This window comes from Schistocerca americana, chromosome 2, assembly GCF_021461395.2.
Source record: "Schistocerca americana isolate TAMUIC-IGC-003095 chromosome 2, iqSchAmer2.1, whole genome shotgun sequence".
NCBI lineage: Eukaryota > Metazoa > Arthropoda > Insecta > Orthoptera > Acrididae > Schistocerca > Schistocerca americana.
The window spans coordinates 676,502,471-676,568,305 of record NC_060120.1 but is presented as its reverse complement, the minus strand read 5'-3'; the positions used below and the strand labels follow the sequence as shown (position 1 = coordinate 676,568,305).

At 42.3% G+C, this 65,835-nt stretch overlaps 1 protein-coding gene across 1 annotated transcript; it reads right to left on the bottom strand.

Annotated features, from left to right (window-relative positions):
* Positions 1 to 24,533: 24,533 nt before the first annotated feature.
* LOC124596104 lies at positions 24,534 to 65,502 on the bottom strand. The gene is made up of 5 exons (XM_047135111.1): positions 65,428 to 65,502; positions 58,967 to 59,087; positions 56,858 to 56,993; positions 39,695 to 39,856; positions 24,534 to 24,784 (listed from the first exon to the last, which is right to left on the bottom strand). The coding sequence occupies exons 1-5, from the start codon at positions 65,457 to 65,459 to the stop codon at positions 24,684 to 24,686; spliced, it is 552 nt and encodes a 183-aa protein (XP_046991067.1). The 5' UTR covers positions 65,460 to 65,502; the 3' UTR covers positions 24,534 to 24,683.
* Between the last annotated feature and the right edge of the window lie 333 nt (positions 65,503 to 65,835).

Sequence of the window (65,835 nt, the reverse complement as noted above, 5' to 3'; positions counted from 1 at the left end):
AAAGGCAAGTATACAGTGGAGATAAGGAAGAATAGGTCTTGTGGATGCTATGTTCCAACTTCAGGGCATTTGAGGGTCACATAGAATTTGTTGGAGTGAGATGAACATTTTCACAGGCTGTTCTTTCTTTTTTTAAAAAAAAAAATAGTGAGGGAATGGCAGAAGCAAAATTCTAACTTTCAGAAAATTACGTACAGCTTATGTCCATCCTAATAGACACATTATTTGCCTTATGTTTGAACTGATGATGATTACTAGACCCCTTAACTCTTTGCTTTTGCTGCCCTTTGACACAAGACAGTGTTTCCCAACAGATGAAGCAAATCTCACTAGCTCAGTTTCATTTCCAGTGGAAGACAGCTCCTGCAACCTGTTTGTTAGTTGGATGGATGCAGCATCCCGAATTCTCACTGATACCTGTCTCCTCTGTACAGCACGGACAGATCCATCATTGGCATGCCACTCACAGCCAAGTGGACCAGAAATGAGAATGGAGTTAGGCATTTCTGCTTTTGCTTTGCCACTCTCAGTTCCATATTCTGTTTCATCCATGAGTGACCAGACTCTTACTTTGATGCCACTAACAGCCTTTAAATAAGAACATCCTTGGATGCTGTGAAAGATCTTCTGACGATATTCTGCTATGGTAGTTATTGATGGCTTCACACATTGCTCTCTTGACTGCCAAATGCATTTCATTCAATATCTTTCTATCTATAGCCTCATTCTTTGTTTTATATACATTATACAGTGGTCTTTGTTTCTTTAGCAGTTTCTTTGCAGTGGCTGTACACCATGAAGGATCTCCCCCATCATTAACTCTTACAGTGGGTACATATCTATCCAGTACATGCTCTGCTATTCTTTTAAACTTTAGCCATATTTCCTCTACATGCTCTTGCCCTGAGCTAAAAGTTGCAAGTTCCTCATTAAGATATGACTCTTCTACTTCTTTGTATAGTTTACTAAACATATAAATCTTTAGTGAAATATTATTAATACTGGCACATGTTCAGGCGACACCCATGCCTGCAGGAGTTTTATGAGGATGTCAGGATGTTTCCACTGGATTAGCAGTCTGCTTCATTAACGTTCTTCATTGTGATCTTTAATCTTGTTCGTCATTTTACTGTTTGTTTTCAGATGCTGGCAGCTGATCTTACTTCCTTACTCTGCCGTGTTAAAAACTGTAGCAATGGGACGTTTCTTTATGCAATACAACTGTTGCAACTCATTCGCAAACGTAGACTGATTGTGATAATAACTATTAAGTGGAAGTAGACAATCCTCTTTTTAATTCAAAGGTTGTTTCATTTGAAAAACAAAAATAAATATTTTTGACCTTCATTTGCAAGAACCAGTACAACAAATTTAAAAAATGACAGGAGGCAAAACGGTAATAAAATAAATTATTTTACACGGAAACGAATACTCAAAACAATCACGCAAAATAGCTCTGAAAATAAGATACAAATGTGGACCCTCCCCAAAAAAGTCACAAAAAATCTTTTAAAATGTGTTAACAAAACTGGATGAAACGCTATAAAACTATAGGCTAATTTTAAAAAAGCGAATTGTGTATTTAATCATTTTTATGTCAACATCAAATCATAAATTATTTACAGGAATCGAAAACGTAGACTCTTTTCCGTTTCGGCATAATCTCTGCCATCATTTGGTACAAAACACAATTAACCCACATCTCTCTGGGAGTATCTTGAGAGAATTGAAAGGGGACGGCAGAAGAAAATGGTAACCCACGAGTGCATTTTGCGTTACTGTATGTTGTATGTTTGGTTCAGTTCAAAGATAAGAATACGCGTATAGCAAGAAAAGCGCAATTTATTTAGTAAGAACCATTTTGTAGCCGTATACACGGAACTATTTGTTACCGGCACGTGGTGCCTTCAAAAACACAACAGTTGAAGTGTCTCTTCTTAATGGCGACAACAGGAAGTAGGTGGAATGGAGAAGTCCCCAGGGAATAATGCAGTGTTTAAATAGTGAATATACTAACCCCACCTAAGAAGATATGCGCTATGTAACCTAAAGACGGTGGTGACTGAAGATGTGTTTCTAGAAAACAGCTAAAGCTTCTTGAAATTGCTTAAAAAAAAAAAGAAAGAAAGAAAACGACACGCTAAGAAAATGATTTCCTATACCTGAGAAAAGTTTGCAGTCCAGAACAAACGCCATTTCGCACTATATTTAAGCGAAATTCACGATAGCAGTTGTTTCGCTTTTTTTGATTGTTGATATTTGAAAATTTTGTCTGTTTGGATTTTGGATTAATATTTGTTTTGGAATTGTGCTGTTATTGGTATAGCTGTACATTTAGTTCGGCCTGTCAAAAAACTAACTTCACACGGCTGTCCCATTAGTTTCAATTTTTTCATTTTTTGCTGGAGTAAAATATTTTGCGTGATTTTTGTGTTTGTTAGGGGTTACAATAACGGACGTCATGTTCACCATGTTGCCTATGCTTGAAGTAGGGGTATACACCCTTCAAGCAGGTTATAATGATTTCTAACCTCCTTACCTCCCTCTTCATGACATCACGGGCAACTTTCGGTTTTGCCGTTGGGAGCATGCAGAACACTGATAAAAGTCTGACCACAAGTAATCAAGGGCGAAGACATCTGTCATATAATGATTCTTGCTCACCCCGTTCCCCACTCAACGTGTCCACTTAGGATGACACTGAGACCCTTGCTACGTGTTCACTGTGTCACTTAAAATTGCATTTACATGTCAGACGCTATACTACTGCATATTTTATGCTCATAATTAAAGTAACTTTGAACCTCTGCATCCGTTTAACGGATAATGAAATTGAAGAAGAAAGTTTCCAAGTTATCCGAGAATATCACCTTAAGTACATATGGTAAAAATTTCGACCATATACCATGAACACAAATTATAGAAATGGCTCTCCTACAATTGGTACTTTTCGTACCCAAAACTCATAGTTTTTCGGGGTTTTCTCAGGAACTGCCTATGAGCAAACGGCGCTTTTATAAGCCACTCAGTGTCCACCCTAGATCGCACCTAACAGAAAAGAATCAACCGATTTACCCAAATTATCTGGGCTGCAGGAAATGTGTAATGTTTTAAATGTTGACAATGTACTATAGGGTAGCTATAGTATGCCCATTCTTCCTATAGGCATACAAATGGTCGCTAGGCCATGGACTATCCAAAATATGTGGCTTCTTATCTCTGTGATCAATGTAATGTCTTGTATGGATCGATTCCTTTACTTCACTGAAGTCATTAGTCTTAAGATCTCTGAATGATGAAATCGAATTCGTCTATTTTGGTAAACCAGTTTCCACCAGCTGGTGGAATTTGCTGTCCAAGATGTCAACTTGGGTTTACAGTCATACTCCTGAAACCACTGTAGCATGATTCCATCCTTTTGAGAAGGATAGATATCCTGCTGGAGGATGGCATCATCATCGGGAAAGATATTTATGCATGAAGAGATGCAGGTGGCCCGCAACCATGTTCTCTTAGTCTGCTGTTGTCATGTTGCCTTCGACTACGCGAAAGATCTTGCCCCCCTTCTAACAGCCGTTACCGCAAGTCTCTAGAGGAACGGAAGGTTCCAAATGATTGGAAATGAGCACAGGTAGTCCCAGTCTTCAAGAAGGGCCGTCGAGCAGATGCGCAAAACTATAGACCTATATCTCTGACGTCGATCTGTTGTAGAATTTTAGAACATGTTTTTGCTCGCGTATCATGTCGTTTCTGGAAACCCAGAATCTACTCTGTAGTAATCAAGATGGATTCCGGAAACAGCGATCGTGTGAGACCCAACTCGCTTTATTTGTTCATGAGACCCAGAAAATATTAGATACAGGCTCCCAGGTAGACGCTATTTTCCTTGACCTCCGGAAGGTGTTCGATACAGTTCCGCACTGTCGCCTGATAAACAAAGTAATAAGAGCCTACGGAATATCAGACCATCTGTGTGGCTGGATTGAAGAGTTTTTAGCAAACAGAACACAGCATGTTGTTCTCAATGGAGAGACGTCTATAGACGTTAAAGTAACCTCTGGCGTGCCACAGGGGAGTGTTATAGGACCATTGCTTTTCACAATATATATAAATGACCTCGTAGATAGTGTCGGAAGTTCCATGCGGCTTTTCAAGGATAATGCTGAAGTATACAGAGAAGGTGCAGCATTAGAAAATTGTAGCGAAATGCAGGAAGATGTGCAGCGGATAGGCACTTGGTGCAGGGAGTGGCAACTGACCCTTAACATAGACAAATGTAATATATTGCGAATACATAGAAAGAAAGATCATTTATTGTATGATTATATGATAGTGGAACAAACACTGGTAGCAGTTACTTCTGTAAAATATCTGGGAGTATGCGTGCGGAACGATTTGAAGTGGAGTGATCATATAAAATTAATTGTTGGTGAGATGGGTGCCAGGTTGAGATTCATGGGGAGAGTCCTTAGAAAATGTAGTCCATCAACAAAGGACGTGGCTTACAAAACACTCGTTCGACCTATACTTGAGTATTGCTCATCAGTGTGGGATCCGTACCAGGTCGGGTTGGCGGAGGAGGTAGAGAAGATTCAAAGAAGAGCGGCGCGTTTCGTCACAGGGTTATTTGGTAACCGTGATAGCGTTACGGAGATGTTTAGCAAAATCAAGTGGCACACTCTGCAAGAGAGGCGCTCTGCATCGCGGTGTAGCTTGCTGTCCAGGTTTCGACAGGGTGCGTTTCTGGATGAGGTATCGAATATGTTGCTTCCCCCTACTTATACCTCCCGAGGAGATCACGAATGTAAAATTAGAGAGATTCGAGCGAGCACGGAGGCTTTCCGGCAGTCGTTCTTCGCGCGAACCATACTCGACTGGAACAGGAGAGGGAGGTAATGATAGTGGCACGTAAAGTGCCCTCCGCCACACACCGTTGGGTGGCTTGCGGAGCATAAATGTAGATATAGATGTACTATTGCAGCTCCCATGGTCAACAGTGCGCGCTGAATGATGTGCTCCGAAACACTTGTGCTTGCATTAGCACTGTAGTCTGTTGTCAGATCTGCCATATCCATCCTGCTTTACAGAGTGGCCAAGCCTCCGATCGTGGTTTCATCGTGTTTCGACCACTTTCATATATGCTGAAGATAGCGGTACGCGAACAGCCGATCACCTCCGCCGCCTCCGTAGCGCTCGTTCCCAAGCTCCGGGCCATAACCACGTAAACTTTGTGCAAATCTTTAGTGAATTTCTCCATTTTCGGCCTGTAACGAATGATACTCTGCCACTGAGCTTAATGCATCACGTGCCCGGAACGTCATGAGGCAGCATTCAGTCTCTCCTTGGGCAGTGGTCATAATGTTTTGATTTAACAGTGTAAGATCAGCAGGACTATTTGTAATACTTTTTACCCATTCGCGTTACTTACAATACAATGATTGCTGCTTTCATCTAGCATAAAGGTTTTTCTCAGCTACAACTTAGTGAAATGTTTCTATTTTTTTTTTTTTACGATACGGCTGTGACATGTTATTCATACATCTTTAATTGCCAACAAAGCAAAACTCTATTATTACTTTCCAATTTTTTCATCTGTGAACGAAATTTCAACGAATATTCGTTGGCAATAAATCTTTCAATGAAAATAATTTTGTGACGACACGTCCTTCCGTATACTTAAGGGGACGTTGTGGTCGAAATCCATGAAAAAATGGATTTTTTTTTACAAAATTTGCATGTCGGAAGTATGTAGATTATGCCTGCAAAAGTGTTTTTTGATTTTGAAAGTGCTTTAGAAGTTACAGCTTGTTAAATGGAATCCCGCGCCGACCAAAATATAGGAAGTTGTAGCCGTAGATTCGATCAGTATACGAATTTCTGTCCACTGAAGATTTACTTAAAAGATACATTGCTGCCAATACACAAAATGACAACGATAACTTAAAAGCGTGCATTCGGAATCTGGTACCGAGACATCTTCATCGTGAGGTAAAATTTGTTGAAATAGCAGCGTATGCAGCTGCAGGTATATTCAGCGGAGGTTGTTCACCATTTCTGAAGGCGATGGAGAAGTTATAAATCGTCAAAGGCAGGAACAGTAAAAGCTTCGCGGAGTTGACGGCAAACGCGTGACCGCCACGGAGCAAGGAATGTCTCAGTTTGTTAAAAGAGCTCTGATTGAAAAAATACAGCATCGGATTCAGAACTAGAGGATGTTTGAGGAATAGTAAGGATGCGTTTATGGTCCTGATAGCAGATTAACTGTAAGATCTGAAACAACTTGTTTCTTGTGACTCCAAACTTGAAACGTATTTTTCTGAAACAACAGTTCTCAGCGCGCGAAGCGCTCTGGAGCCTCAACAGATTACTCGAGTCACATGATATTTTTTTTCAAAATGAAAGATAAATAAATCTAGGGGGCCTTAGCGAGACCTTTTTTCGTATTCGAATTTTACATAGCTTTTTAAACATTTGAACTTAAAATAACATGCAAAAAATTGAGATGTTTCCAAATAAGTGCCATATTCTTGTCTCGAGCTGTTCTTGAAAGATCCATTGTCATCCGCCCCTTCCCAATTCATTCTAATTTAAGAATTGTAGTTTTTATACTTTTCAGAAATAGCCACGAGTTCGCGCAACGCTTCGCGCAAATCGGTACGCGCCGCGAGGCGCATATAATACTTTGACAAGGGCTACAGCCGCCATTTTTGTGAGGTAAAAACATTTTTCTTCGTACACGAACGTATGTGTAATAAAGTGGCAGAAACTTCATTTGAATAAAAACAATTCTTGTATGAAAAAAAGGGATTCTAAACTTCACCGATTTTTCGTGGCTCTCGAACAAAACCGCCTCTTAGACGAAAAACACTACAGACACGTTAGGAGCATACCTAGTAAGGCACTGTGATGCTCAGATGGAAACACCAGCGAGGCAGTTAACTGGTGGCTATTGTATACTTTATGAATCGTACGAAAGACACGTCATTACTGCAGAGGAATTTTGTTATGAATCAGAAATAGAGAGCAGTAACAACGACCAATTGAATTGATAAGCGACAATAATTGGGTTATACGGACACGCTACTATGCAAAACCACTGTTTAAAAAGAGGGAGCGATGATGTACACTGTGGTGTAAACAACACCATCGTAGATGTGCGAGAAAGTGTTGTGAAGTGATTTCTAATTAAATCATTAAGGTCGCTTCTTCACGACGTTACTATGAAATAAGGCTACTGGATAATACAGTATATTAGTCACAGCCACAAAAGAGCACACTGATCGCTTTGGTGCGCTGCAGATGGTATACGACTTCTACCAGACGCTGACCAACATAAGAAATGGCAGTCGATGGAGTCAGTGCCTTGAGATATATTAACGAAGAGACGTGACAGAATGGTAGAAAGGAGCTATCGTGTTTGGATGCGCCTACGAGGAGGTACGGATACGTTCTTGACGTTTTCTAGTTAAAACTGATGTGGATTGATTCTGATGTTTTGGCATTAAATTTTGTTCTTTACATTATACACTCCTGGAAATTGAAATAAGAACACCGTGAATTCATTGTCCCAGGAAGGGGAAACTTTATTGACACATTCCTGGGGTCAGATACATCACATGATCACACTGACAGAACCACAGGCACATAGACACAGGCAACAGAGCATGCACAATGCCAGCACTAGTACAGTGTATATCCACCTTTCGCAGCAATGCAGGCTGCTATTCTCCCATGGAGACGATCGTAGAGATGCTGGATGTAGTCCTGTGGAACGGCTTGCCATGCCATTTCCACCTGGCACCTCAGTTGGACCAGCGTTCGTGCTGGACGTGCAGACCGCGTGAGACGACGCTTCATCCAGTCCCAAACATGCTCAATGGGGGACAGATCCGGAGATCTTGCTGGCCAGGGTAGTTGACTTACACCTTCTAGAGCACGTTGGGTGGCACGGGATACATGCGGACGTGCATTGTCCTGTTGGAACAGCAAGTTCCCTTGACGGTCTAGGAATGGTAGAACGATGGGTTCGATGACGGTTTGGATGTACCGTGCACTATTCAGTGTCCCCTCAACGACCACCAGTGGTGTCCGGCCAGTGTAGGAGATCGCTCCCCACACCATGATGCCGGATGTTGGCCCTGTGTGCCTCGGTCGTATGCAGTCCTGATTGTGGCGCTCACCTGCACGGCGCCAAACACGCATACGACCATCATTGGCACCAAGGCAGAAGCGACTCTCATCGCTGAGGACGACACGTCTCCATTCGTCCCTCCATTCACGCCTGTCGCGACACCACTGGAGGCGGGCTGCACGATGTTGGGGCGTGAGCGGAAGACGGCCTAACGGTGTGCGGGACCGTAGCCCAGCTTCATGGAGACGGTTGCGATTGGTCCTCGCCGATACCCCAGGAGCAACAGTGTCCCTAATTTGCTGGGAAGTGGCGGTGCGGTCCCCTACGGCACTGCGTAGGATCCTACGGTCTTGGCGTGCATCCGTGCGTCGCTGCAGTCCGGTCCCAGGTCGACGGGCACGTGCACCTTCCGCCGACCACTGGCGACAACATCGATGTACTGTGGAGACCTCACGCCCCACGTGTTGAGCAATTCGGCGGTACGTCCACCTGGCCTCCCGCATGCCCACTATACGCCCTCGCTCAAAGTCCGTCAACTGCACATACGGTTCACGTCCACGCTGTCGCGGCATGCTACCAGTGTTAAAGACTGCGATGGAGCTCCGTACGCCACGGCAAACTGGCTGACACTGACGGCGGCGGTGCACAAATGCTGCGCAGCTAGCGCCATTCGACGGCCAACACCGCGGTTCCTGGTGTGTCCGCTGTGTCGTGCGTGTGATCATTGCTTGTACAGCCCTCTCGCAGTGTCCGGAGCAAGTATGGTGGGTCTGACACACCGGTGTCAATGTGTTCTTTTTTCCATTTCAAGGAGTGTAGGTAACATTCATTGCGTATCGGTAACTTTGATTTTTATTTTTCTGTGCAGGTCTGAAGTGAACATAGCACAAGAACACAGAGAATTCACAGTGAATCAGAGTAGTGCTGTTACTGAATATTTTTTTATGGGAACACGGCGGAACAAATCTATGATGATATGTCTGCTTCAGTGGATGATAATTGCCCTTCCTCCTCCACTATCAAGAAGTGGGTTACGGCATGTAAACCTGGGCACTTCAGCACTGAAGGTGAAGAGTATCATGGAACGCCAAGTCAAGTCGTAATTCCAGAAATGGTGGACACTGTTCATTCTATCATCGTGGGTGATCGGAGGATAACTGCTAAGAAGATTGCAAAGACCTTAGCCATATCTCGAAAACGTCTAGTCATATTCGTGAGACAGTGGTCTTGAGAAAGCTCTCAGCCAAATGGATTCCCAAGACCACGAGAATGAACGAATGGTTGCTTCACAGTCCATTCTGGTTCAATTTCGCCGGTATTCTGTGGGATTTTTGGATCGTCTCGTCACCATGGGTGAAACATGGATATGTGCTTATGATTAGATACCAAAGAACAGTCCAAAGAGTGGATATATAGTGGTTCTCCGCATCCAAAGAAGTTCAGATAACAAGGATCAGTGACGAGTTGCTCGCATCAGTCTTTAGGGATGAAGATGGAATGCTACTTACTGCCTATTTTAATAAAGTAAAACCATTACGACAAACTACTATGATGGACTTCTCGACAAACTGAAGCAACAATTGGCCTCTAAACGTTTAAGAAAGCTGAAAAAGGGATACTTGTTTCTGCAAGACAATGTCCCTTCTCACAACACGCCAACATGCTGCAAAAAATTGTCAGATTTTCACTTTGAAATACTCAAACCGCCGCCCTATTCACCAGACTTGGTCCTCCCAGATTATTATATGTTCCCAAAATTTAAGAAACAGCTCAAAGGAATACGATTTCTGAATACTGAGGAAGCTGGGAAGGCTGCGCATGGAATCTAACAGCATCCCCCCATGGGATCATATCGTAAGTGAAGTTGTTCAATTTATTAGTGTTTCAATGCGGACTTTCCAGCTGTGTACCACACACAGCCATATATTTATACAGCACTAGGCGGTCTTGGACAATCATAACGACATTAACAATTACAAGCAAAGAAACTGTAAGTAAGTACCTACACTGTCTGCAATAAAAGTGAAGCACACAGAAGACATGGTTGGATGTCAATGTAACTTCATACACGTAAATGTACAGGTTCAAGAGTGGGATTAAAATTCAAAGTGAAAGGATATCAGTGATAAGATTCAAATGGTTCAAATGGCTCTGAGCACTACGGGACTTAACATCTGAGGTCATCAGTCCCCTAGAACTTAGAACTACTTAAACCTAACTAACCTAAGGACATCACACATATCCATGCCCGAGGGAGGCAGGATTCGAACCTGCGACCGTAGCAGCACCGCGGTTCCGGACTGAAGCGCCTAGAACCGCTCGGTCACAGCGGCCGGCTATCAATGATAAGATTCGTCAATGCCATTCGTATCATCATGAAAGTGAAGAAGAATTACAGGACGTGTTCAATGGAATGATTCAAGTGGTTGAAATGGCTCTGAGCACTATGGGACTTAACTTCCGAGGTCATCAGTCCCCTAGAACTCAGAACTACTTAAACCTAACCAACCTAAGGACATCACACACATCCATGCCCGAGGCAGGATATGAAACTGCGACCGTAGAGGTCACGCGGTTCCGGACTGTAGCGCCTAGAACCGTTCGGCCACTCCGGCCGGCTCAATGGAATGAACAATCTAACAAGTACAGAATACAGACTGACAACTAGTCAAAGAAAGACGAAAGTAATGAGAAGTAGCAGAAATGAGAATGCCGAGATACTTACCGTCAGAATGGTGGATCAAGGAATTCTGTTGCCTAGGCAGCAAAATAACCCATGATGAATGAAACAAGGAGGATATAAAAAGCAGTCTAGCGCTGGTAAAATGAGCATCCCTGGCGAATAGAAGTATACTATTATAAACATAGGCCTTAATACGAGGAAGAAATTTCTGAGAATGTTAAAAAAAATGTTCAAATATGTGTGAAATCTTATGGGACTTAACTGCTAAGGTCATCAGTCCCTAGGCTTACACACTACTCAACCTACATTATCCTAAGGACAAACTGCAGCGCCTTAGACCGCTCCGCTAATCCCGCGAGGCTGAGAATGTTCATTTGGAGCACACAGTTGTATGGTAGTGAAGCATGGGCTGCGGAGAAACCGGAACAGAGGAAAATCGATATAGTGCTAAAGAAGATTTTTGGAAATTGAGTGGACTGACAGGGTAAGGAATGAGGGGGTTCTCCACAGAATCGGCGAGGAAAGGAATGTATGGAAAACACTGACAAGAAGAAGGAACAGGATGATAGTTCATTTGTTAAGACATTAGGCAATAACTTTCATGGTACTAGAAAGAGCTGCAGGGTAATAACTGTAGAGGAAGACAGAGACTGAAAAAGATCCAGCAAATAATTGAGGACCTAACTTGCAAGTGCTGGTCTTAAATGAAAAGGTTGACGCAGAGGGACGAATTCGTGCGGGCTGCATTACACCACTCAGAAGAATGATGACTGAAAAAAATCAGTGGGTATATAAATGATTAGATTTGCATTTTTCTGTGACCGTTTGAACACCTACTGGAGTACCTGAGATTTATTCATGTTTAGTGTTTTTACCAGGCCAGATGCTGAGTGATTACTGTGATGGACACCGAGATGCTGCATACTCATTTGAGACAGCCTTACCAGTTGTGGCATGATTTTGCAATGCACAGCACGTCTTGTTTCCTTGTTTCCAGCCGGCTGTGTTAGTGCTGCTCTCGTGCTAGGGCTTGAATGTGGAGTACAGTCAGTGGCGTCTGTGACGCTGATGGAGCTTGGACGGAATAGCATGAGACAGGATCTCGGATTGACCAGGGAACGATTTGGACGGAGTGGTCTGTCCATGGACTGCGAGTAGCATGATGGACCTCACTCTGGTAGCGGCAAAGCCACCACAAGTTGTCTTACAGACAGCAGGGGAGTTGTTGATGCTGTGCGTGCAGACCCTTCCATGCAGTCCGATCGTTGCCTGTGGAGCAGCTGGAGACAGTGAGTTGCTGGAGAACCAATAATGGGAAGCCTTCTCCACACTGTTACACCAAGGAGCTGTCGCTGGTATCTCACTAACGGTCAGCACTGAGTGTAGCCGCTCTGTGGACACAGACAGCCCAGTTGGGCTCTTTTCCCAGGCGAGAGGACAGCATTCCAGTGGAGACGCAGAGAGGGGCTTCCAGATTACAAGGGGAGCACTAAGTGGTGCTTTAGTGACCGACAGCAGTAATTCGGTCAGTTGAATGATGTAAGGTAATGTGCAATGATGAGTGCAGGGAGTGTACTGAATGTATCCCAAGATCAATTGTGTGATTGGATTGAGGAGTTCCTAGATAACAGGACGCAGCATGTCATTCTCAATGGAGAGAAGTCTTCCGAAGTAAGAGTGATTTCAGGTGTGCCGCAGGGGAGTGTCATAGGACCGTTGCTATTCACAATATACATAAATGACCTTGTGGATGACATCGGATGTTCACTGAGGCTTTTTGCAGATGATGCTGTGGTGTTACGAGAGGTTGTAACAATGGAAAATTGTACTGAAATGCAGGAGGATCTGCAGCGAATTGACGCATGGTGCAGGGAATGGCAATTGAATCTCAATGTAGACAAGTGTAATGTGCTGCAAATACACAGAAAGATAGATCCTTTATCATTTAGCTACAAAATAGCAGGTCAGCAACTGGAAGCAGTTAATACCATAAATTATCTGGGAGTACGCATTAGGAGTGATTTAAAATGGAATGATCATATAATGTTGATCGTCGGTAAAGCAGATGCCAGACTGAGATTCATTGGAAGAATCCTAAGGAAATGCAATCCGAAAACAAAGGAAGTAGGTTACAGGACGCTTGTTCGCCCACTGCTTGAATACTGCTCAGCAGTGTGGGATCCGTACCAGATAGGGTTGATAGAAGATATAGAGAAGATTCAACGGAGAGCAACGCGCTTCGTTACAGGATCATTTAGTAATCGCGAAAGCGTTACGGAGATGATAGATAAACTCCAGTGGAAGACTCTGCAGGAGAGACGCTCAGTAGCTCGGTACGGGCTTTTGTCAAAGTTTCGAGAACATACCTTCACCGAAGAGTCAAGCAGTATATTGCTCCCTCCTACGTATATCTCGCGAAGAGACCATGAGGATAAAATCAGAGAGATTAGAGCCCACACAGAGGCATACCGACAATCCTTCTTTCCACGAACAATACGAGACTGGAATAGAAGGGAGAACCGATAGAGGTACTCAAGGTACCCTCCGCCACACACCGTCAGGTGGCTTGCGGAGTATGGATGTAGATGTAGATGTAGATGTAGATCAATATATTACACACAGATGGTTATTTTGTGCAGGCACACTGGACGTGCAGGCATTTTCTTAAAAAGCGAGAGCCATATTGAATTTGTTATTCGTACGCTATTAGCGTGATTGATTTTCTAAGTGCCATTGTACATAAGAGGACCATGTTACTATCACACTGTGAGCGTGATTGAAATTACGCCATTCTAACGAGAATCATCTTATTATTTTACTCTGTATGAGTTATCTGTATTGTATGTCATGTTGTACAGAAAATTGTATTGAGAAAATTTGTGAAGGTACTACAATAATAGTTGGTAGTAGCTTCGCTTTAATGAGTTGTTGGTGATATGAGTGGTCATATACCCATGCTTAGTTGAGTGCTGAAGCAAGCTGCCTAACTTAAATCAGAGTTGCCTTCTGGTTTGTTATCCTGCACTTAACTGCACAAGTAATTTTTTTGTCGTATTTCTGCATGTGACCTTGCGTCAGACACTGTGAACTGTTATTGTAAACGGCAGTGAAAGAAAAAATCGCAACACCAAAAAATAATTAATGTAGAGTAATGAAAGTTCGGGAATACATTTGTCTGGATAACTTATTTAAGTGATTAAAATTGCAAGATCACAGGTTAATGTTATGTGCGAGATGAGTCATTGCAAATGTGAAATGCTGCTACATAAATAACCAGTGTAGCTGCCAGAATGTTGAATGCAAGCATTCTGTTGTACAGATGCTCGATGTCAGTTTGTGGGATGGAGTTTTATGCCTAGGTCGGTCAATACAGGGAAGGTAAATACTGTTTGTGGACAACACTGGAGTTGTCGTCTGATGAAGTCCCATATGTGCTCGATTGGAGACAGATCTGATGATCGAACAGGCCAAGGTAACTTGTCGATATTCTGTGGTACACGCTGGGTTACCACAGTGGTACGTAGGCGAGCGTTATTCAATTGCAAAACACCTCCTCGAATGCTGTTAATGAATGACAGCACAACAGGTCGAATCACCAGATTGCTCTACAAATTTGCAATGAGGGCGCCCTTGTTGTCATGAGAAATAGCATCCCAGACCCTAACACCAGGTGTAGCTCCAGTGTCTCTAGCACGCAGACAGGTTGGTTGGAGACCAACTGGCCTCCACCTGATCAACAAACACCCATCACTGGCATCAAAGCGGAACCAGCTTTCATCAGAAAACGCTACAGTCTTCCCCCCCCCCCCCCCCTCCTCCTCCCCGCCGTTCAGTGCTCTGTCACTTGACACCACTAAAATCGCAAACAGTGGAATGCACGCTACAGTGAGTCGGGATTGGAGTTGTCCTTGAAGTAACCAATTTGTAACAGTTTGTTGTGTCACTGCAGTTTGAAGTCTTGCTCAAATTCCTGCTGCAAATGCAATACAATGCACCAGAGCCATACCCCAACACGATGATCTTCCTACAGGATAGTCCACAGCTTGTGGTCTAGTGGCCAGCGTTGCTACCTCTGGATCACGCGGTCCCTGGTTCGATTCCCGGCCGTGGACTGGGTGTTTGTGTTCTCCTCATCATATCGTCATTTGTCACAGTGGCTTGATTGGACTGGATGAGCATTGGAATGTGTAAAAAAATTGGCCGATCTAAGGCGCTGCAGCCATGGACTGTGCAGCTGGTCCCGGCGGAGGTTCGAGTCCTCCCTCGGGCATGGGTGTGTGTGTTTGTCCTTAGGATAATTTAGGTTAAGTAGTGTGTAAGTTTAGAGACTGATGACCTTAGCAGTTAAGTCCCATAAGATTAAAAAAAAATGGCACTTCGTACGGGCGCTGATGACCGCGCAGTTGAGCGCCCCACAAACCAAACATCATCATCATAAGTGGGGGTGGGGGGGAGTGTATCTGATTCGGTTGGCAATGTTGTCATAAAGCTGTTGTATCCTCTCGTTAGACAAGATGGAGCCCAGTCTTCAAGCGACCGTACATTCTCTTGACCACCGCTGCCAGCAATCATGTACAGTGGCTAATTTCCTGCCAAGTATTTCTACACTGTAGCAGAAGGAACATGCAGCTTCTCGTAGCCCTATCGCACAACTCATGAAAACGGAATGTAGTGTTGATAATGCTATCTTTGTCACCTCAAAGGCATTCTTGGCTAACTTCAACTCATCACGTCCAGTCTCAAAGGTAACTCAAAAATGTTCAAATGTGTGTGAAATCTTGTGGGACTTAACTGCTATGGTCATCAGTCCCTAAGCTTACACACCACTTAACCTAAATTATCCTAAGGACAAACACGGACACCCATGCCCGAGGGAGGACTCGAACCTCCGCCGGGATCAGCCGCACAGTCCAACAGTCCATGACTGCAGCGCCTGAGACCGCTCGGCCAATCCGGCGCGGCTCAAAGGTAACTAAAGCTCACTAACGGTAATGCGTGTATTTATAGCGAATCTGATTTGTAGTTTCACAGTGGCGCTACTAGCTCCACTCTTAAAGGACTGGCTTGAAATTTGAACAGATATCATCTTTCAGATGTAGAAACATGTCCATCAACTTCCGTTTATGGCGCACAATTCCTTGGTTTTGCAATTTTTTGTCCATCAGTGTATTATTGGCACGGTTCCTTCTGTTGGGGTAAAGTGGATTTCAGTTTTTTTTTTCACTGTGCTAAGGTGTTTGATATTGTTATTCTTCTGCTGATACCTGCTTCCAAAAACTGTATTGGGCTGTAAATTAAGTACTGTTTTGTTATCTTTTTCTATTAACAATAAGAATATTTTATATTTTATAGAATCTTTGCAAAAGTGAGTCCACATCTGCATAACCACCAGTCGTGGTTCTGCACTGCCCTGGATGATCATCGTCGGTGATTATGGCGGCGACCTTGGGTGGGGTCCCATTTTTCCAATATTTTGAAGAACCACAATGGTGTTACTCTTGGTGTCATATTGTGGGGAGCCTTCAGATACATAGTGATAGAAGTAGCTCTGATGGCACAATAGTACTTCACGGACATCCTGTGTCATCATGCAGAAACACAGAAGCTTGGAAATGTATGAACGCAAAATGAGGTGCAGCTCTCATGCGACAGTATTGTGATACCATTTTAACACTACAATGCTCGTCCACACAGGGTATGTGTCTTTATGAACTGTCTTTTTGGTTTTCAGGTACTCCCTTGGTCAGCAACATCCCAAGACCTATCCCAACAGAACATGTTTGTATCAATGACCAGATACATCACCCCTTCCGCCCCCCCCCCCCCCAGGCGTTTTCCATCTTGCTCATGAGAGGATACAACAGCTTTATGACAACGTTGTCAACCGAACAACCGAACCACTGCATGCACCCAGGCCAGACTGGTTGCAACGTAATACTGATAAGTGAGCTCATACTGTCGTTCTGTGTAAAATGACTCGATTTTGTAGTTACTGAAATAACATCACCTACCCTCTTAACCCATGCATTCCATTGCCCTTCTACGTGCTTCGCTTTTATCTCAGATCTTAACCAGTTTCTGAGAGAACATAGCGAAGGGCACTGCATGGAGTGGGCATTTAGAGTCAGGTACACTACTGGCCTTTGTAGATAAGAGAACGACTTGTATGAATATCAAGAGCTCAGATGGAAACCCAGTTCTAAGCAAAGAAGGGAAAGCAGAAAGGTGGAAGGAGTATATAGAGCGTCTATACAAGGGCGATGTACTTGAGGACAATATTATGGAAATGGAAGAGGATGTAGATGAAGATGAAATGGGATATATGATACTGCGTGAAGAGTTTGACAGAGCACTGAAAGACCTGAGTCGAAACAAGGCCCCCGGAGTAGACAACATTCCATTGGAACTACTGACGGCCTTGGGAGAGCCAGTCCTGACAAAACTCTACCATCTGGTGAGCAAGATGTATGAAACAGGCGATATACCTTCAGACTTCAAGAAGAATATAATAATTCCAATCCCAAAGAAAGCAGGTGTTGACAGATGTGAAAATTACTGAACTATCAGTTTAATAAGTCACAGCTGCAAAATACTAACACGAATTCTTTACAGACGAATGGAAAAACTAGTAGAAGCCAACCTCGGGGTAGATCAGTTTGGATTCCGTAGAAACACTGGAACACGTGAGGCAATACTAACCTTACGACTTATCTTAGAAGAAAGATTAAGGAAAGGCAAACCTACATTTCTAGCATTTGTAGACTTAGAGAAAGCTTTTGACAATGTTGACTGGAATACTCTCTTTCAAATTCTGAAGGTGGCAGGGGTAAAATACAGGGAGCGAAAGGCTATTTACAATTTGTACAGAAACCAGATGGCAGTTATAAGAGTCGAGGGGTATTGAAGGGAAGCAGTGGTTGGGAAGGGAGTGAGACAGGGTTGTAGCCTCTCCCTGATGTTATTCAATCTGTATATTGAGCAAGCAGTAAAGGAAACAAAAGAAAAATTCGGAGTAGGTATTAAAATTCATGGAGAAGAAATAAAAACTTTGAGGTTCGCCGATGACATTGTAATTCTGTCAGAGACAGCAAAGGACTTGGAAGAGCAGTTGAATGGAATGGACAGTGTCTTGAAAGGAGGATATAAGATGAACATCAACAAAAGCAAAACAAGGATAATGGAATGTAGTCTAATTAAGTCGGGTGATGCTGAGGGAATTAGATTAGGAAATGAGGCACTTAAAGTAGTAAAGGAGTTTTGCTATTTGGGGAGCAAAATAACTGATGATGGTCGAAGTAGAGAGGATATAAAATGTATGCTGGCAATGGCAAGGAAAGCATTTCTGAAGAAGAGAAATTTGTTAACATCCAATATTGATTTAAGTGTCAGGAAGTCATTTCTGAAAGTATTCGTATGGAGTGTAGCCATGTATGGAAGTGAAACATGGACGATAAATAATTTGGACAAGAAGAGAATAGAAGCTTTCGAAATGTGGTGCTACAGAAGAATGCTGAAGATTAGATGGGTAGATCACATAACTAATGAGGAAGTATTGAATAGGATTGGGGAGAAGAGAAGTTTGTGGCACAACTTGACCAGAAGAAGGGATCGGTTGGTAGGACATGTTCTGAGGCATCAAGGGATCACCAATTTAGTATTGGAGGGCAGCGTGGAGGGTAAAAATCGTAGAGGGAGACAAAGAGATGAATACACTAAGCAGATTCAGAAGGATGTAGGTTGCAGTAAGTACTGGGAGATGAAAAAGCTTGCACAGGATAGAGTAGCATGGAGAGCTGCATCAAACCAGTCTCAGGACTGAAGACCACAACAACACCACACTACTGGCCATTAAAATTGCTACACCACGAAGATGACGTGCTACCGACGCGAAATTTAACCGACAGAAAGAAGATGCTGTGATATGCAAATGATTAGCTTTTCAGAGCATTCACACAAGGTTGGCGCCGGTGGCGACACCTACAACGTGCTGACATGAGGAAAGTTTCCAACCGATTTCTCATACACAAACAGCAGTTGACCGGCGTTGCCTGGTGAAACGTTGTTGTGATGCCTCGTGTAAGGAGGAGAAATGCGTACCATCACGTTTCCGACTTTGATAAAGGTCGGATTGAAGCCTATCGTGTTTGCGGTTTATCGTATCGCGTCATTGCTGCTCGCGTTGCTCAAGATCCAATGACTGTTAGCAGAATATGGAATCGGTGGGTTCAGGAGGGTAATACGGAACGCCGTGTTGGGTCCCAAAGGCCTCGTATCACTAGCAGTGGAGATGACAGGCATCTTATCCGCGTGGCTGTAACGAATCGTGCTGCTACGTCTCGATCCCTGAGATCCCTGAGTCGACAGATGGGGACGTTCGCAAGACAACAACCATCTGCACGAACAGTTAGACGAGGTTTGCAGCAGCATGGACTATCAGCTCGGAGACCATGGCTGCGGTTACCCTTGACGCTGCATCACAGACAGGAGCGCCTGTGATGGTGTCCTCAACGACGATCCTGGGTGCACGAATGGCAAAACGTCATTTTTTCGGATGAATCCAGGTTCTATTTACAGCATCATGATGGTCACATCCGTGTTTGGCGACATCGTGGTGAACCCACATTGGAACCGTGCATTCGTCATCGCCATACTGGCGTATCACCCGGCGTATGGGGTACCATTGGTTACACGTCTCTGTCACCTCTTGTTCGCATTGACGGCACTTTGAACAGTGGACGTTACATTTCAGATGTGTTACGACCCGTGGCTCCACCCTTCATTCGATCCCTGCGAAACCATACATTTCAGCAGGATAATGCACGACCGCATGTTGCAGGTCCTGCACGGGCCTTTCTGGATACAGAAAATGTTCGACTGCTACCCTGGCCAGCACATTCTCCAAATCTCTCACCAACTGAAAACGTCTGGTCAATGGTGGCCGAGCAATTGGCTTGTCACAATACGCCAGTCACTACTCTTTATGAACTGTGGTATCGTTTTGAAGCTGCATGGGCAGCTGTACCTGTACACACCATCCAAGCTCTGTTTGACTCAATGCCCAGGCGTATTAAGGCCGTTATTACGGCCAGAGGTGGTTGTTCTGGGTACTGATTTCTCAGGATCTGTGCACCTAAATTGCGTGAAAATATAATCACATGTCAGTTCTAGTATAATAAATTTGTCCAATGAATACCCGTTTATCATCTGCATTTCTTGTTGGTGTAGCAATTTTAACGGCCTGCAGTGTAGCTTGCTAAAGGATGTTTCTCCCAGTAACACAAACACTGCGTGGCTTCAATGGCAAAACAAAACAGAAACTTGGAAATTTATGAACGCAAAATGAGGTGCAGCTCTCATATTTGCACTTACGCTGATCAGACAGAACATTATGACCACCTATCTAGCAGCCAGTATGTCCACCTTTAGCATGGATAACAGTGGCAATGTGTTAGGGCATGGAAGCAATGAGGCTTCAATATGTCGCTGGAGGGAGCTGGCACCAGATTTATACACACAACCTGAGTAACTCCCGTAAATTCCGGGGATGGGGCAATGAGCTCTTACACCATGTTCAGTCACATCTTAGATGTGTTAGATCAGGTTCAAATCTTGGGAGTTGGAGGGGGGGGGGCAATATATCAATTGGAACTCGACACTGTGTTCTTCTAACCACTCAATCACACTGCTGGTCTTGTGACGACTTATTATCTTGTTGAAAAACGCCACTGCTGTCGGGAAACATTATCACCACAAAGGGGTGTTCATGGTTTGCAGCCAGTGTACCATACTCCTTGGCCGTCATGATATCTTGCACGAGTTTCACTGGACCCATGGATGCCCATGTGAGTGTTCCCAAGAGCATAATGGAGCCACCGCCAGCTTGTCTCTGTCCCGCGGTACAGGCTTCAAGGAGCTGTTGCCTTGGAAGACGACAGATTTGCACCCTACTATCGGCATGATGAAGAAGGTATCGAGTTTCATCTGACTATGCAAAGCTCTGCCACTGCGCCCATGTCCAGAGCCGCGTGCCTATTTGAATTGTAGTTGCCGATGTCGTGGTGTTAACGTTTGCACATGTATGGGTCGTCGGCTTCGGAGGCCCATAATTATGAATGTTTGGTGCACTGTGTATTCACACACACTTGTACTCTGCCTAGCATTGAAGTCTGATGTTAGTTCTGCCACAGTTCGCCGCGTAGCCCAGCCTACGAAGTCTGTCATCTGTAATGGGAGGTGGCCGTCCAACACCACAACATGGTGGATGTGGTTTCACCTTGGTTTCGCCACATACTGAAGACACTCACCACAATACCCCTCGAACACCTGGCAAGTCATGTAGTTCTCGAAATGCTCGAGCGGAGCTTCTGGGCCATCATGATCTGTCCTTGGCCAGACTCAGATTTTTTTTTTTTTTTTTTTTTTTTTTTTTTTTTTTTTTTTTTTTTTTTTTTTTTTGTTCGATGTAGTTCGTTGCGTTTGGTCTGGGCGGACGTCACAAGACATCCGTTTAAGTTGATCGTTGATTCCTTGACTCAGTTTTTTTATTACAGAGAGCACGCAGCCCTCTGACCGAACACGCTGAGCTGCCGTGCCGGCGAGATAGATTGCGCGCCTTCCTCATTCTACACATGGGCAGCACGCTCACTGATGCTACGTACATGCACCATGTGTTTGTCTGACTAGCCGTCATTCCTTACTAGGTGATGATGCTATCGCCTGGGCGGGTTTATACCTTTACCAGGTCGGTGGTCATAATGTTCTGGCCGATCAGTATATGTAATTTAATTATGTGTTTTTATGACTACAAATATTTATAAATTGCATCTTGGACACTGCCTGGCTAAAACAAAAGTTGAGAAATACTTTATACTAATTTATTTAGATTTTTTAGAATGGCCAATGAGAGAAACGAATGAGGAAAAATAATGGAAATCCCACGGTGAGGCCATGAAGACCATTGATAGTCGACTGATCGTTGGGTCATCCTCAGTCATTCATTACTGGATACGGTATGGAGGGGCATGGAGTCAGTACACCACACACGCTGCCGTTGCCAACGCTTTGGCGTCGGAGCCAGTGCCTCTCAGTCATGTAACTACTCAGTTCCCATCACAAGGCTCCATGCACCCCGGTTCAGTCCTATCATCAAAGAAAAATCCCCAGCATGAGAGTCTTTCGCATTGACCTCTCAGCTGTGGAGGAGGACAACAAGTAAGGAAATAAATAAAATATCTGTGATCCATAAAAATTAAATACAGAACCTGGACAATAGCTGATTAGATGGTTCAAATGGCTCTGAGCACTACGGGACTTAACTTCTGAGGTCATCAGTCTCACAGAACTTAAAACTACTTAAACCTAACTAACCTAAGAACATCACACACACCCATGCCCGAGGCAGGATTCGAACCTGCGAGCGTAGCGGTCGCGCGGTTCCAGACTGTAGCGCCTAGAACCGCTCGGAGCTGATTAGAGCTGTGCGGTTTGGTGTGATGGAAGACGTCAAGCGCACCAGCAGCTCAATGCTGCATTTAATTTGTAGGGTATGAAGGCTATAGTTCAAGCCAGATGAGATTATGTAATGTTTTTGGGGGTGTTTTTTGTACCATGACTTGGGCCCATTCACTCAGGTTACTGTGAACATGGAACAGGATGTTTATTTCAATATTACCCTTGACTGAGTGTTGCCATTTCTCCCACATCTACACAATGAATATGCTGTGGACATTCCCATTTTCCAAGTCGGCAATAGCAGAGTTGACGGAGCTGTGTGCATGCATTTTGGGTCTGATGATCGATCTCCATTGGATCTCTGAGTCATCCAATCTTAAGCCCATGGAAAATAACTGTACTTACTTGGAACAGCAGACGAAACGTAGCACTCAACATCCATACAATTTGATAGCTCTATGGGATCCAACCACCACTGAGTGAACTAACTACATGTGTGCCAACGCTCTTGCCACTTTGGTAACACTGAATCCTGCCCAATCACCACAGTTAAGCAACATTAGGCCTGGTTCATACTTGGGTGGTCGGCTATCGGGGGAGAAATCGGGTGCTGTTGGCTCGAGTGGTGTCCAACTAAAAGACTTGGACCAGACGGTGGTGTCATACGGCATCATCATCTTCAACTGATTATTGTGGCGTATCTGAAGGTAACCTGTTTGCTCTCTTCCTCGCAGAACTGAGGGTGTTATTAGGTCTAGAGATAATGATACCTGATATTAATGTGATATCTCCTGCCAGTGACTAATATTTCATCCTGTGTGTTAACCTCATCACTGAGACAATCTGAGCAGCCATCTTAGGTCGTATGCAGATGACACTGTCGTTTATCGACTAATAAAGTCATCAGAAGATCAAAACAAATTGAAAAACGATTTAGAAAAGATATCTGTATGGTGTGACAATTGGCAGTCGACCCTAAACAACGACAAATGTGAGGTTATCTACATGAGTGCTAAAGGGAATTCGTTAAACTTCGGTCACACGATAAATCAGTGAAATTTAAAGGCCGTAAATTCAACTAAATTACAAACAACTTAAATTGAAAGGAACGCATAGAAAATATTGTGGGGAAGGCTAATCAAAGATTGTGTTTTATTTTCAGGACACTTAGAAAATGTAACTGATCTACTAAGGAGACTGCCTACACCACGCTTGTACGTCCTCTTTTAGGATACTGTTGCACGGTGTGGAAGTGGGACCCGTACCAGATAAGATTGACGGAGTACAACGATAAAGTTCAAAGAAGGGCAGCACGTATGTATTATCGCGAAATAGGGGAGAGAATGTCACTGAAATAATACAGGATTTGGGTTGGACTTCATTAAAACAAAGGCGTTTTTCGTTGCGTCGGAATCTTCTCACCAAATTTCGATCACCAACTTTCTCCTCCGAATGCGAAAATATTTTTTTGACAGCGATCTACATAGGAAGAAACGATCACCATGATAAAATAAGGGAAATCATAGCTCGTTCTGAAAGATGTAGGACTGTAGGTGTTCGTTCATTCCACGCGCTATACAAGATTGGAATAATAGAGAATTGTGAAGGTGGTTCGATGAACCCTCTGCCAGGCACTTAAATGTGATTTGCAGAGTATCCGTGTAGATGTGGATGTAGATCGCTTCCTGTCCGACCCCTGACGTTCAACTGCTACGGAGATGCCATAATTTGTTGTTGGTTACACACTTACTTATAGTTACCAGAATTTGAGTAAATGCTGTTCTGCACATGAGGATTTTGTGTTGTGGTACTGGGACTGAGTTGAACATGGTTTTGGATCTCGATATTTCTCATTAACAAATAAATGTCTTTACTTTTTTGTCAAGATTGTTACTTGCGTATCAGTTTTTTGTACCGTTTTGAAAAATGAAAAAAAAAACTTTTATAAAGACAGAGGAACTTAGACTTTTATAAAGCTGACTTTGTCAGATTTTTAAGGACATAAAAATTACCTGAATGTTACTATCATTGAAGTTAGAATTTCTGTAACAAATTTTTATATGTTTAAATATGAGTTTCATCAGGATTTGTTACTCAACGCATGTAAAAACATCTCACGTGATGGTACAACAGGGCATATAAGCTTGCACCAAATAAAGGAAATATGTTAGACTCAGACAGATGTTTAAAAATAGAATGTTGTGGGCAGGCACCAAAAGAGACCTTGTGGAAACAAGTGGATGTTTAAGTTTAGTATAAACGCATTCGTGACTTAAATTAATTTTTTTACTGTTTCCAACTGGAACACTTGAAGATTTACATTTGCAACTGGACATGAAAAGATAAGCATATGAATGAACTTGAGTCATAATGAGGGAAGTGCCTCGGCTCCAGCCCATCTTCAGGGCAGATAGGTCATCACCAGCTGTAGGACGCGATGCAGCAGCAGCTCATAGCCGTCTCACAGTCCTCATAAGATACTTTTCCGTCCTGGAATGCTGCACATTTTGATTTGTTTCCTGGAACACAACAGGTTTGAGATGAAAACAGTTTTGAAATGTTTTGTGAATTAATTGTCTGAAAGTAAGAAATAAAATGACCAATGAAACAATTGACGCGCCTTTGAATGATGCTCGAGCAGATACTAGTTGAAATCTGATGTCGAATTTCGCTCAGCGCTTTTCTTACGTCACTAATGCACGATTCTCCATGCTGTTACGGTTAATTATTTTTAATTATTTGCTTTGCAGTAGTAACTCTGTTGGTAAAACATTCAACCTCCTCACTATCCATACCAGTAGTATCTTAACTGGTAAAACATTTTGCCACTTGACTTCATATGGCAGTAGTCTCTCAAGGGCCCACAATAGCAGACTGCACAGTGTACATAATCCACCAACCGACCAGACAACTATTCTCTACTACTCATTACAATCTTTAGTTACACACTGAACTTTAAATCCTCAGTTCTTACCTCATTAGCTGCACATGTTTTCGAGTATATTTCAGAGAGACGTGAAATGTTTCTCTAATCTATTTTATTTCTTAGTATTAGACAAATCATTCCACAGAACTTTTGAGGTATTTTTCAAGTTGTTATTTTCAATTTTTTGACTGTTAAGTATGACTCCATTGTAACTTTTTATCCATAAAATAGCTAGGCCTTGAAGACCCGCACTTTTTGATGCTTAATTTACAAGCTATTCGGAAATACTTCAATTTTTCCACAAATAACTAAATTTTTCTTAACTAACTTGATTACTTTCAAACAGTTAAATTTTTTTTTCGAAATTAGACCTCAACCTGGTCAATTTGATTCCTCATTTGTACATTTTCTACTCTTCGTTTGGGTATGGAAATTCTGCCAAACATTTTCGTACTATCAATGATTAAGTTTTTCTTATTACCCTAATTATTTTTAAACAATTAAATTATTTTTCCAAAACTAGACCTCACGCTGGTCTATTTGATATCTCATTTGTCCGTTTCCAACTCTTCGTTTTGCAATGAAAATTTGAATGTGTAATTTTCCCTCAAATCAGTAATGGCTCTGAGCACTATGGGACTTAACATCTGTGGTCATCAGTCCCCTAGAACTTAGAACTACTTCAACCTAACTAACCTAAGGACATCACACACATCCATGCCCGAGGCAGGATTCGAACCTGCGGCCGTAGCGGTCACGCGGTTTCAGACTGAAGTGCCTAGAACCACACGGCCACACCGGCCGGCTAAAATCAGTAATTAAGTTTTTCTGAATTATTATGGTTATTTTCAAGCAATTAAATATTATTTGCCAAACTACATCTTGTTGTTATTGTGGTCTTCAGTCCAGAGACTGGTTTGATGCAGCACGCCATGCTACCCTATCCTGTGCAAGCTTCTTCATCTCCCAGTACCTACTGCAACCTACATCCTTCTGAATCTGCTTAGTGTATTCATCTCTTGGTCTCCCTCTACGATTTTTACCCTCCACACTGCCCTCCAATGCTAAATTTGTGATCCCTTGATGCCTCAAAACATGTCCTACCAACCAATCCCTTCTTCTAGTCAAGTTGTGCCACAAACTTCTCTTCTCCCCAATCCTATTCAATACCTCCCCATTAGTTACGTGATCTATCCACCTTATCTTCAGCATTCTTCGGTAGCACCACATTTCGTAAGCTTCTATTCTCTTCTTGTCCAAACTGGTTATCGTCCATGTTTCACTTCCATACATGGCTACACTCCATACAAATAATTTCAGAAACGACTTCCTGACACTTAAATGTTAACAAATTTCTCTTCTTCAGAAACGATTTCCTTGCCATTGCCAGTCTACATTTTATATCCTCTCTACTTCGACCATCATCAGTTATTTTACTCCCTAAATAGCAAAACTCCTTTACTACTTTAAGTGTCTCATTTAATAATCTAATCCCCTCAGCATCACCCGATTTAATTTGACTACATTCGATTATCCTCGTTTTGCTTTTGTTGATGTTCATCTTATATCCTCCTTTCAAGACACTGTCCATTCCGTTCAACTGCTCTTCCAAGTCCTTTGCTGTCTCTGACAGAATTACAATGTCATCGGCGAACCTCAAAGTTTTTATTTCTTCTCCATGGATTTTAATACCTACTCCGAATTTTTCTTTTGTTTCCTTTACTGCTTGCTCAATATACAGATTGAATAACATCGGGGAGAGGCTACAAACCTGTCTCACTCCTTTCCCAACCACTGCTTCCCTTTCATGCCCCTCGACTCTTATAACTGACATCTGGTTTCTGTACAAATTGTAAATAGCCTTTCGCTCCCTGTATTTTACCCCTGCCACCTTCAGAATTTGAAAGAGAGTATTCCAGTTAACGTTGTCAAAAGCTTTCTCTAAGTCTACAAATGCTAGAAACGTAGTTTGCCTTTTCTTAATCTTTCTTCTAAGATAAGTCGTAAGGTTAGTATTGCCTCACGTGTTCCAACATTTCTACGGAATCCAAACTGATCTTCCCCGAGGTCCGCTTCTACCAGTTTTCCCATTCATCTGTAAAGAATTCGCGTTAGTATTTTGCAGCTGTGACTTATTAAACTGATAGTTCGGTAATTTTCACATCTGTCAACACCTGCTTTCTTTGTGATTGGAATTATTATATTCTTCTTTAAGTCTGTGGGTATTTCGCCTGTCTCATACATCTTGCTCACCAGATGGTAGAGTTTTGTCATGACTGGCTCTCCCAAGGCCATCAGTAGTTCTAATGGAATGTTGTCTACTCCCGGGGCCTTGTTTCGACTCAGGTCTTTCAGTGCTCTGTCAAACTCTTCACGCAGTATCTTATCTCCCATTTCATCTTCATCTACATCCTCTTCCATTTCCATAATATTGTCCTCAAGTACATCGCCCTTGTATAAACCCTCTATATACTCCTTCCACCTTTCTGCCTTCCCTTCTTTGCTTAGAACTGGGTTGCCATCTGAGCTCTTGATATTCATACAAGTGGTTCTCTTCTCTCCAAAGGTCTCTTTAATTTTCCTGTAGGCAGTATCTATCTTACCCCTAGTGAGACAAGCCTCTACATCCTTACATTTGTCCTCTAGCCATCCCTGCTTAGCCATTTTGCACTTCCTGTCGATCTCATTTTTGAGACATTTGTATTCCTTTTTGCCTGCTTCATTTACTGCATTTTTTATATTTTCTCCTTTCATCAATTAAATTCAATATTTCTTCTGTTACCCAAGGATTTCTATTAGCCCTCGTCTTTTTACCTACTTGATCCTCTGCTGCCTTCACTACTTCATCCCTCAGAGCTACCCATTCTTCTTCTACTGAATTTCTTTCCCCCATTCCTGTCAATTGTTCCCTTATGCTCTCCTTGAAACTCTGTACAACCTCTGGTTCTTTCAGTTTATCCAGGTCCCATCTCCTTAAATTCCCGCCTTTTTGCAGTTTCTTCAGTTTCAAACTGCAGTTCATAACCAATAGATTGTGGTCAGAGTCCACATATGCCCCTGGAAATGTCTTACAATTTAAAACCTGGTTCCTAAATCTCTGTCTTACCATTATGTAATCAATCTGATACCTTTTAGTATCTCCAGGATTCTTCCAGGTATACAACCTTCTTTCATGATTCTTGAACCAAGTGTTAGCTATGATTAAGTTATGCTCTGTGCATCTTATGTTGGTCAATTTGATACCCCATTTGTCCATTTGACGCTCTTAGTTCGGCTATGAAAATTCGGACAAAAATTTTCCTTTAAATTACCAATAATGTTTTTCTCAATTACACATATTACTTTAATGAACTTGAATCAATTTGTTGCTAAACTACACTGCACGCTGGTCACTTAGATGTCCCATCTGCCCATTTTCCACTCTTCGTTTGTCAATGAAAATTCTGACAAAAATCCGTTGTGTAATTTCTATGGAATCTTATTTTCGCTCGGCTGAAACCTACGATTAAAAGATGGGGAAAAATAGTAGTTCTCGACATCAGTAATGAACGTTTATAATATAATTTTCTAGTTGACTCAATGAATTTTTTGCGAAGTGACTTGATTTTATGTTACTATGTTTCATTTTAAATTCAATTTGCCATTTGAAATCGTTGACTTGCTTGCAGCACTAAACTCAGGTTAGAAAACACATAGGTAAATTGGGACAAGGACATCCGCGTGCTCTCCCTCACACACACATACTCACACAATGTGGATATAAAAGTGAGCCACTTTACATTGTCTGCTTGATAAAAGCCTTCTCTTGAGGTTCTTTATGTGTCGACCCCCACCAGAAATTCCTTTATCAGAGCTTCGCATAGCCACACGTTCTACCCACCACCGTTTCCTTCTCACTACGGCCACAATTACACCCTCCTCTCCAGTCGTTCTCTCATCCATTTATTAGTCTCCAATATCTTCTACCATTTCCCAACGACAATCCTTCCATTTTTCTCTCAGCATTTATAAGATTCTGAATGACTCTCGTATCAGAAGTTCATGTCTTACTGCCTTAAGTCAGAAATTGTAGGTCACTTCGATTATAAACGATCAGCGCTTCTTACCAGTTTTGATTTACTATAGTGAGACATGAATTTTCAGAAATTGAGGATCGAAAGGACCGATCACCAGCCTTGGACAAAGGTATGGCCTGAGTGACACAATCAGGACGTTGACGACACTGCAATCTGAGGTGGGTCACCCTTTAACGAAGTGTGTGTGAGAAAGTTTCCTAGGACGCTTAACAAAGACGATTTTGGAATGAAGAGGAGAAGTTGTGAACTTTGTAAGAACTGAATATGGGTGCAAACGCTTAAGGATTCATTTTAAGAACAGTTAATTTCTCAGCAGTTCAACCGTATTTGGAAAAGTGTCTTACAGTGGCTTTTATATCTTTGCGAATCAATGCGCACACCCTACCACTCTATATCTTTCCAAACAACACTCGGCTCCTGAGTTCTACTTTTCGATATCAGAGACAAGCGCTCTGCTTGCAGCTCTCTACGGCAATACACAATCAAATACTTTAGCCGTAACGGCGGACAAGTGTGAAGCAGCATTTGTTCCTTCCTGTATTCTGGCTCACAGAAAATATCGAATATTACTAGTAGCAACTATACGCAATAACTCGCGGTACGAGACAAGTCCGAGTCAGTTTTTGTTCCCCTTTATATTCTGACACACAGAAAATATCGACTATTAGTCGTTGCTACTACACTAGAGACAAACCCTTTTCCGTAACAGGCGGAAAACTCAAGATAATAACTGTCGCCAGGTACTGGAAATTCAGCAGTACAGACATCTCGTAGTTTTACTGCATCGAAGTGTCACCCTATAGTGAGCGCTCCCGGCGACTCGGCTGCTGCATTGCACCTAGCTGCTGTCTGGTAATGACTGCTTCTGACTTAATGGTACTGGCTGTGACTGCCTTGGTCCTGTGTACTGATTTTTCAGTGACTTCTTGATAAGTTTCCTGGCAGCGTTGCTTTCCCCTGACACAACTGAAGGTCTTCCTAGTAACCGAAATCTTTCCAGAACCTACCAAAAGTTTCTCTAACATTCTGCCTTTAGGCATGCATTTGCTGTTAGTAGGAACACGGTGGGCATTCTAGCTGAGATAACGATCTTATCTAAAGGTTACTGGTAAGGACATCCATTGTCAGGTTACACATCTGGGCACGTCGCTTCCGTCTCTCCCTCTCCCCTGGCGAACCGCCGGGAATTGTTCAAGGTCATCTAGGGGAATCACCAAGGCAATTGTGTCATATGAGATAAAACTGACGGGAACCCATTCTGTACCAATGAGAATCGAGTGCCCTGTCCGCATCTTCATCTTTTGTAACTGGGACACTTGTGTGGGAGGAGTTATTCAGTAGCTGGAGAGCATAGGGAGAGGATTCGTCTATTTGTTAATAACAAACTGCGTTAAGTCATGTCAGGTGAGTTCTATTCGATAATAACAGTGTTATGTGACTTTAACAGAGACAGTATTTTTCCACACTTGTCGTTGTTTCCCCAATATTTTCCACAGTTTCCTATTTTGTAATTGGAGGAATTCTAGAGCTGTGTAGCACAGGGAGAGGCTGAGTCTATTTGTTTATAACAAATTACATCTCTCTGGGTCTATTTGTTAATGATACGTGGCACCAGAAGAGACCTCACCTAGGCAGGTATGCAAGCACTTTCAGTTTTACGTATTCTTACGTATTTTGCTCAATTTTACGTGTTTTTACCTGGTTTTCTACAAATTTATGTATTTTGTCCGATAAAGGAAGACTGTCCCATCGACGTCATGGTGATGTAAGCTTCGGTCCCGGTTTTGTATCACCGCGAAGTCACCACTCCATTACTAGTGTGCGACGTCATTGTGTTAGAAACGAACACGTTGATAAAAATAATGACGTCTTAGAGAAATGCCCAGCAGTCGCTGAGAAGTTGTGATTGGTGCCTAACATTGATAAAAGAGATCTCCCGTTCACGGTAATAATGGCAAATAGATCCCAAGATGTAGGTGGAATATCAAATACTAGAGCTCCGACAATACGATGTCGTCGATGTCAGAGCACACATCTGGTAATTTTGGAGACCAATTCTTCTGAGAAAAACGGTTGCAGAGTCTATCTGCATAGCGATTTACTAGGAGAGAAATGTTATAAGACAAATAGACAGCAAATTTGGTTGTGTTTGCCACAGTGACAGGACTCATTAAAAAGAAAAAGGGTCTGACAATGTATGTAGTGTTACATTACGATCGGTGTATCACAATACAGCCTCATACACTGTTTCCTATGAAGAAGAGAAAAAAAAATAGCTATATCCAACCAATGTGTTTTATAGCCGGCCGGAGTGGCCGGGCGGTTCTAGGCGCTACAGTCTGGAACTGCGCGACCGCTACGGTAGCAGGTTCGAATCCTGCCTCGGGCATGGATGTGTCTGATGTCCTTAGGTTAGTTAGGTTTAAGTAGTTCTAAGTTCTAGGGACTGATAACCTCAGAAGTTAAGTCCCATAGTGCTCAGAACCATTTGAACCATTTTTGTGTTTTATAAGGTTGCTGATCAACTTCGTAGCACTGGTGCTCGCTTCTGTCGCTCACGTAGGACACAGTCTTACCCTTGTCCAACTTGAGAGACGGAAGCGACTGACAGCGAGCGACCTCTGGATACGCGACACTCCAGCGACAAGCAGCAGCATCGGGCGAAAAGCTCGGGTGTCCTGCGTGCGAGATGTCTGCTTAGAGCCAACCAGCTGTTTCTATAAAACGGCGCCCCTAGCCTGTAGAGTACTGTAGCTGGAGTAACACTGCAAAATTAGGTTCACTTTAGAAAATAAAGCGAAAAAGAATGCTGTGCATGAAATTTACAAAGGGAGGAATCTCCATGGAGAATTTCATAAATATTATCAACTACGAAGATCACCTGACAAATTCTTCGAATACACGTGAATGAGCACAGGATCATTCGACTACCTCATCAATAAATAAAATAGGAATGTCTTTTTACATGATCAAGAACTTTTAACAGCCAATAAATGTGGAAGAATGACTACTACATGACTAACTACAATAAAAAAACACATAAATACACAACAGTGGGTTCTGGCTTAGCGGGAAGGTCCTGGGCTCGATTCCAAGCTGTTCTTTCATTTTAACTGACTCAGTTATAATTCTGTACACAAAGTTTTATGTATACTCTTTACACTGCATCACTAAGTATATTTTTAAGGTCTTGCCAAAGAACTTGGTCTTCACACCTATCCCTGTATATCAAACACATTAAATTCGTAATTAATTACAATGAACCATGAAATTTTACAAATATTCGATGTTGCGAACGTAATTCATGAGCAGTCAGTGTTAAGGCCAATCGTTTCAATTAATCTAAATAGTTCGTAAAAGTAAAGCATACCAAATTTATGGAAAGAAAGTCAAACGTTTTGTGTAATGATTTGTCTAAAAGTATGAAATAAAAATTATTCGGGAAACATTTGGTGCACCTCACTTTCTGTTTATGATTTCGAGCATCATTCAAAGGCACGTAGAACGTTTCTCTGATCTACTTATTTCTTTCACACAAATCATTTCATAAAATATTTGATCGATTTCTTTCATTGTTTATTTTCAGGTCTTATTCAGAAAACATGATCTTTCTGACTCCTCGTTTGCCTTCCTAACGTTTTCTGTTCTCGAAAATCCTAACTTTGGTATTTGATTGAAAGGAATCTTTTTTGACATTTAAATCCGTAACAATTGATATTTATGTGCAAAATAGCTGGGCCTAGAACACGAAATTTTTGACAGTTCATTTACATAGCTTGGCAGCAGCTTTTCATGAAATATTTCAATTTTCCTCAACTCATTAATTAAGTTTTTATTAACTACCCTGATTAATTTCAAGCAGTTAAATATTTTCATGCAAAATTAGACCTCATGCTGGTCACTTTGATACCCCGTTTACCTTTTTCTCTCCCTTTGTTCGGCCATGAAAGTTCGGACAAAACCTCATGGTGTAATTTATAGCTCGGCTCAAGCGTTTACAAAAACGTATCGAGTGTTAATCATACGATAAAATAATCCTTTCTGCGTGCTGTCATTTCCAAAAAATCGTCGTTTCGATATCTTGAACCGTTTAAGAGATACGACGATTTTTACGACCAATTGATTCCCGAAGCGCAGGAAAGGTTCGGCCGATCCGCGAGCGACAAGTCTGCGGATATAACAATCAATATCTCAAGAATGAAAAGAGATAAATTCCAGTCTCCACTTTAAATACAATTTAGCTATACTGGCTGCATTTCATACGCAATAATGTAGAGCTTTAAATGAACTATACGGAAAGTCTACGCAATGTGATGTTACCTCTGCAAATTCTTAAAAATTTCGTGTACCTATGAACTCAGTTACGTGCAGCACAGTAACTATGACGAATAACGCAAATAAATTCAGACCTTTATCGAGCAAAGATATCAAGCTATAAGATGCGGAAGAATCAAATTATTTCACCAAATAGTTTTCTTGAAATCGGATGATAAGTATTTCATAGCTGCCGCCGTATTCTGCTAGGCACTTCATCATGTCCATGAGAGTCCTTAGTCTTCAGTGATTTAATTATTGACTCAGTCTCTCTCTTTCCAGTATCACGGAGCTGTATTTCAGACATCAGTCTCGGAAAAGCATTTTCGAAGAGAGTTATATAAAAGTAAAACAGAGTAAGTATAGTCATGTCGCAGTTCGATGTAGCAGTCAGATGGCGATCCAGTAACAGTAAAAAAGGTAAGGAACAGTTTTGGGTTATTGGATCGCCATCTGACTGCTACATCGAACTGCGACATGAATATACTTACTCTGTTTTACTGTACTCTATTAGCTGCTGGTGGGCTTTCATAATAAGTGGCTGTATTTATTACCAAAGCTGACGTTATTCTTTAATAGCAAAACTGACGTTATTCTATAATTGATTTGACTGAAATTACGTAATTCATAGTTAAACTTTTTCTTGACAACAATAAAATTTTGCAAAGTTTTACGTTGATGGTTTTTGGGATGGATTATAATTAGAAATGCAATATTGCTGGCAATAGTTAATTATATTCTGAATGAAATGATTTTACAAACGTTCAAATGGGACTTACTTTTTACAATAATCTTACAACTAGCAATGCGCAAACATACCTTCAGTAGTCTTGAGTTTCTCAAAAAATTAATTCAATAATATTAGTTCCTCTTATTATAATAGTTAGCTGATGTCTCTGTACATCCGTTTATAATCTCTTGTAAATCATAGGTAGTGGCTGGCTGGCAGGCACACCACTCCTCTCAACCTCTCGCTTCAGACCTGCTACCGACTCGCTTCACTTCTCGCTTGCTACTGACTTCCTACGAACGCTAAAGTGCGGTCTCTCCTGCCAACAATGCTTTCTGGTGCAGACAATCCCTGCTACCATTACAAAATGTATCAATGCGCGGTCTTTTCCGCTCTTTTCTTAAAATGTATCCATACCCGCTCTCTCCCGCCCTTTTTAAAATTATATCAATTTGCGGTCTCTTTTGTCAACAATACTTTAGTGCAGACATTCCCTGCTACCTCAATTATTTCCATCATGACAAATATTAATTATTCCTACTTAATCCTATTAATAAAATAAAAACATCTTTCATAAATTTTGATTTGACAATAAACAGTAGAAATACACACGTCTTACAATTTTTCACAGCTACTAGGTCGGAGAAGATTATACATACATTGGTCACATTTCTCTACCACGTCTGGCGAGATGGTCTGGCGTAGTGTTAGACAGACATGTGGATCTCTCCCGAACGCGACCTGGTGGCCGCGATCCTAAGATTACCTCCAGACCATATCGGTATTATCTGGTGAATACAGGGGAGGAGTTACTCATAATCTGGGTGTGTATTAGTCTTTAATATTCCACCTACAGCGTGGGATCTGTTTGCCGTTATTACCGCGAACGGGAGATCTCTTGGCCATAAATGTTAGGCATCCACCGCAACTTTTATCAGCAACTGTTGGTCACTGCGTCCACGATCATCGCCGATTGCTGCTACACACCCATACGTCGGAGTCTGAGGGGGCTGATCTACCCTCCAGCAGGCGACATAACTTTTCCTCTCTAGAAGTTTGCTACAAATCCAGTATCTTTGGTTAGAGGTATCAGAATTTTACTATGGCGTCACATAATCCAGTAATGTATGTGGTATTTCTTATAAAATACCTTTGGCTTATAGAATTCTCTATGACGTCACTACTCTATCAACACATTCGTTTCTAACACTATGACATCACACACTAGTAATGGAGTGCTGGCTTAGCAACGATGCATAATTCGGGACCACAGCTGATAACATCACAACGTCGACGGGGCGTCGAGAACAGTCTTATTTTATTGGACAAAATACGAAGAATTGTGAAAAACAAGATAAAAATACGAAAATTGAGGAATATATGTAAGGATACATGAAACTAAAAATACTTGGCTATCTGCCTTGGTGAGGTCTCTGCTGGCGCCACATAATATTGTTATTTGTTACATAGCGTTATGTAATTTATTATAAGAAAATTTACACAGCCTCCCCCTGTGATACACAGCTCGACTTATAAAGTAGATAATTGTGGAAAATATCGGAGAAACTATAAAAAGTATGGAAAAATACAAAAAAATGCGAGTCATTACATATCTGCTATTGTCACGTAATATTGTTATTAACAAATAGAATTCAAGTGGCGTGAGTTAATGTAATTTGTTATTAGCAATTAGACAACTCCTCTTCCTACGCTCTCCAGTTTCTGAGTAACCCCTCCCACACAGGTGTCCCAGTTATAAAAGACAAAGGTGTGGAGGGGAAGCTCGATCCTCTTGGGTCCAGGGGGCAGAGGGTTCCCGCCTTTTTATCTCACGTGACGCAACTGCCTGGGTGATTCCCCTGGGTGACCGTGATCAGTGGTTCCCCAGGGAAGGCGAGAGGGGGAAACGAGGTGCCCAAGTGTGTAATTCAACATCGGATGTCGTTATCACTTGAAATAAGATCCTTATCTCACTGTCAGTCAGAATGCCGACTTCATTCCCACTGCTATTCATCCTGCCGCCCGAGGGTGTTGTCCTCTTTACTCCCTAGTGCACAGCCGTGGTCTCGGCAGTCTTGTAAACAAGTCTTACTTCATACAGAGTGCTGCCATCATTCTGGAGTCCTGCCTGGCATTATGCCTTGTGTCTTATCCGAATATTAAAGCTTCTCTCTTTTCTTCGTAGCCAAGCCACATTTTACAATACTGGCCATTGAAATTGCTACACCAAGAAGAAATGCAGATGATAACCGGGTATTCATTGGACAAATATATTATACTACAAATGGCATGTGATTACATATTCACGCAATTTGGGTGCATAGATCGTGAGAAATCTGTACCCAGAACAACCACCTCGGGCCGTAATAAGGGCCTTGATACGCCTGGGCATTGAGTCAAATAGAGCTTGGATGACGTGTACAGGTACAGCTGCCCATGCAGCTTCAACACGATACCACAGTTCATCAACAGTAGTGACTGGCGTATTGTGACGAGCCAGTTGCTCGGCCACCATTGGCCAGACGTTTTCATTTGGTGAGAGATCCGGAGAATGTGCTGGCCAGGACAGCAGTCGAACATTTTCTGTATCCAGATGGGCCCGTACAGGACCTACAACATGCGGTCGTGCATTATCCTGCTGAAATGTAGGGTTTTGCAGGGATCGAATGAAGGATAGAGCCACGAGTCGTAACACAGGTGAAATGTAACGTCCACTGTTCAACGTGCCGTCAATGTGAACAAGGGGTGACCGAGATGTGCAACCAATGGCACCCCATCCGTCACGCCGGGTGATACGCCAGTTTGGCGATGACGAATACACGTTTCCAATGTGCGTTCACCGCGATGTCGCCAAACACGGATGCTGTAAACAGAACCTGGATTCATCCGAAAAAATGACGTTTTGCCATTCGTGCACACAGGTTCGTCGTTGAGTACACCATCGCAGGCGCTCCTGTCTGTGATGCAGCGTCAAGGGTAACCGCATATAAAGGCACATTTGCATGTCGAGCGTGAGTTTCCTCGGAAACGCGAAATATTAATTAAATAAATAATCAGTGACAAATAAATAAAGCCTATGGCACACAACTGCAGCGCTGTGTCGCTGATAAAACAAAAGCACAATTACGTTACTCTTATGTTTGATTAAAAAAGGAGAGCTCTGTTTGAAGTGGTGCGAGAAGCACGTATTTTATTTTATTGTCTGGCACACCGCCATATTTCATGTTATAGAAGAATACTGCGAGTTGCAACCACACTAGGCACTCGATTCTGTAAAGAATTTATATTTATAAAAGTAAGTAGGATTATGAACTGTAGGCTTATTCATTGAATATATCTGATTTAACTAACTGTGTAACTTTTTTATGTTTAGTACACAATCACCTCTGTACGACGTATTGGCATGGCTGGCAAATTATTGTAATATTGAGATTTAGATTATGAGTCCGCACCTACCGCAGCAGTCTTTGGAAACGATTTAATTACGAAGTCCGATTATTCAGTTTTATTTCACGGTCAACTACGAGTAACATTGCCTTTACGAAAAAGCCATTGTCAAGCGTCTGATACCGAATAATTAAACGTCCACGTTCCAGATAAGCAAATACAATTGCAATCACAATCACCATCATACAGATAGAATAATTAACATATTTAAAATAACATATTTTTTTATTTATTTTATTTATTTTATACGCAGCCAGGGTCTCCGAGCTGATAGTCCATGCTGCTGCAAACGTCGTCGAACTGTTCGTGCAGATGGTTGTTGTCTTGCAAACGTCCCCATCTATTGACTCAGGGATCGAGACGTGGCTACACGATCCGTTACAGCCATGCGATTAAGATGCCTGTCATCTCCACTGCTAGTGATACGAGGCCGTTTGGATCCAGCACGGCGTTCCGTATTACCCTCCTGAACCCACCGATTCCATATTCTGCTAACAGTCATTGGATCTCGACCAACGCGAACAGCAATGTTGCGAAACGATAAACCGCAATCGCGATAGGCTACAATCCGACCTTTAGTCGGAAACGTGTTGGTACGCATTTCTCCTCCTTACACGAGGCATCACAACAACGTTTCACCAGGCAACGTCGGTCAACTACTGTTTGTGTATGCGATATCGGTTGGAAACTTTCCTCGTGTCAGCACGTTGTAGGTGTCGCCACCGGCGCCAACCTTGTGTGAATGCTCTGAAAAGCTAATCATTTGCGTATCACAGCATCTTCTTCCTGTCGGTTAAATTTCGCGTCTGTAGCACGTCATCTTCGTGGTGTAGCAATTTTAATGGCCAGTAGTGTGTATTAATATAATTTGACAGGCACGACACCTCATGCATTAATAAAATTTGGTAGCCATGACAAATAGAGGGTTACGACGGCGTGCTGAAAAGTAATGACTCCAAATTTTTTATGCCAGAACTCATAAGGGTTTTTTAGAAAAACAAACGTTATTAACATTCTACATTTTTATTCTTCGTGTCTAAAAATTTGCATGCCTCTGCCGCTACAGGACTGCGAATCGTAGCGTGTAACACGGCGATGTGTAACGTAACTATGTTGGTGCTTGAGAAACAGCATGCGTAATCGAGTTTCGAATTCGAAGAGTTGGTTAACACATGGAGCACCGTCTCTTCCATCATGAAAATGTGAGATTACACTCGAGCGCTGCGACATCTGCAGCCGTCCGACGTTTTGGGATCACCGGCCTTGATCATCTTCCATGCAGCCCCGACTTGGCCCCATCCGATTTTCATCTGTTTCCAAAGCATAAAGAACATCCTCGAGGACTTCACTTCATGGTGAAGCGGTGTAAGCAGAGATGAGGTTGTGTCTCCGTTAATAAATTGATGCATTCTAGAGTACCAACAATCTTGTCTCTCGTTGGGAGCAATGTATTTGCCACCAGGGTGACTGTTGAGAAATAATTATGTAGACATGAAGAACAAAGATGTAGAATGTTAGTAACGTTTGTTTTATTTAAAAAGTTTTAAGAGTTTACAAATAAAAAATTCTAAGATATTACTTTTCAGCATGCCCTTGTGTAATATTGGACTAGGAGAAGAACGTTTTTCGGTACAATGATGAAAGTTTCGAGATTTGGGAGTGTGTCTAGGAACAATGAGAAATTGCTTTAAAATATATTTCATGAAACGATAGGTGGTTGAAAACCGTATGTCTCAGTGGTTCCAAAGTGTAACTAAGACTTAAAATAACTAATTGTTTATTTTTTGCTAATTTCTTCTTGTATTTATTACTTAGCATGATGATAAAAGTCAAATTATTGAAATATTTTAAAATTAACTTTCTTTTTAAATTGATTGGACTCAAAGGGGTATGGACATCAGTATACGAAATTCGTGCATAGATTGCATCAACTTACCTTCTTGACTGTTGCCGAAAATCCAGCAGCGTTCTCCCTCTTCGGGCGATCGGAAAATTATGGACGAGTCCAGCACTTCCTGTATCTTTGCCAAGCGAAGAATTGGCTCTCCAGTGCAGCACTTGACATGCCAATGCTCGTCCTTTACAGTCACCTTTTTTGCTGAAACAATATGAAGTTAGACGTTTAAGAAACTTGAACTTCCTGGTATTTCACATCTTTTGTTAAAAACTACTCATGGGTGCAGCACAGATATTTTTTTAAAAAATGTGTTGCTGCCGCAGCTATACAGAATAAGAAAATGTTTTTTGGTCTCCCACTTCCGTCCATTGAAATATCGCTTCCACGAAAGTGGTATATTAATGCGGGTATGTCAGGGGTAAAGAAAAGTCTGACAGTTATCCACTAAAACATTTTCCAAACAAATGTTTGGTGTCAGTGAGCTGTGCATTCCATTTCAGTACAACGAATAATGTACTCTTAATTTCCCATCATCTTCTTCCTCCCTTCTTCCGCTCAACCTTTCCATCCTCAATCTCCCTACAAAGGACTGCACACTCACCAAAGAACATTCACCATCGAATATTCACCAACAAATATTACGGCAAAGCGACCCAGCTATACCACGCGTTGCAGCTGCAGCGTGCCGTCATTTAGTTCCATTACCTAGAATGGGTATCTAAATTAACCATACATGTATTTACTTATTCAAGTACTAGCTCATTATATGACCTTAACCGTTTACTTACTTTTATGTCAATAAATTCTAATCCCCTACCTACCAAGGAGCAGCGAAACGTCATCCGAATTGTCACCAATCAACCATCGACCTGCGGTCCGCTAGGTGCGACTGAAATACCAATAATTTTCAGTTGTTTCCCAGTTGACAACCTTACTACTCAGTAGATAGCGATATGCGTACCAAATTTACGTACAATTGCTGCAGGCTTCTCATCCTCACAAATGGGACGCTGATAGGATTGTCCGTTATGTATTTTAAAGTATTGTACGTTATTTCGGGCAACAGTTCTCTATACTTTATAAGAACAATAAAATACATGAAAACATATTTTTTGGATTCATTTTTTGTTAAACATTAGAAGACCACAAAGTTGATCACAATTTTGGATGTAACAGATTGAACCATCAACTGAATACTCGTCTTTGTGCACTACCTAACCACAAATGTCAGAGTTTCAATCGAGAAAGAGTGCGAACCGATTAATTTCATATTCTTTGCAACTAATAAGCACCGCAAATGAGTATGCTAGACTGTGTGAGGTAATAAACATTTCTTAGTACTGCTCGTTACATATTATCACAAGACGCAACATTTCGTGTTCTAACCAGATAACAGCTGTCTACCTCATCAATCTAGTACAGAGTCCACCAGAAAAATGTATACACTCTTTGACAGCATCTATCGAGATATCGATATTGAAGCTAGATTTGAGTTACGAGTACGTCGTAGTTTGGACTTCGACTCAACAGAAGTTAGTACTTTCATCTCGGTAGGCAGGCCACTGTGACCGAGCGGTTCTAGGCGCTTCAGTCCGGAACCACGCGGCTACTACGGTCGCAGGTTCGAATCCTGCCTCGGGCATGGCTGTGTGTGATGTCCTTAGGTTCGTTGGGTTTACGTAGTTCTAAGTCTAGGGACTGATGACCTCAGATGTTAAGCCCCATAGTGCTTAGAGCCATTTGAACAATCTCGGTATTGAGAAAACAAGATGGCTGGAGCACGCTTGACATTCGAGCAACGAAAATGAATTGTGAAGTGATTTTTCAAGTTCGATAATGCCGTTGAAGTGCAACGTTGGTGGAGACGGGAGTTTGAAACAGAACCGCCAGCCCGCCTAGCAATCAAACGCATCATTGACAAGTTTATATTGCATGGAACGATTTGTGATATTCACAAAGGAACATCAGGAAGACAGCGTACAGCTACAAGTCCTGCTTCGTCGGCTCTCGTGTTGGAAACGTTTGTTAATTCTTCACAGAAGTCTGCTACGCAATGTGCACGTGAAGTGGGGGTTAGCAGTACAAGTGTACGAAGAATTCTGAAAGCTGCAAAAAAGTTTACATTCCGCGATTACTGCACGCGGTTAATGATGACGGACCTGATCGCTGAATGCAGTTTTACGAATGGTGTCAGTAAATGGTAACTGATAACGAACAATTTGTGACGAAGGTAGTGTGGAGTGACGAGGCACAATTTAAACTTAATGGAACCGTGAATCGGCATAACAGTGTGTACTGGGCACCGGATAACCCGCATGTATGCGTGGATAAAGCGGTCAATCCACCATGTGTGGTGCGGACTACCATCTAGGAGCTTAGTAGGGCCATTCTTCTTTGATGCTACTGTCACCGGAGAAGTGTACCTGGAAATGTTATGCACATCAATTTTGCCAGGTATACGTGCGCTTTATGGAGCTGATGAAGAGATCTTCTACCAACAGGACGGGGCGCCACCACACTACCACCTAGCCGTACGAGCTTTCCTGGATGACAGTTTCCCGGGGCTTTGGATTGGACGAAGAGGGCCCATTAGGCCAGATCTAACACCTATGGACTTTTACTTGAGGGGAACTGTGAAAGATAACGTCTATCGACGGAATCCACGCACGCTGGAGGAACTTCGCCAGGAGATTACAGCTACATGTGCAGCGATCTCCACTGTAGCATTGACTGAAGTGGTTACGGGGACCGAACGCCGTTCTCTTATATGTGTAGCCGCCAACGATGAACGTTTTGAACATTTAAAGTAATCATGTGCTAAACTGAAGATTTTGCAACATGTGTGATCAATTATTAAATGTAAAATAAATACGTAACACTTTTAGTTCCTTAAAGTGTGTGTTCATTTTTCTGGCGGATTCTATAGGTGTGGCGCTATTGTTGCGTGACAAGCTCTTGTGTTATGTGTTTGTTTTGTGTGAGACTGTCTGAGTACATTGAAGTACGGTTCTTCGGTTTTACAGCTTGTGTAATAGTGAATAGTGGATAAAGACAGCTTTAGAAAACTCGATACACCCATTACGCCTACAAAACGTGATCACAGTCGTGGAGTAGATGAAATAGATATTGAATAATTCACCCCAAAAAATGCGCCAAAAGGACTGATACGTCGGTGCAGATGAGAACACGATTTCAGAAGTATGAAAGTCAATGGGATATAGAACACAGTACTTGGTTAACTGCACTACTGGCCATTAAAATTGCTACACCATGAAGATGACGTGCTACAGACGCGAAATTTAACCAACAGGAATAAGATGCTGTGATATGCAAATGATTAGCTTTCCAGAGCATTCACACAAGGTTGACGCCGGTGGCGACACCTACAACGTGCTGACATGAGGAAAGTTTCCAACCGATTTCTCACACACAAACAGCAGTTGACCGGCGTTGCCTGATGAAACTTTGTTGTGATGAGTCGTGTAAGGAGGAGAAATGCGTAGCATCACGTTTCCGACTTTAATAAAGGTCGGATTGTAGCCTATCGCGATTGCGGTTTATCGTATCGCGACATTGCTGCTCGTGTTGGTCGAGATCCAATGACTGTTAGCAGAATATGTAATCGGTGGGTTCAGGAGGGTAATATGGAACGCCGTGCTGGATCGAAACGGCCTCGTATCACTAGCAGTCGAGATGACAGGCATCTTATTCGCATGGCTGTAACGGATCGTGCAGCCACGTCTCGATCCCTGAGTCAACAGATGGGGACGTTTGCAAGACAACAACCATCTGTACGAACAGTTCGATGACGTTTGCAGCAGCATGGACTATCAGCTCGGAGACCATGGCTCAGGTTACCCTTGACGCTGCATCAAAGACACGAGCGCCTGCGATGGTGTTCTCAACGACGAACCTGGGTGCAGGAATGGCAAAACGTCATTTTTTCGGATGAATCCAGGTTCTGTGTACAGCATCATGATGGTCGCATCTGTTCGGCGACATTGCGCTGAACGCACATTGGAAGTGTGTATTCATTATCGCCATACTGGCATATCACCCGGCGTGATGGTAAGGGGTGCCATTGGTTACACGTCTCGGTCACGTCTTGTTCGCATTTACGGCACTTTGAACATTGGGCGTTACATTTCAGATGTGTTACGTCGCGTGGCTCTACCTTTCATTCGATCCCTGCGAAACCCTACATTTCAGCAGGATAATGCACGACCGCATGTTGTAGGTCCTGTACGGGCCTTTCTGGATAAAAAAAAATGTTCAGCTGCTACCCTGGCCAGCACATTCTCCAGATCTCTCACCAATTGAAAACGCCTGGTCAACGGTGGCCGAACAACTGGCTCGTCACAATACGCCAGTCACTACTCTTGATGAACTGTGGTATCGTGTTGAAGCTTCCATGGGCAGCTGTACCTGTACACGCCATCCAAGCTCTGTTTTACTCAATGCCCAGGCGTATCAAGGCCTTTATTACGGCCCGAGGTGGTTGTTCTGGGTACTGATTTCTCAGGATCTATGCACCCAAATTGCGTGTAAATGTAATCAAATTTCAGTTTTAGTATAATATATTTGTCCAATGAATACTCGTTTATCATCTGCATTTCTTCTTGTTGTAGCAATTTGAATGGGCAGAAGTGTAATAACGCGTGAAACGGATTTAAGGGAAAATGCAACGTACGTGGAGTTAAATTTACAACTGCTCCTGCTGGAACAGGACAGATGAGTGAAAAAATCTTTTGGGCACGCATATGTTGCGTATACGTGCGTGTATGTTCTCTTTGGTTATGATGGTAGGCTGGACTACTGGCTGGTTATAAATTTCTGAACTCTGCTTCTGCTTTCATATCTAAAAGTTTTTGTTGCGGTGATCAACAAAAAGTTACTGCAGCTGAACTAGCATTAACATATCACACTGTAAAACATAATTTGTCCTACAACAGTATGGACTGTATTGTAAATCTGAATAAAATTATTTATGTATATTTCTCTACAGATATTTTGGCATGAAAGAAGATGTAGGGCCTAGATATAGAAGTGTTGGGGCCATCTGCTGTTAAAAATGCGGTAGATGATCTAGACACAGACAACGGATTTTCCAGTATACAAACTGATACTTCTAACAAGAAAAACGTGAAACACTTTCCTTTAGTTCTACAGTACTGTACAGCAAAAAAGTCATTCAAAATAAATTCATAGATATTTATGATAATAGCGATGATTTCAAGCAATTTAAAAGTCAATGGAAAAACAAATTGTTTTCATAATGTATATGAGATAAGTGCCAACAACACAAATGCTTTGGAGTTAAGCAATCTTTGTTTACAAATGTGAGGGATTTGGGACCAAAATTGATTAAGTGAATTTATTAGGCATACATAGTGCATAAATGGATGAGATATGCTTATTTTTCGCAATCTACTGAAAAAAGAGAACAGAAGAGATTTATGGAATCAGCGGAAGGAGACTTTCATGCAGTGAAATAAGCTGGCTCTCTCTTATACACCTGGCGTAGATACATTGATATTAAATTGCAAAGCGTTATAACTTCGTAAGCTTAGACGCAAACTGTCCCATGATTTTGCAAAACTTATTGATGCTTAACACTGACAATGACTTTACTGAAATTTACTTGCATTACTGTAGCCATATTGTAAATTTGTTTAGTAAAACTCTAAAATGCTTGGAGGCAACTGCATAGCAATTTTGGATGCGCATAATATCATGGACAATCTTAAAAACGGACTAACAAAAAGAAAAAAGCATCTGTTCTTTGAATACGAAACAGGCAAAAAAAGTTAATCTGTTCCCTTCACCCTAATTGACTAGTATAATTTACAGGAATTTTTTATTGTTTGTTGAAAAAGCTTTAGACTTCCTAAGTAAATTGTTTAATTTTTATGACACAAACTGGTTATTTACGCTAAGTAATATAAATTAGAAGGCAGTGCTGTATTTGACAATTTTGTTAACATAGTTGAAAATTAAAACTGCAAAACTCTGTTTAAATATTGATGATATTTAGGGGCAAGTAACATTATTAAACAAGTTATGTTATCAAACATACACTTCTAAAGGTTTCGCAGAATTGTCGACTGCACAAAAATGGTAATAAATGTTTACGAAGACAAATGATGATTTTACAAATTAATTTCATTGCTACTGTTTATTCCCACCATTTCAGCATTTACACAGACAGTTTCATCTGTGACGAATATTTGCTGGCTGGTCGAAAGAAACAAAGTGTCTATGAATTTGATAAAAAATGAATTATTTATTTATCTTAACTAAAATGTGAACTACAAAGATGCTGTGAAGCTGTTTAGCAGTGACAGTTATTTGTTAAATATTACTAAATACAATAAAAATATTTTTAAACAAGATAACTAAGCAAATTTGTAATACTACTTTATTTTGACACGATATACTGTTTTTCCGTCCTTTAACAACCAGTATACTTCATTTGCTTAAAAAATAAATAAATAAATAAATAAATGTGGCAGCCCTACGTGCTAGGGATATCTTATTCCCACATGAGATGTCTCCGGACTATAAATTATTTTTTTACCTTTTTTGGGTGAAATGGCCCTTGACCTCCCAAAGCAATTCCTATGCTGTTTCAAACAGGATAAAAGCCGTTTCTCAAAGAGAAAAGTTATGTGTCATGTGAGAAAAATATCTAGGTAGCATTTTGACACTTCAAACTGAAAAATCCAGTTGGTCTCATGTGGAGACCAGTGGAAATAAGCTCTTCAAAAACAATGTTACAAATTTTTCGGACAGTTTACTTACACCAAAACGAAAAAGTAAGTACATATGAACAGACGTATGAAAATCCTTTGCTTCGAGCTATTAACGAAAGTTGACGTTCAGCGGTTTTCCAGGCAGAACCCAACAACTTATCCATGCACCCCTTTGACTCATTATACACTAGACGGTGTTGTGTTGCCAGGGAGAATTGTTTGCATTCTTCATTCGTCTGTCTACAGCGTGTCTGTTGTGTACATGTTCTACAGACAGAGAGTTTGCAGGAGGTGCTCCTTTCAAGCGTGGTAGGATATTTATTTCGGGAGCAGGCCGACATAATTTTTTTTTTCTACGGCTGGGTAATGGATACGAGGCAGCACGGCTGTATCGGGGGCGTTTAAAGATCGAGTCATCCAACCTTTGCTACTGGGTACCGTCGCGCTGCCGAAACGGCATCCGTAGTGCCACAGAATATTGATCGAGGAAGACCTCGTGTTGCTCGGACGCCTGATCAGGAAGGGCACGTCATGGGCTGTTGAAGAAGAACCAGGTATCAGCGCAGGACAAGTGACCCTGAAATTTGGTACATCTCAAAGTTCAGCAAGGAATATACTTCACGAGCAACTCATATGTCCTTATCATCTTCGGTATGTGGAGGGCCCAACGCCTGCCGATCACCCTACACAGAAGAACATTTGAGGATGGTTTGTTGCGCAAACTGCCAATCCGTTGTTTGTCTCTTCGGCTTGTTTACAGACGAAGTGACGTTTGGAAGAGATGGAATAATAAATTTCTGCACCTAAAACATATGGGCGATCGCAATTCTCATGCTACAGTACAGGGTAGATATCAGCATTAACATGTGGGCTGCAATCGTGGGCCATTGTCTAGTAGGGCCATACTCTACCACTACGTCTTACAAAGGGAATAGAGCAAAGACGAATTCTATCCGTCTGCTTTGACCCATCACGTCAGGTCTTGAGTAAATAGGATCGTTTAAACGAGTTATTAGGACAACCGTACATAACATTTAATAAGAGGCCGATTACATTCTTCAAGATGCCGAACACAAGACAGACCATTACGATCGAAAAAATCCTTAAAAAACCGGCGAAGTATTTCAATCAGGAGACATTCGTTCTCAAGCCATCCCTGTTTAGCCATTTTGTATTTCATGTCGATGTCATTTTTGAGACGTTTTACTGTATTTTTATATTTACTTCTTTCATCTATCAAATTCAATATCTGTTGTGTTACCTAAGTATTTATACTAGCCCTCGTCTTTTTACCTACTTGATCCTCTGTTGCCTCCACTAATTCATCTCTCAAACCTGCCCAGTCTTCTTCTACTGTATTCCTTAACCAAGTTCTTGTCAATCGTTCTCTAATGCTCCCTCTGAAACTCTGTACAACCTCTGATTTTTTCAGTTTATCCAGGTTCCATCTCCTGAAATTCCTACCTTTTTGCGGTGTCTTCAGTTTTAATCCACAGTTCATAACCAAGAAATTGTGGTCAGAGTCCACATTTGACCCTGGAGCCGGTCGTGGTGGCCGAGCGGTTCTAGGCGCTGCAGTCTGGAACCGCGCGACCGCTACGGTTGCAGGTTCGAATCCTGCCTCGGGCATGGATGTGTGTGATGTCCTTAGGTTAGTTAGGTTTAAGTAGTTCTAAGTTCTAGGGGACTGATGACCTCAGAAGTTAAGTTCCATAGTGAACAGAGCCATTTGAACCATTTGACCCTGGAAATGTCTTACAATTTAAAATCTGGTTCCTAAATCTCTGTCTTGCCGGTATGTAATCAGTCTGAAACCTTCCGGTGTCTCTAGGTCTCTTCCACGCATACAGCATTCTTTCATGATTCTTAAACCAAGTGTTAGCTATGACTAAGTCATGCTCTGTGTACAGTTCTACCAGGCGGCTTCCTCTTTCTTCCCTTACCTGCAGTCACATACTACCTTTCCTTCTCATCCTTTTCCTACAATCGAATTCCAGTTCCCCATGACTATTAAATTTTCTTCTCCCTTAACTATCTGAATAATTTATTTTATCTCATCATACATATCTTCAACGCGGTGGCCGTGCGGTTCTGGCGCTGCAGTCCGGAACCGCGGGACTGCTATGGTCGCAGGTTCGAATCCTGCCTCGGGCATGGGTGTGTGTGTTGTCCTTAGGTTAGTTAGGTTTAAGTAGTTCTAAGTTCTAGGGGACTTATGACCTAAGATGTTGAGTCCCATAGTGCTCAGAGCCATTTGAACCATTTCTTCATCATCTGCGGAGCTACTTGGCATATAAACTTGTACTACTGTGGTAGGAATGAGATTCGTGTCCATTTTTGCTACAATAATGCGTGCACTATGCTATACATAGTAGGTTATCGATTTCCTATTTTTTTTATTCATTATTAAATCTGCTTCTGAATTACCCCTGTTTGATTTTATATTTATAACCCCGTACTCACCTGACCAGAACTATTGTTCCTCCTGCCACCGAATTTCACTAATTCCAACTATATCTAACTTTAATTTATCCATTTCCCTTTTTAAATTTTCTAACCTATCCGCCCGAGTAAGGGATCTGACATTCCACGGTCCGATTTTACCTCCGGAATATTTTACTCAAGGGGACGTCATAATCATTTAACTATACAGAAGAGCTGCATACGCTCGGGAAAAATTGCGACTATAGCATGCCACGTGTCATGTGCAACGAACGTAGGTCTATTCCGAAATGACACCAAGGTACCCCCCACACAATGGCTTCCCACACTACGGCGCCAGGAGTAATACGTCTCTGCCTGTGCAAAACATTCAAATAAAGGGACCTCTATTCATGCTGCCACCGTACTCGCCGACGATGGTGGTCTGGGGCACCGAAGAACCACAATTCATCTCTGAACACAATACGATGCCAGTCATTTGTAATCCAAGCTTCTCGGTCACCACCCCAAACGCAGCCATTTGTGATCACGTTCTCTTCATGAGCGTGTCCATGGTGTCGAAACAGGTGTGCATTGTGCAGTTAGTGTAATTAGAATTATTGGACCTATCTGTTTCCATCAAAACATAACTTTTGATGTGTACACCGAAGCGCCAAAAAAAGTGGTACAGGCATGCGTATTCAAATACAGATATATGTGAACAGGCAGAATTCGGCGCCGCGGTCGGCAACGCCAATATAAGAAAACAGCTGTCTGTTGCAGTTGTTTGTTCGGTTACTGCTGCTACAATGGCAGGTTATCAAGATTTAAATGAGTTTGAACGTGGTGTTATAGTCGGCGCACGAGCGGTGGGACAAAGCATCTCCCAGGTAGCGATGAAGTGGAGATTTTCCCGTATGACCATTTCACTAACGTACCGTGAATATCAAGAATCCGGTGAAACATCAAATCTCCGACATCGCTGAGGCCGGAAAAAAATCCAGCAAGAACGGGACCAACAACTACTGATGACAATCGTTCAGCGTGACAGAAGTGCAACTCTCCCGCAAATTGCTGCAGATTTCAATGTTGGGCCATTAACAAGTATCAGCATGCGAACCATTCAACGAAACATCATCGGATTGGGCTTTCGGAGCCGAAGGCCCACTCGTGTACCCTTGATGACTGCACAACACAAAGCTTTACACCTCGCCTGGGCCCGTCAACACCGACGTTGGACTGTTGATGACTGGAAACATGTTGCTTGGTCGGAGGAGTTACGTTTCAAATTGTATCGAGCGGATGGACGTGTACGAGTATGGAGACAACCTCGTGAATCTATGAATCCATTGTAAGTAGGCTGTTTAGGTTTTTATGTTGGTAACGCCACGTAGCGCTCTGTATGAAAATCGCTGACTGCGCTGTGTGCAGTCTGTGGCTGGTTGGACTCATTGTTGGATTATTCGCTAATATAGTGCTGGGTGGTTGGATGTGAACAGCGTGTAGCGTAGGGCAGTTGGAGGTGAGCCGCTAGCAATGGTGGATGTGGGGAGAGAGATGCCAGAATTTTGATACGTTACTATGAGCGGACGATCTGGACGTGTGTCCGTCAGAAAAAGGAAATTTGTAAGACTGGATGTCGTGAACTGATATATGTATTATGACTTTTGAACACTATTAAGGTAAATACATTGTTTGTTCTCTATCAAAGTCTTTCATTTGCTAACTATATGCCTATTAGAAGTTAGTGCCTTCAGTAGTTAGAATTTTTTATTTAGCTTGACAGTATTGGCGCTCGCTGTGTTGCAGTATTTCGAATAACGAAGATTTTTGTGAGGTAAGTGATTCATGAAAGATATAGGTTATTGTTAGTCAGGACCATTCTTTCGTAGCGCTAAAAAAATATAGTGTGTCAGTTTAGTGATGATCAGAATAAGTAAAGAGAGAACTGTCTGAGTACGTTCAGTTTTGCTCAGCTGTTTGAAAATCAAATAACGTAAGAGTTCTTCCAGCACTGACATTTTTTTACATACAAAGGGGAAGTTTCACCATGAATCCTCCATATCAGGAGAGGACTGTTCAGGCTAGGTTCTGTCACGGTGTAGAGCGTGTTCAGTTGGCGTGATATGGGACCCTGATACGTCTAGAAACGACTCTGACAGGTGACACGTACGTAAGCATTCACGTTTATTGTGCATTCCGAAGGACTTACGCAATTCCAGCAGGACAATGCGACACCCCACACGTCCAGGATTGATACAGAGTGGCTCCAGGAACACTCTTCTAAGTTTAAATACTTCCTTCCGCTGGCCACCAAACTCCCCAGACATAAACATTATTGAGCATATCTGGCATGCCTCGCAACGTACTGTTCAGAAGAGATCTCCACCCGCTCGTACTCTTACGAATTTATGGACAGCCCTGCATGATTCATGGTGTCAGTTTCCTTCAGCACTACTTCAGAAATAAGTCGAGTCAATGCCACGTCGTGTTGCGGCACTTCTGCGTGCTCGAGGGGGCCCTACATGATATTAGACAGGTGTACCAGTTTCTTTAGCTCTTCAGTGTATGTGAATAATATACTGCAACTTATACTAGAAAATTAACAAATAACAAACAGCCTAACAGTTATTTTGTGGAGGACAATGCAAGAGCAGTCGTCACCAATGCACCCATGACGGTATTGTGAGGTGTTTTTCATGAAAGAGACTATCAGTTTCAGATCGCAAACTGCTGTTTGAGCGTATGTTACTGATACATCAATCTGACACTGTTTTTTCGGAGTTCCTTCCAAGTCAGCTCCTAACTCGTAAAATTCTATCAAAAACGATTCGCCACCTGCCAAGGTACGAGAAGCGGGCCGCAAGCTTTGCAGAGACCAGAGTCTTGCCTTCCCGGTATAGGCACATAACACTACAGTGGACATTGAGATTGCGTTGCATGTGACAGTCACTGTAGCCATGTAGGTTCTAAATGGTCAGCTTGTATCCATATTTACATATTAATATACGGTAAAATATGAACGAAGAAGACTCATTCAACGACATTACGATGGACGGATAGATCGTGCGAATGATCCCTGGAACACGGAGCCAACAAACAACTGACTATCAACCAACTCTGGAATGAATGCAACATATTCATTTTGTGTGGTCTGCACTGTGTAAGGAATACAGAATTAGTTAACATGTCATCCTGTCCTGTGAACTCTTCGTGCTTGTCATTCATCCTTACGTCGGGAACCAAGCCTGTATCAAGAAAGGACCTGAAAAATATGGCACAGTATTTCTATGCAGTGCACCGGACAAATTTACGATCCTATGGTCCCTGTCTCATTGTACCCTATTATTCTATGAGCCTACTTTTTCATTTTAATCTTGTCATTAACTCCTAAGGTGATGGGTTTTTGCAGATGCAGTCAACTTCTAAAAAATTGTTTCTACCATTACTGATGCAGTATGCAAGAGAGACGAGTTTTAAGTAAATTTAAAGGTTGCTGCACAGTCTGTATTTGTTAAGACATACAAAGTTCAAATGACAAATGTCATTACACTCTGTTCTGTTAGCCAGTTTGTAAGACGTCGTGGTCTCCTGACTTTCATTGCTTACATATTCCGCCCTCACAATCATATTCCGAACATCAAGACGCTTCATTCGAACCCAAACTCGATAAGATAAGTCAATGTTGTATGAATTCATGTAAACGATATGCAAATAACTAGTAAATCGCAAGTGCTCACCGAGATTGAAATACTCGAGGCTGGCGTACACACACACATTCAAGACATGACGGTCGTCGGGGCTTTTAGTTTGGGAGAGGCAAACCGCACGCTGGGGGGCCGGTCCCTTCAGAGGATGAGTCAACCTATCTACGTCGGCTGGCGACCACCCGTAGAGCAGACAGCGTTTGCCAAGTGAAAGGGAGAACGACCCCGTGTTCGACTTAAAAGCAAATTCCGCTACATTGTGTGGGAGCATTCTTTACAAATATAGCACACAGTTTCAGAGGTTTTCACAGGGAGACAGCAAACGCCAAATGCCGATGCTACAGATTTCCAGATTGGTCGCCTTAAACGAAACATCATTCTCCCGCTTTAGAAGAGCAATGCTGATTGGCAGACAATATTCCTGACGCCTTGAGCTGAAGGAGTAATGGAAGAGACCGAAAGATATACCCCTTCACGTCTGTCATGGAGAGGGGCCGTTCCGTTGTCGCTCTTGGAGCGAGAACACGTAACGAGAGCGTGTGCGCTCATACATGTACTCAAAGAGCGAGGAACAAGTCTCTCCTCAGTACTTCACTGGGAGAGCGAATCAGAGTGTGACTCTATATTGTGTCCTTGCGATTAAGCATTGTTCACTGTGTTGGCCACCACACTTACTGTGCAGTGTGAACGGACAGAGTTATAGTTAAACGCCTGCAAGCGAATTTTTGAGTGGCATCGCAGTGGACTGGTTATCTGACCGGTGTACCATGCCAATAGTTAGACTAGGGGCGAATAGGAGTCCTTGAATTCATCAAGTTGTAGGGAGAGTTTGGTTGGCGAAGGTCAATCCAGGTAGAACGAGAGTTATCTTATTTGTCAGCAGCGAGTGGCACAGATAGCAGTCATCGCAGCTTACGGTATTGTGCGCTACAGCTAAATGGTTCAAATGGCTCTGAGCAGTATGGGACTTAACATCTGTGGTCATCAGTCCCCTAGAACTTAGAACTACTTAAACCTAACTAACCTATCACACACATCCATGCCCGAGGCAGGATTCGAACCTGCGACCGTAGTGGTCACGCGGTTCCAGACTGAAGCGCCTAGAACCGCACGACCACACGGGCCGGCCTGTGCTACAGCTCTTGCGAGCCCCATATTTCCTCCACAACAGTACACTTCACTGCATTTCGAACGCGACAGCTTCGACCGTACCTAACAACATTCTAACGGATAATTATTCAAGTTGAGTAGGCGCGGCTCTCAGCCATTCTGCCAAGTCAATAACAATCTTAAACTTTGTATAGAAATTTCATTAGCGAATCCTATCCTTAAGAGGTAACTTCACATTCAGAAAAGAACCCGGAAATAACTTGTTCACTTCATAACTAAAAGTGCCACTGTGATTTCTCAGAATTTTTGCAAAATAAATAATAATTTTCGTTAGTTTCATGTTTTTCTTACATTAACTAGCACTACTCCAGTACCCAAGTATCCCACTAGTTACGTAAGAAATTTTGGGAATTTTTGTGTCATTCCCTTACAGCGAACGACTCCAGAAGAGATTTATTGCTGAAAGTTTTTCAGGCATTTCTCCTTGGAACGTTAGGAGCGTCTGTCTGACTTCTGTAATAGTGATGGGGTGGAAATTGCATCTTGCAGGAGCCACAGGGTAAAGGGTACATCTCAGATTAATCCGTTGCACACAATGACAGAATAGCACCCACACGCTCACAAGTTTGGAGTTCTTTTGTAAATGAATCTACAAATGCAGTATTGCAGAGTCAATGGAATACATACTAAAATTATTCATTTACGTAGACAAAGAATCGACCTAGCGCAAAAATCCGAAACGTAAGCTGAAATGAAAGGTATTTATTTGCATAGATACACAGAGTGGTCAGAAACAGGCTGAAAAGCTTGCAAGCGTGTTTCAGGATAGGTTATGCTGAGAAACAATCGTTAAGAAAAAAAATTCGGTACCTTGCACTGTTTCCGAGTTAATTAGCATTGAAATTAGCCAGTCAGGCTATTGCGTGTGCAGATTCAAGCTGTCCGCCACACGGGTTCTTTGGGTTTGGTTTCCTAAAACAGAACAAGTGAGCGATACAAAAATTGGACGTGGCACGGTAGTAAGGATCGAATTCGGGATAAAGGCTGAGCAGTCTCGTGTGCTATCATCTTAACGCTCTGACAACAACTGACACTAACTGTATACGGCGGGCCACTTGAATTTGCTCCCGCATGGGTCTGATTGGCTAAATTCAGTGCTAATCAACTCGAAAACTATGCAACACATCGAATTTTTTTCTTAACAGTCATTCCTTGCAAGCTTTTCATACTGGTTCTGACCACCTTGTAGAATCGATCTGACTCAAGAACCCACAAATTATTGTAGATATGTAAGTCACTTAACTGTGTGCTAAAATCATCATGATCAACCGCAAGTAACAAAGACACTGTGTAACGCAGGATCATTTGAGGGGGTAGGAAAAAGAGAAATAATTATCCGTGACATGTAAGGATCCGCGTTCGAATTTCAGCCGGGATACTGTTTTAATCAGTGAGGAACTTTTTTGACAGCGCAGAGATTCGTTATGGAAAGAAATGCTTTACACGAAATGAGACATTTCATATTGTTGCAGTTATCACATATTGTAGAAATACACTCCTGGAAATGGAAAAAAGAACACATTGACACCGGTGTGTCAGACCCACCATACTTGCTCCGGACACTGCGAGAGGGCTGTACAAGCAATGATCACACGCACGGCACAGCGGACACACCAGGAACCGCGGTGTTGGCCGTCGAATGGCGCTAGCTGCGCAGCATTTGTGCACCGCCGCCGTCAGTGTCAGCCAGTTTGCCGTGGCATACGGAGCTCCATCGCAGTCTTTAACACTGGTAGCATGCCGCGACAGCGTGGACGTGAACCGTATGTGCAGTTGACGGACTTTGAGCGAGGGCGTATAGTGGGCATGCGGGAGGCCGGGTGGACGTACCGCCGAATTGCTCAACACGTGGGGCGTGAGGTCTCCACAGTACATCGATGTTGTCGCCAGTGGCCGGCTGAAGGTGCACGTGCCCGTCGACCTGGGACCGGACCGCAGCGACGCACGGATGCACGCCAAGACCGTAGGATCCTACGCAGTGCCGTAGGGGACCGCACCGCCACTTCCCAGCAAATTAGGGACACTGTTGCTCCTGGGGTATCGGCGAGGACCATTCGCAACCGTCTCCATGAAGCTAGGCTACGGTCCCGCACACCGTTAGGCCGTCTTCCGCTCACGCCCCAACATCGTGCAGCCCGCCTCCAGTGGTGTCGCGACAGGCGTGAATGGACGGACGAATGGAGACGTGTCGTGTTCAGCGATGAGAGTCGCTTCTGCCTTGGTGCCAATGATGGTCGTATGCGTGTTTGGCGCCGTGCAGGTGAGCGCCACAATCAGGACTGCATACGACCGAGGCACACAGGGCCAACACCCGGCATCATGGTGTGGGGAGCGATCTCCAACACTGGCCGTACACCACTGGTGATCGTCGAGGGGACACTGAATAGTGCACGGTACATCCAAACCGTCATCGAACCCATCGTTCTACCATTCCTAGACCGGGAAGGGAACTTGCTGTTCCAACAGGACAATGCACGTCCGCATGTATCCCGTGCCACCCAACGTGCTCTAGAAGGTGTAAGTCAACTACCCTGGCCAGCAAGATCTCCGGATCTGTCCCCCATTGAGCATGTTTGGGACTGGATGAAGCGTCGTCTCACGCGGTCTGCACGTCCAGCACGAACGCTGGTCCAACTGAGGCACCAGGTGGAAATGGCATGGCAAGCCGTTCCACAGGACTACATCCAGCATCTCTACGATCGTCTCCATGGGAGAATAGCAGCCTGCATTGCTGCGAAAGGTGGATATACTCTGTACTAGTGCCGACATTGTGCATGCTCTTTTGCCTGTGTCTATGTGCCTGTGGCTCTGTCAGTGTGATCATGTGATGTATCTGACCCCAGGAATGTGTCAATAAAGTTTCCCCTTCCTGGGACAATGATTTCACGGTGTTCTTATTTCAATTTCCAGGAGTGTAGATTCGACATAATGCATGAAGTTTTTATAAGAATGCCGTAAGGAATCCCCCGTATCTTTGCTCAAGAAAATATCTCGACAGCCTGTTAGGACAGTCTATGTAAACGAAGGAAAACCGATTTAAATGGTACTAATGACATCAGGATTTTAATCTGACTCCTTCTGTGCTATTTTGCGTCACTGCCGTAAAATTAACGTAAGAAGACCTATACTAAAGAAAAGAAATGCTGCATTACTCAACGGACGAAGACCACCGGGTTGAGTTGGTACCATGTGCAACACCAGGCTAACGTATGGCTCAGGGGAACAGCTCCAGGACAAATCATCCATGTTGAAATCCGCTGCCTTATAATCCCTCCATGTATATGCCGCCTGCAACACACGGAGGCACACTGTAGAAAAGAAAGCAGGCACTAGTGGGAATCAGTCACAAATATCAGACCATTGCTATTCTGACGGGAGTGAAATGTTCTGTTCATACTTACCAAAGGTCGAATATTTCTTATAGCAATAAAGGCTAGTTGCAACACTTTTATATCGACCCTTTATCAGCGCTGAATTTCTAGAATTGTTGGTGCTGGAACGTACTTCTTCAACCATACAACTCTCCCTGCCTCCTGCCCCCTTCATCATAAATCACAAGTTGCGATTGTTGAAAACTTGTGATAAAACTTGCTATGATAAATTACTTTTTGCAAAATACTGTTCTGAAGCTCAAATTTTTGAAACATAATTTCTTATAATCACAGCAACAAAACCACAAGACTTAATATCACGCGTAGTACCTCACCCCATGCCCTTGTCAATCGCATCACATTGGTCATCCATTGTGACGTTCACTGTTGCCGGCGCAGCGGCGAATTGCAGTTACATTGAGACTTAGTACACCTGTACTATTGTAAATTCCGGTGCCGACTTGTTCCAGCCCGTTTCGGCAGAAATTTAGACCTACCCTGTATGAGGTTTTTCTACTGGTAGCATATTTTTCGTCTAAGGTACACAGTCCCAAACACTCGTAACGAGTTAGATAAATTTCCTCTACTAGAAAAAAATGTACCTGTAGGATTAGCTGTTTTCTCCTTCCTTTATAACTTCATCTGCACGTAGGTTACACGAGTCAGCACCAAGGACATGGCGAAAATATTTTTATGAACGGGTGAGATTTAGTGTTCTTTCCAGTCGCCTATCGAGCAAAGAACAAAAAGTAGGCCTGCCTAACAGGATTTGTGAAAATACCGTTGCCTCTCTTTAAAGTTGCCTCTCTTTCAAAGCTTGTCGTTCAAGTTCCGTAAGCATCCCCTTTATACTTCTGAATGAACTGCACTGGCCTACTGCGATTCCAGCAGCGTGTCTCAGGACTGGTTCAATTGTATGTGCTTGACAAGGACCTAAAGCATCACTCTGAAATTGCTGTCTAGCGTGCGGTTTCTTTTCCTGTTCCACGACAGTTTGTCAAAAACCTCCACACAAATTTGAGCCTTCCGTTGGCCTTCCAGCTAAGAGGAGTCGTTATAGCGTTTTAATTATCACCTCGAGAAAACCAAGTTGCGCCCGTGAAATTTGGCGATGGTGTTGATTGTTACATATTTTCTCAACGTAGGGCGACTTGACGAAGACCTCGGTTTTGGAAGTATGCTTTCTGAATAATCACCTTTCCGTCATTCTGTAAATACCTGCCATGGGATAATTTCTTCATGCCGGGAATGAAGAGGAAGCCGTCGGGTGCCTTATCAGAATAATACGGGATACGGGGCAAAATTTCATTGCCGAAATGAGTATATGTGACTGTGTCTTGAGCAGTGTAAGGGGAGGCGTTGTCGCGGAGCAAAACACCTCTGAATGGCCTCCCGTAACTTGGTCACGAGATTTCAGCAGTAAGCTCCTCTTCCGTTTTGCCACTTACGGACATACTCTATTAATACGACACGACGGCAGTCCGAAAAAAACACTCAGTACTCGATGATGGTTCGGTTCTTGTCGAAGGTGGATCCAAATTTTTTCAGCTCATTGAAAATATCTGGTCATGAGTTGTTGAAAGACGGTAACTTGTAGTAACTAAAATTAATGAACTCTGGCATAGAGCTGGGGCAGGATAGAGTGACATACCCGTATCTGTCACCTAAACTTAGTCTGACTTGATGTCAGCCGGTTTAGAGCCGTTATCATCAGAGGTGGTACCTAAGAGTAGCAAATTTCGCATCCTATGTACCCCCAAATCACCAACAAATTTAATCATTTGTTGTTCCTGCTATGCTGTATACATACAATAGATAAAATTTCGTTATTTGATAACTGTCCTGCTGTTACAGTTTTAATGGGCAGCAGTGCAGGCAGTAAATACTCACCCGCCTTGCAGTGTTGGGTTCCGCGAAGCATTTCAGTCTGATGTTGACGGATCCATAGTCAACTGCATGGAGGGATTCTAGTGACACCATCTCTGCTAGTATGATCAGCATAAGAGCCTTGCTGAAACGAGATTTCACATGAATTATAGCGATTTTACGTCATCACAATTACAGCAACGTTTCCAGTTTGAGAATGAAAATACTATTTGGCAATGTTGATAGAAAAAGCAGAACTGAATTTTTGCTTTTCTGTACCTCAAGTCGTTAATTTTCATGAAATCGATGCTTCGCATATTATGCGAAATGTGTTTGAAAAAAAAAAAAAAACAAAAAAAACAACTAAGAGTGGCTTCTCCAAAGGAACAATCTGCAGTAACACTAGCTGAATACTCGGCATTGCTATGGTACGTGTTTATTCCAAAATGATGAGCGAAACGTTTTTCCTTTCATCATTTTGAGGTGGAATCATCAAGAAAAAGTATCGTGAGGGTTGAAAATACTTAAAAAAGTTTTTGAGAGTCGCTAAGTGCTCTCATTCTCCAACGCTGGATGGCTATTTGCGCGTCATGAGCCACACTTTTTTTTTTTTACCTCCCACCCTTTTCTGAGGTAGGCTGATCTTACACACACAGTGGTTCTTTCCAGACAGTAAGTGATAACGTGTACCAAGGCTGGTCGAAATCGATCCAGTGGTTTAGGAGGAGATGGGGAACATACATACTTCCATCCAGTTTCATAATATGTATGGTTTAAATTTTATGAAAGAAATTAGTAAGTAGAAAATAATAGTCAACATATTTTTAGTCGAAGCATCCTCTATAAAAAGTAAAATTGCAAAGTTTCTGGATTGCCAATAATTAATCACATGACTGTCGAATGAAAAGTAAAGTTGCAATTATGGAAGAATATAAAACTGGCTCCAGAAACTCTATGGTAAATTCATTGACATAAAAATATTATGTGCCTTGACCAATGATTCGAACTGGTGTAACCTACAGCAGATAACGCTGGTCAACAACCGTTCTGGTAAAAAAACGTGAATGGTTTTTTTCGCTCATTTGTGGATCCTCAGTTCAAAACTGAAATTAGTTTTTGGCTATCGGGCTTAATTTTCTTGTGACCCTCTACCGTCTTGTCTATTGAAACCCTTGGAAACGCTGCAATTTGGTTATTATTCAGTGGCGTCACTTAAATATTCTGCGGATTGTATTATATTTTATTGTTCTTTCAGGCTATTCTGTGCCACCACAGCCACAGCCACAGCCGTCGGATCTATCTCAGTTAAGAGGTACCTACAATTTGTTAATAGATCTTAATGTGTGAATGTCGGCCTGGTGCCTGATAATGACCGACGTGTTAACTGAAGTGGAGTATGTCCAACGGCTGTATTATGACATACAGGAAGATGGTGACTGAATAAGACCCGTCACTTACTCTTATTGACGTCTATACGTTTGGAAGCAAGGTATCCGTAATTGACATGTTTGCAGAAGCAATGCTGTAAATAACTTTAGGAGGTGCACACATATACCCGTACATTAAAAGTGCAACTTTCGTCAATTTTCCTGAACTAGTCAGTGTGTTAGTGGTCACGAGAGGCAGACTATGTCCCTGGCACCCATACATCACAGCTGTATACTATGTATTTACAGGCAATTTAGACAAGCGTAGTGGAAGTATGAGGCAGTTAGAACAATGTATAAATGCCTGTATCCTCCACTGCCAAAGTTTATAACAGTTGATCCCATAAACAGATAATATGTAGAAGACGAATATGCAGATGGTATACACATGTATGTCATTGCTCCTATAGGGTAGAATGTGATTCATACTGAATATAAGACCTGTAAAAACCTGTTATTTGCACAGTATTGTAGAACTGAATGAACGAAATGTATATATAAAAATATCTACTACAAAATTTATCATATTTCCCCCACCACTATCCTATCAATGAAATGTTTTATAGTTCACTGAAATTATCCAAAGAAGAAGCACATTAAAAAAATCACACAGACTGTAGCTACATTCCAAATGTCATCGTATCCATCATCACTACCTAGGCTGGGCACAGTGAACAGAGATCCTCAAGGGCCTGTACATAAAACAGTACTCTGACTAATTGTACCACAGCATAGGACTACTGTCAACCTGCCGCTGTAGCTAATGCCACCTGGGGGGATGGATGGATTAACAGCGAAGCCATATCCCTCCAACTCTTATATGACCAGTCCTGACTGCCTGACATTCAGCCTCATCAGCCTGCTAGAAAGTCCACCCCACCAACCCCCATGACCATCCCTGGACCCTCGCATTGTGATGGTCGCCACACTCCATCCCATAGCTGCGCATTTAGGGTGAGGTCACAGCAACAGCAGCCAGCATGTCACAAGTACTTAGGAGGAGAAGGACTCTAGCTGGTTGCCCACACACAAGCAGCTGAGGAGGAGACAGTAGTTGCTCCAATTCCTTCCTCCATAAGCAGTCAGTGCCCAAATGTTAAATAAAAGTTAATAAAATCCCTTTAGCTGCTGTAGTTGTAAGGGTAAGATGCTTGATTCATAAACACAAAAAAAATCTGACCAACTTTCTAAGTTGTTATGACTATACACAAAAAATATTTTATGTATAGATTATTTATGGGAAGCAGTTGATAGTTCATTCATTAAGTTGTGTCGGAACTTTCGAACAGTAAGCATGTCAAAATGCATAGCAGGACGGCCCTCACCTGAGGAAATGCCGCCCAACATGAAATTAACATTATTTAACGTGACTTACACGCTTAACATCAACGCCAGCAAACACATCAGTGTGGGAGTGATGATAGATCGTGAATTCCATCCAATGATGGTTTTCTAAAATCCACAATATAGTGATAGCAAAGTCGTGTTATCTGTGGATGAGTAGATGCATCTATGAAAGACATCAATGCAGATTACCTTCTTGTTCCACAGAAATTCCCCCTCTGCATCAGTGTTTCTGGGTGATATATGATCGCAGCAACAGTCTTCTCACCAACAATTAAGCTGTATTGTGAGAGAGAGTGAACCAAGCTACAAGAGGATACTTTTAAAAGTCTAAGAGGATACTTTTAAAAGTCCAATGTACATCAGTTACACGATCCAACGTGCTCTAGACCGTCGATTAATCTGGCAACGGCACGTCCGTCGATTGTATGGAGTCAGCATGCATAATTTATCATCCACCAGAAGAAATCATCGCTGAACTTTATGATTCATCTTGTAAGATCAGTACAGGTTAATATGTGTGAATCAACTGTGCCAGATGTAGGCACGGAACTACGCTCGTATTTAAGTATGTTCACATATCGTGATATATTAAAGTATTTGTAAATACTAGCACACTAGTGAAAATGCATAGTCATCATTGTCGCTGAGTGGAGAAACTTCGTAGTATCTGACTGGTCCTGCAATGATACTGAAAACAGGAAAAAGAATAGATCTCTACTCCCCAACAATAAAAGTGCTGTAATTATCAGACCATCTGACTGCAGAAAGACCGCTACGGTCCCAAGTTCGAATCCTGCCTCGGGCATGGATGTGTGTGATGTCATTAGGTTGGTTAGGTTTAAGTAGTTCTAAGTTCTAGGGGACTGATGACCTCAGAAGTTGAGTCCCATAGTGCTCAGAGCCATTTGAACCATGACCTCGATGGAGTGCCTACCAGAAATTCCTACGTCAATATCGCAATTTTTCTTTACTGATTACCGGTTTCAGCTCATTACGAAGCCATCTTCAGGTAAACCTAAAATGTCGTTAATTTTATGACACTCATTACACACCGTCGTCCGTCACACAGACACTTCCTGTTTCCCATTACAAATGATAGAAATGATATCTTGTTTACATCCACGGATGGAAGATGCAACTATCATTGCTGTGGGTCGTTTGTACGTGTCTGTAGAAAAATGGGCACTGTAACAATATTTGATTAGTGATTAACACTGTCAATTTACACCACCAACAAAGATTTTTACTTCAGGGCGACCTAGCTCTAGAAATACGACGATGTGTATTGAATGTCACACACTGAATGAAATTGTGGACTGATACGAAGATGGCCCTGTAATCCACACATGTTTAAGTCAACAGATCGCATATCTCCCCACAGTGACAATGTCAAACAATAATACGAATTTCAAACCCAGCCGCAGAGTCTCATGAAATAAGGTCATGTCACACTACTGATGGTGTCCCATCTGTCGAATGAGGTCGTTAAGTTCAGCAGCCCCCGCCGTGCTATTTGAGAGGAGTGGACCGTGTACCCGCACCAGGCTTCACTATCTTCCTTCTCCTGATCATCGTCCTACGACACAAACACGACACTACCCACGCATCCATTAAATCAGCTACACTCTATGTACAGAAAAACTATCACATCTCCACAAGGAAAGAGACCAATGTGCGCGAAGGAAGAATACCGTTTCCGACATATGGCCGAACTCACCCCATGGGACATTCCAGCCAATAATGCGATACGACTTTTACGTTTTGACTGACGTGTTTAAGTACTTGTTGTCAGCCTAGATGGTTTCCATGCGGAGGTTGCGGATTCGGTTCCCGGTACTGTCAAAGGATTTTTCCTTGGTAGGAGGACTGGTACAGGATGCACTCAGCCTCGTGATGCCAGCTGAGGAGCCATTTGATCGAGTAGTAGCCGCTCCACGTTCTGGAATGCCTACAAAACGTCCGGGAGAGCAGTGTGCTCATCACGTGCTCCTCCATACCGCACCTACGCAAGGCAGAGGATGACAAGACGGGCAGGCATCCCTTGGGCCTTCACGGCCTGGCAAGGAGCTCGTTGATATATTTATTTCATAGGATATTTTGAAATATCATTTGAGTGGAGACGGAAGGCAAGTGGGCTTCAAAAATTCGATTTTTAGATTTTAGCATATTTGAAATGCCTGGTATTTCTTGAGTGAAACAGTTTTGTTTTATATAAATACGACAATTTTTTCGTCAGATATGACGGTTTTCCTGACGCTCTGTGCAATCTGGGGACGGTGACAGCGAGGGTTGTGGCCGGGTGTGTGCAGAACAACCCTATGGTCCTAATGTCACAATTTCTAAATTAGAGTGCATTGGGCATGTCCAGAAGAGAATGGGGTCCAGTTGAGAAGATTATTGAAAGAAAAATCAAAAATAGTATTGGAAGATGGTAAGAAGATAGGTGGTAAAGGTCGCCTGACAAATGTTGAAATATCGATTACAAGATTATTATGGCTTGGCCATAAGAAGAAATGTAGGGAGTTTATAAAACATGAAAAAAGCTGTATGGGCTATCTTTTCCTACAAGATTTCCACAAATGAAAATCCAGTGCACGGTCTTTGCCCGAATGATCCCGACACTTGGTGCAAGTACAGGAGAAGTGCCAGATATTACCACAAACATTCTTTACCTGCATCAGTAATGAATGAAATTAAACGCATATTTAGAGACCTTTGTAGATACTTTGTTGAAGAAATGTCTCCATGGGAAAATCCAAAATTTAAATGAATATGTGCATTCCGTCATTTGGAACCGATTGCCGAAAACTGTATTTTTTCAGCTTACAACCGTCAAATTTGGTATTTGTGATGCTATTTTATGCTTCAGTGATGGTGTAATTAGAAAACTGGATGTTTCGGAATTATTGGGCATGAAATCTAGTGGAAATACTGCAAAATCCTTGGTGCAAATAGATAAAGAGATAATCCACAAAGCAGGTATTGCTAATTTAAAATGCACAAAAGAAGCCAGACAGAAAAGAAGAGGGACCAAGAGAAGGAAAGAAGATCAGTATGATTCAGATGATGCTCAGTATGGTGCAGGAAAATATTAGTGGTAAGTAATTCTCATCAATAACTGACTAGAATTGCATATTAAACTTTAAATGAATTTTTCTCAAAACTACATTTTTTTTTACTTTTAGGTTCCATTATTTGATAAACTACTGGGGTCAGGAAAATGAAATTTGGTCAATTTTTACTGCAGATGGTAATAAGTTATTACAAGTAAGCTGACAACCACCAAACAATCAGAAACTGTTTTATAATAATTAATGTACAAAAAAAGTTAAATTTTACTAGTGAAAGAATTAGATTTTTTTCTTCAAAACCATAAGCGGTATTATGTTCATTTTACTTGTAAACTGAGGCATATATGTTATATATATGCAATAAAAATTTTATTCTTCTATCACTTATAGTTCTTTTGAAAAGTGTACCTATTCAGAGTGAAGTGTAAAATAGCATTGGCAGAATAGGGATAAAAATTGCCTTCCGTATCCCCTTAAAGCAAAATGATAAGAGCTACACAATTTACAATTCATACTAGACAATACAATGCTGCTATGTAGCTTCCTTCATCACGAACTTCTAAATAAGTAAATATGTAAGATTCAACACTGTGAACAGTGCTCTGAAATATAACACCTTGCAGTTTCCTTTGATATTTACCTGAGTTTCTTTGACCACAACGAAGCGCCCATGTTGCTGCGTTGCTTCTTAACTACCTGTCACAATACGAATGGCAATACTGCCGATGGCGCTGCAGTCGGCCATGTCTGGGGGATCAGGGAGGATTAGCCTAAGCGCCTCAGCTGGCATTTGTTGTTTACCTGCAGGCTATTGCACATAGTGGTTACGTAAAGTTATTGGTAAAAGGACGACGCATTTCTGTTTCTAAAGCCTACTAAAGTGAGAAAGAGCGCCTGTTTATCAAACGAACGCTGAAGAACTACAGAAGGTCATTTCAAAACTTAAAAACAACAAAGCGTCCGGAGAAAACCAAATAGTGGCCGAACTATGGAAAAAGGCTGACAAAAATGCAATGACATCCCTTAAGTGTGTTTTCGATAAAATCTG

What these genes read in the sequence shown, in the direction of transcription:
- LOC124596104 (XM_047135111.1), bottom strand. Translation starts at nt 65,459, where the DNA reads ATGGGCGCTTCGTTGTGGTCAAAGAAACTCAG. An exon ending in TTGTGGTCAAAGAAACTCAG is followed by an intron (nt 59,088 to 65,427) that starts GTAAATATCAAA and finishes ATCTCGTTTCAG; the next exon opens with CAAGGCTCTTATGCTGATCA. An exon ending in AACCCAACACTGCAAGGCGG is followed by an intron (nt 56,994 to 58,966) that starts GTGAGTATTTAC and finishes CGTGTGTTGCAG; the next exon opens with GCGGCATATACATGGAGGGA.